The 72,089-nt window shown below is 42.5% G+C and overlaps 1 protein-coding gene, 2 long non-coding RNA genes and 2 pseudogenes across 3 annotated transcripts; 4 read left to right on the plus strand and 1 right to left on the minus strand.

The window, feature by feature from the left end:
• The first annotated feature begins 12,045 nt into the window (after positions 1 to 12,045).
• Positions 12,046 to 27,288, plus strand: LOC139537550 (NADPH--cytochrome P450 reductase-like; annotated as a pseudogene).
• On the minus strand, positions 27,271 to 31,012 carry rhbdd2 (rhomboid domain containing 2). The gene is made up of 4 exons (XM_071338993.1): positions 30,491 to 31,012; positions 29,871 to 30,275; positions 29,506 to 29,653; positions 27,271 to 29,285 (listed from the first exon to the last, which is right to left on the minus strand). The coding sequence occupies exons 1-4, from the start codon at positions 30,675 to 30,677 to the stop codon at positions 28,796 to 28,798; spliced, it is 1,230 nt and encodes a 409-aa protein (XP_071195094.1). The 5' UTR covers positions 30,678 to 31,012; the 3' UTR covers positions 27,271 to 28,795.
• Positions 31,013 to 43,171: 12,159 nt separating this feature from the next.
• LOC139536682 (tectonic-like complex member MKS1) lies at positions 43,172 to 44,191 on the plus strand (annotated as a pseudogene).
• Positions 44,192 to 65,131: 20,940 nt separating this feature from the next.
• LOC139537552 (uncharacterized) lies at positions 65,132 to 66,256 on the plus strand. Its single transcript, XR_011667564.1, has 3 exons — positions 65,132 to 65,733; positions 65,907 to 66,014; positions 66,113 to 66,256. It is a non-coding gene; the product is annotated as an uncharacterized lncRNA (long non-coding RNA).
• Positions 66,257 to 66,305: 49 nt separating this feature from the next.
• Positions 66,306 to 68,194, plus strand: LOC139537551 (uncharacterized). The gene is made up of 3 exons (XR_011667563.1): positions 66,306 to 66,391; positions 66,503 to 66,607; positions 66,720 to 68,194. It is a non-coding gene; the product is annotated as an uncharacterized lncRNA (long non-coding RNA).
• Positions 68,195 to 72,089: the final 3,895 nt, after the last annotated feature.

Consider the following 72,089-nt stretch of genomic DNA (forward strand, 5'->3'; position numbering starts at 1 on the left):
CTCTTTCCGCTCTTTTTCTCCTCTTTTTTTCTTCTCTCTCTTTCTTTCTCCTCTCTCTCTCTTTCTCCCCCTTTCTCCCCCCCTCTCTCTCTGCATGCTGGGAATTGTAAGTGCGAGTGGTGTTTTTCTTGGGGGTTTTCCTTTTTCTATGCACGATTAAGGTTTTTTTCAGTGGTAGAATTAGGTATATTGTATTTCTTGTTGGAATTGCCCTGATTTTGGTAGGGATGGCGACCCACATGGAGACGCCGTTCCTGTCACTTTGGCACGGCTTCAGGTGTGTTACTGAAGCTACTGTCACTGTGGAGGAGTTTATGGTCACCGTAGGAGAGAAGGTAGGCTTTGAAAATGTTGCTTATGCGCCGCGGATGAATAAAGCGGTGGTGGTTTTTCTTAACGAAGAGCGTCTTGTCGATCGGATGGTTGAGGGCTCTTGAACAGGGCTCTGAACAGGACATTAAATCTATTCAATTGAAATTGCTCACTCAGAATTACCCCAGACTAGTCATGATCTTACAGGACAAGAGACATGAACTGAGGTTGTTTATACATGAAGGAGTGAAGGGTGCCTTTATTAGGTCTCGCTTTGCTACCCTCGAGGATATGGATGCTCCTAGCGTTGTTTTTTACCTAGGGAAGTCGACATCGCAACGCATACAGTTGGTCTGCCTTTGTCTCCCTAATGGGAAGGTGACCACGGATGGCGGTGAGATGTGCCAACATGCCGTGGATTTCTACTCTGTCCCTCTATAAGGCGGAGGATTGTGATCCTCTGTGTGCTGAACGGTTGTTACAGGGACTTCCTCAATTGGGCCCTGAGCAGAGAGCTGCTTTGGACTCTGACATTACTCTTCAGGAGCTGTCCATTTCAGTTATGCAGCTCTCATCAGGCCGAGCCCCTGGCGTTGATCGTTTACCATCTGAGTTGTATAACAACTTTTGGGCGTCTATTGGGGGGATTTTTATGAAGTGCGGTGTGAATCTTTCAATGAGGGTTCTCCCTGTATCCTGTCAACATGCTGTACTTTCATTGTTGCCCCCCCCCCCCCCCCCAAAAAAAAATGGCAACCTGTGTGCAGAATATCAAATTATATCGAAGTGATTCTCAAACAGGTTGAAATAATATCTGGGGCTGTTAGTCCACAAGGACCAGTCTTACTGTGTACCTGACCGCTCTATTGTTGACAACCTGTTTCTAATAAGAGATGTTTTAGACATTTGTAAACTGTCTGATGTGAATGTGGGTTTGCTTTCTTTGGATCAGGAGAAGGCTTTTGAGCGTGTGGACCACCAGTACTTGTTCAAAACAATGAAAAGCCTTTGGGTTTGGGGATGTTTTTTTGTCTTGGATGAGTTTACTGTATGCTGGGGCCTCATGTATGGTGAAGGTGGGGGTGTGGTTTGAGCTGCCCCATCCCTGTCCAGAGAGTTATCAGGCAGGAATGCCCAATTTCAGGACAGTTATATTGTCTGACAATTGAACCAATCCTTTGTTTTTTAAGAGCGAGGCTTACTGGTTTCTCTGAGCCAGGGGATATGAAGGGACCTACGATAGCACTGTCTGTGTATGAAGATGACGTGACAGTTTTTATTACAAGGGGTGAGGATGTTAAGCTTCTCTCAAACGCTTTTGAAGGTGTATGAGGGGGCCTCCTTAGCTAGAGTTAATTGGGGGCAGGTCAGCTTCAGATAGGGTTCGCTCCACGGTTACCAGGGGGGCTCCAGTGGGGCAGAGATGGGATGAAGAGGTTTTTTTTCTTTTCTAGGCTCTGATGTATTTCAGAAAAAGAACTGGGAGGGTGTAGTGGAGAAGGTGTGTGCCAGATCGTCTAGGTGGAAATGGGAGCTACCCCAGCTGTCTTATAGGTGAAGGGTGCTGCTAGCCAATAACCTAGCCGCCTCTACCTTGTGGCAAAGACTAATGATTTTACAGCCACCGGGAGGCCTGATACAAAAGCTTCAGAGGACCCTTGCCAATTTCTTCTGGTCTGGACAACATTGGATTAAAGTTGCTGCCCTGTACCTGCCACTGCACAAGGGTGGGCAAGGCCTGGTGAATATTTCTTCTAGGATCATGGCTTTCCGGCTTCAAGCAGCCCAGAGACTGTTGTACAGTGACGGTTCTAGCTGGGTCGATATAGCCTACACGATGAGGAGAGCGGGCTGTTTGGGCATAGACAAGCCCCTTTTCCTCTTAAAACAAGAGGGGGTTGATTTGTCTGGCCTGACTCCATTCTATGAGTCTGTTATGCAGGCTTGGAGAGTGTCCGATATGTCCCGTAAGGCTGGCACGCCACCAGGGATGTGGCTTTTTGAAGAGCCTCTGATCCAGTCCCGTGCTGTGGGTTCAGTCAGCCTACGTTCATGCCTGTTAGGTGTGGGGCGTACCAAGCTGGGTCATCTGATGCGGAGCAGGAGCATATTGTTGGAGGAGCTGGGAGAAAGAGCGGGAATCCGATTATCTCACCTACTGAGGAAGGTCGTAGCTGAGGTCTGAGATTCCTTGCCAGTACTTCATCGGCAGTATGTGACTGATACTTCCAACTCTGATTGGTGGACGGAGGGTCTGGATTATGTGTTTCCTGCGCTGAATGTTAGTGCTGCGGCGGGGGCATTAGAGTAGGACGTGGGGATGCTGCTTTCCTTCCAGAGCTGGGCGGTGGGAAAGAAGGCCACGTACATAATATGTGTAAAAGTGTCCCGTGCTTCTTCCCAGGAAGGGGTTAAATGGAGGAGGTGAGCTGGTGTGTTTGTGTCACGACTTCCGCCGAAGTCGGCTCCTCTCCTTGTTCGGGCGGCGGTCGGCGTCACCGGCTTTCCAGCCATCGCCACTCCATTTTTCATGTATCCATTTGTTTTGTCTTGTTCCCTGCACACCTGGTTTTCATTCCCCAATCAATCTACATGTATTTATTCCTCTGTTCCCCATCATGTCTTTGTGTAAGATTGTTTGTGTTACGTGTGTATTGTTGACGCGCCAGACTGGCTTGTTTTTTCTGTGTTATTTTTCACAAAGATGTTTATTGTTAAACATAATTTTTGTGACTGTTTTGCGCGTTTTGCACTTTTGCCTAAATAAAGTGTGCGCCTGTTCACAAATCTCTGCTCTCCTGCACCTGACTTCGCTACCAGTACGCACACATCTGACAGTTTGGTCCAGGTGCCTCCCCAAAAGGCTGTTGGTGGTCTTTTTATAAACTGCCTATTGATAAGAGGACAGCTGACCTCCAATGGAGGATAATACATGGAGCTATAGACACCAATATGCATCTAGTACACCTGGAGCCTACTGTTGGGGAGGGGTGTCCATTCTGTGCTGAGTCCCAGGTTGCTCAGGATGATTGACCTGATCACTAGCTGGTTCTCAGCTATGGGAGAGGTTTTGTCTTCCCAACAGTTTATATTTGGGCCAAAGTACAGGTTTAGTCGAAGGGGTGTAGTTCTCTTACTTAACTTTGTAAATTAGCAATTTGGAAGACACGAAATAACAGTATTCGGGGACAGGGGTCTGGGGACGTGGTGGGCATGCTGGAGGGGATGTTGGCAGCGAGACTGAGGGTTGAGTTTTCCTATTACAAACTGGGTAATAACATAGGGCTGTTTATGAGCATATGGGGTATTCAGAGGTTGTTGTGTTTAGTTACTGTGGAGGAAGATTTGGTGTTGTTTTTAATTGATGTTTAACCATGTTTTTGTTGATAAATACGATTATAAAAAAGAAAAAGAGAGAATGGCTAATAAATCAACAACAAAATGTACATGGATGATGGTTACGCTATTACTTGTAAGTTATATACAATGTAAATACTTCAAGGAATTAATGGTCATGGGTTGTCTCTCTTTCCTCTCTCCCTTTTTCTCTTGCTCTTTCTCCTCACTCTCTTTCTCGTTCTCCTCTCTCTCTTTCTCATCTCCCTCTCTCCCTCTGTGTTATCCCCTGGCTCCCCTCCCCTCCACACCACCAAAACCCCATTAAAGGAAATATGCAGGAGGAGGAAATGGCCCACAACTGAAGCTATGAAAATTCCAGGAAAAGGTTTTGGGGAGTGCAGGAAAAGGTTTTGGGGAGTGCAGGAAAAGGTTTTGGGGAGTGCAGGAAAAGGGAGAAATACCTTGGAGTTTTCTTGTGCTTGGCTGGCTCGCATTTCACTGTGGTCCTTTTTTGTTGGAGAAGAAGACACTGTCTTTGTGCACTCTTTTTGTCTTTGGTCTTCTACACAGCACATTTTGGACATTTCCCCAGTGTGCCAGAAGACCCAACGGATGCTCTTTCTCTTTGAAAGCTCTCCGAGGTGGAAAGTTGAGGCCAAAGTCCAGTAGTATTCTCTGTTCAGCCTCTCTTCTGTGGAAGCCATCCCTAATTTGCCTTTTAGGGAGCATGAATGGAGCAGAGCCCTGTCACAAATGGCAACCTTTTATAATAAATTAGGTAACCATAGTGATACACTCACAGCTCAGGGGTTTGAAATGTGCCTCATTCAGCTCTGCCTTGCTTCGTCTCTTTAAAAAGAAAAAATATGTTCAGTGAGAGACAGAATCGCTCCTGCATCGGCATAATTCACTATGGAGAGGCCAGCCCTTAGTCCGTTCTGAGGGGGCTTCTTCCTCAACTGCTTTATTGGATTGTGTCCCACTGTGGATCAGACAAGTGTTCTGTGGGGCGCTGGAGAACACTGCCTCTAGCCATGGGATGTGTGTTCCCTCTGCCCAAAGAAAGACAGGTAGCAGCAGCCAGGTCAGTCGCCCTCTCTCTCTGTGTGTGTGTGTGTGTGTGTGTGTGTGTGTGTGTGTGTGTGTGTGTGTGTGTGTGTGTGTGTGTGTGTGTGTGTGTGTGTGTGTGTGTGTGTGTGTGTGTGTGTGTGTGTGTGTGTGTGTGTGTGTGTGTGTGTGTGTGTGTGTGTGTGTGTGTGTGTGTGACACCTTTTTCAACTATGCTCTCTTCACTGTCTATCATGTTGATGCTCTTCAGGGAAATGTGTGTTACTTATAGAAAAAATTTGACTTGATTAGATAATTTGCACGTCAGCTTCCCAGGCTGCTTACCAGTGTTTTAGAAATAACGATCAATGTTGCAGAATGTTATGATTATGATATCCTGTCATCAAAAAGGCTATAGTCTGAATTACAGGTGTGTGCAGTACAAGTTTACTTAAGATACTTTCACCACATGCAGCAATTGTCACTTCTTGAAGGACTTCCTCTTGATAATTCTATGTTGCAAGTGCATAACTTGAAATGATACCTCCAATGTTCTTTGCTAAGGAGCACACATTTCATTGACAATTGACATGTTATTTTCATTGGTGAGTTTTACACGCAGTTACTGTCTTTGTTCAAAGTTTTTACCAATGATCAACTGAGCTATTTCTGTTCTGCTTTTCCATGACTTGTGAAGGGATTTCAGTACTGTGGTACATGTTAGCAAGTGGGTGTGACTCATACGAAAATCTCTCCCATGGGGTCAGAAGGGGTTGAGAATTCCAGAGTAAAAAACATGTTCTGCTCTCCCTCCTCAAATGGCCTCTTATATATGAGGCAGTGTAATAGCCATTTAGTAGATTGAATGACTAAGTTAACATGTGGATGTTTGCCTTTAACATCTGCTTTGTCTTTCTCTAGAGTCACTCCACAGCGAGAAACCAGCTTCATTGAGAAAATAAAGAAAACGGTTAGTAGCTTTATGCTAAATGCTGTGTCGTACGTAGAAAGCAATTAGTTTAGACAAAATTATGTCTATTTATTTAGTAAATGGATATGAAGGCTATATGCGACTTAACTTGCTTTGGTGACTGTCATATTAAAACATGTGGTTTCTAGTCAGGGTATATATGGACGATATTAGCTTTTGCAGAAGCAGCAGCTACTTTTCCTGGGGTCCATAATCAGCACAAAACATGAAAAGTAACAAAACACTGATACACTGATAGACAAAGAGCTGTAGTCAGTTTCAGAATGGGTGGCAAGAAATAAGTTCGTCCTAAATATTTAAAAAACTAAAAGCATTGTATTTGGGAAAATATTCACTAAACCCTAAACCTCAACTAAATATTGTAATGAATAATGTGTAAATTGAGCAGTTGAGACTAAACTGCTTGGAGTAACCCTAGATTGTAAACTGTCATGGTCAATAAATATTGATGCAACAGTAGCTAGGATGGGGAGAGGTCTGTCCATAATAAAGCGTTACTCTGCCTTAACAACGCTATCAACAAGGCAGGTCCTACAGGCCCTTGTTTTGTCGAACCTGGACTACTGTCTAGTTGTGTGGTCAGGTTCCACAAAGCGGGACTTTAATAATATGCATGTCAGTCTCTCCTGGCTCAAAGTGGAGGACAGATTGACTTCATCACTACTTGTATTTGTGAGATGTATTGACATGCTGAATGCACCGAGCTGTCTGTTTAGACTACTAGCACACAGCTAGGACACCCATGTATACCCCACAAGACATGCCACCAGAGGGCTCTTCACTGTCCCCAGGTCCAGAACAGACTATGGGAGGCACACAGTACTACATAGAGCCATGACTACAGACGCACAGTCACACACATACACACAATAACATACGGACTATACACACACATACACATGGATTTTGTGTTGTAGAGTAGTGGCCTGAGTGCACACACTTAATGTGTTGTAAAATGTATTGAATTGTATATAACATTTTATATAAATGCCTTAATTTTTCTGGACCCCAGGAAGAGAAGCTGCTGCCTTGGCAACAGCTAATGGGGATCCATAATAAATACAAGGACAGTCACACAAATGTTTAAATCCAACAATATACAAACAATACAACAAAAAATGTGTGTGTCCTCTCACAGTCCCCACCGTTCCATGTTTTGTTTTATACATTTCGAAAGGTAATTAAGCTGTTTGCGTGAGTAAATGGAGATGGAAGGGAGTTCCATGTGATGATGACTCTTTATAAAACTGTGCTTTGCTGTGAATTCATTTGGACTTGGGGACTGTGAAGAGACCCCTGGTGCATGTCTTATGGGGTATGTATGGGTGTCTGAGCTGAATGTTATTTGATTATGCAGAAAATCTGGAATTTTCATCACAGTAAAAACTAAATGAGAAGCAATTAAATCTCTTGTCAACCCTCAACCAGGAGAGACTGGCATGCATGTTGTTGATGTTAGTTCTGTAGCGCAATTAAGGGCAAGGCGTGCTGCTCAGTTTATTTTGCTGCACTTTACCATATTACTGGACAGTAATCAAGATGGGACAAGACTAGAGCCTGAACAACTAGTACAGTTGATTTTTGTGTAAAAACACAGAACATCTTTTTATACCAGACATACCCCTCCCCATCTTCACAACAACTTATATGACTTGACCATGATAATTGACCATCCAATGTTATACCTAGGAGTTTAGCTTCCTCAACTTGCTCAATGGTCACACGCTTATGTGGTTTATGTCTTAGAGAATGTTTTGAATCAAATACAATGCCAAATCTTTTCAGTCTCCTGAGGGGGAAAAGGCGTTGTCGTGCCCTCTTCATGACTTTCTTGGTGTGTTTGGACCATGATAGTTTGTTGGTGATGTGGACACCAAAGGAACTTGAAACTCTCGACCCGCTCCACTACAGCCCTGTTGACGTGAATGGGGGCGTGTTCTGCACTCCTTTTCCTGTAGTCCACGATCATCTCCTTTGTCTTGCTCACGTTGAGGGAGAGGTTGTTGTCTCTGACCTCTCTATAGGCTGTCTCATCGTTGTCGGTGATCAGGCCTACCACCGTTGTCGTCAGCAAACTTAATGATGGTGTTAGAGTCATGCTTGGCCACACAGTCGTGGGTGAACAGGGAGTACAGGAGGGGACTAAGCACGCTGATCCTCAACACGTCAGGGGCCCCCGTGTTGAGGATCAGCGTGGCAGATGTTGTCTCTACTCTTACCACCTGGGGGCGGCCCGTCAGGAAGTCCAGGATCCAGTTGCAGAGGGAGGTGTTTAGTCCCAGGGTCCTTAGCTTAGTGATGAGCTTTGAGGGCGCTATGGTGTTGAACGCTGAGCTGTAGTCAATGAATAGCATTCTCACATAGGTTTTCCTTTTGTTCAGGTGGGAAAGGGCAGTGTGGAGTGCGATTGAGATTGCATCATCTATGGATCTGTTGGGGCGGTATGCGAATTGAAATGGGTCTAGGGTTTCCGGGATGATGGTGTTGATTTTTAGACCTGTTTATTATTAATCACCCATTCTGGTACTGACTGTATCTCACTGGCTTTGGCTGCTGACATGTAGAGCGTTGTATTTGGTCAAACACAATCCTCCATAAGTTTATTAAGAACAGGCAGCATACTGATTGGTTGGCTGTTAGAGCCAGCAAAGGGTGCTTTACTACTTTTTCAGCGAGTGGAATTACTTTAGCTTCCTTTCAGGCCTGTGGGCACACACACCTCTTTAGGCCAGTGGTTCTCGACTGTTTTTCCCTCAAGACCTAAATTGAACCAGGTTTCTCATTCGCAATCCAATATTCTCATCTAATTTTTTTTGTTGTTGCCAAAATGCAATCTGGAAAACTATGTTTAATGTTATATTCTAAATGTACCAATTACATGACAAGGGAACAACAGTCCCAACGTTTCATTGACAATAATTCAATTTTGGCAATTTTCTTGATGAAGAATGTTAAGCTCTGTCACGTTCCTGACCTTATTTCCCTTGTTTTGTATTTATTTAGTATGGTTAGGGCGTGAGTTGGGGTGGGCAGTCTATGTTATTTGTTTCTATGTTTAGGTTTGTTCGTTTGGCCTAATATGGTTCTCAATCAGAGACAGGTGTTTGTCATTGTCTCTGATTGGGAGCCATATTAAGGTAGGCTGTTTTCACTGGTTGTTTGTGGGTGATTGTTGCTGTGTCTGTGTTTGTTCGCCACACGGTACTGTTTCGTTCGTTCGTTCGTTCGTTCGTTCGTTCGTTCGTTCGTTCGTTCGTTCGTTTGTTCCTGTTCGTGCGTTCATGTTTTATATGTTCTCAAGTTCAGGTCTGTTCACGTCGTTTATTGTTTTGTAGTTTGTTCAAGTGTTTTTTCGTCTTCGTTTAATAAACGATAGTATGTATTCAAACCACGATGCGCTTTGGTCCGATCCTTGCTCCTCCTCAGACGAGGAGGAAGACGAACGTTACAAGCTCACTGGTTTGAGACTACAAAATCAACCAAATCTGAAAATACTGTCATTGAAGAAAAATAGTTGAGGTTAAATTATTTAGAAGTATAGGTTCATTATCATTTCTACACACTTTCTACCTGGTTTTAGTCATTTAAGTTTAGAATGGAGTATTTTATTTTAAAAACATAATTTTTAATTAAAAAAAAATTTACGCTCACGACCCATTCAAATCCTTGGGTCGCAACCCATGAGTTGAGAATCTCTGCTTTTAGGCTTTGGTTAAAGATCTAGTAAATAGGGGTGGCAATACAGTCTGATACCACTCTCAAAAGTTTCCCATCAAGGTTGTCTGTACCTGGTGGCTTATCATTATTGATGGATAACAATCGTTTTTCTACCTCCCCCAATCTAACTTGACCAAATTCAAAACAACAATCCTTCTCTTTCATTATTAGATCTTTTATATAAAAATATGATGGTTCACTGTTTAATGTTGTCATTTCACTTCGGAGTTTTTCAACTTTACTAGTGAAATAGTCATTGTAATGATTGGCAATATCGAAAGGTTTTGTTATAAATGACCCATCAACTTCAATGAACGATGGAGATTAATTGGGGTTTCTGCCCATGATATATACTGAAGAAAAATATAAACGCATCATGCAACAATTTCAAAGATTTTACTGAGTTACAGTTCGAATTAGAAAATCAGTCAATTGAACTAAATTCATTAGGCCCTAATCTATGGACTTCACATGACTGGGAATACAGATATGCATGTGTTGGTCACAGATACCTTAAAAAAAAGGTAGGTGTGTGGATCAGAAAACCAGTCATTATCTGGTGTGACCACCATTTGCCTCATGCAGCGCGACACATCTCCTGCGACATCTCCTTCGCATAGAGTTCATCAGGCTGTTTATTGTGGAATGTTTTCCCACTCCTCTGAATATTGGTGGGACCTGGAACATGCTGTCGATCCAGAGCATCCCAAACATGCTCAAAGGGTGACATGTCTGAGTATGCAGGCCATGGAAGAACAGGGACATTTTCAGCTTCCAGGAATTGTGTACAGATCCTTGAGACATGGGGCCGTGCATTGTCATGCTGAAAGGTGACGGTGGCAGATTAATGGCATGACAATGGGCCTCAGGATCTCGTCACGGTATCTCTGTGCATTCAAATTTCCATCAATAAAATGCAATTGTGCTCGTTGTCCGTAGCCTCTGCCTGCCCATACCTTAACCCCACCACCACCATGGGGAACTCTGTTCACAACGCACAAACCGCTCAACCACACGACATCATACACTTGGTCTGCGGTTGAGAGCCCGGTTAGACGTACTGTCAAATTCTCTAAAATGACGTTGGAGGCGGCTTATGGTAGAGAAATTAACATTAAATTCTCTGTCAACAGCTCTGGTGGACATTCCTGCTGTCAGCATACCAACTGCATGCTCCCTCAAAACAGAACATTTTAGAGTGGCCTTTTATTGTCCCCTACACAAGCTGCACCTGTGTAATGATCATGCTGTTTAATCAGCTTCTTGATATGCAACACCTGTCAGGTGGATGGATTATCTTGGCAAATGAGAAATGCTCACTAACAGGGATGTAAACAAATTTGTGCACAACATTTTAGAGAATTAAGCTTTTTTTATTTCAGCTCATGGAACATGGGACCAACACTTTACATGTTGGGTTTATATTTTTGTTCAGTATAATTTACGGTACTCCAAAGTCTCTTTTCCATTGTGTTTGGTAATATAATTTCTTGTTATTTTTGTTAAGTTTAGTCACAACATTTCTCAATTTACAGAATATAAACCAATCTGCTGAGGAGCCTGACTTGTTTGCCACAACTTTTGCATAATTTCATTTCATAATAAATCAAGGGGGCTCTAACAGTTCTCACAGTTAGTTTCTTAACAGGTGCATGTATGTCAATAAATGGCATGAATTATTTTACAAAGCTTCCAGTGCTGGATTTTTTACATTTTTATACTTCCAGTGCTGCATCTGGATTCACTTCCTAATACACCAACATACATGTTTTGTATCTTCAACAAAAGTCCTGAGAAAACATTTTGTATGATCTCTAATAAATGACTTTGAGCCCAAACTTTGGCACTTGGCTTTCCTTCTTATTGCCACAATCTTATGGTCACTACAACCAATGAAAATTGATATTGCTTTGCAGAAAATCTCTGCAGCATTAGTGAATATATGATCAATACAAGTGGATGTCACAGATCCAACACTATTGGTATGCACTCTAGTTGTTTGAGTGATAACGTGGGTCGTATTAAGGCATAAGTCACAGTTAGAAGCTTCCTCTTGAGAGGACAGCTAGTTGCTAACCAGTCAATGTTCATGTCACCCAGAAAATATACCTCTCTGTTAACATCACACACATTTATCAAGCATTGCACACATATTATCCAAATACTGACTGTTAGAACTTGGTGGCCTTTAACAGCTACCTAAAAGAAGAGGTTTGATGAAGCAGGTGAACTTGCGACTACAACACTTTAACAAAATTTGACATGAGATCCTATCTAAGCTTTACAGAAATATGGCTCTGAAGATATACAGCAACACCTCCCCCATAGTCATTCCTGTCTATTCTGTAGATGTTATATCTCTGTATTGCTACTGTTGTATCCTATAATTATCTAAATTAGTTTCAGAGATGGCCAGTATGAATGTTATCTGATGTTAGCAAGTTATTGATTTCATGAACCTTATTTCTAAGGCTACATACAGTATATTAAAATGGGCTATTCTTAGCCCTTTCCTTGGTAGCTTATCGGAGATAGACATAATATGGAGACAAAATAAATATATGTTTGTGTGTGTGTGTGATGTTGGACTGAAGCTACCGACCCTAAGGCTTGGCTCTCTCATTCCTCCCAGGCTTTCGGGAGGGAGGGTGGACAATGAGCCTGTCATAGCGGATGTAAGCAATGTTCCCAATGGGTCCAGCTAAGAAACTTTAAGAAGTCCTCTATAATGTAGGATGACTGCTGATGATGCCATCCCCCTCAGCCTCTCCAGAACAGGAACATGGTGGTGTTCTATGGCTCTCAGACGGGCACAGCTGAGGAGTTCTGCGGCCGATTGGCCAAAGACGCCCAGCGCTACGGAATGAGCGGCATGTCAGCTGACCTTGAAGAATATGACATGGTACTGGTCTTATTCCCATTGACTTTACATGTGTATAGTACACTATTTATATTGTCTCAGTGTTCTACATACTGCATGTAACCTCCAGTAGCTTTGTAGTGAATATTTAGGTTCTTGTGTATTTTTATTTTTGTTTATTTCAAGTTTAGTCTTAGAATGTATTTTTGTTCATTTCAAGTCAAATCCAAAAATGTAATTGGATATTTATTATATTAATAACATTAGGAGAGCTAATGACTTGATTGTTGCATTGGTGAACGAATCCTGTTTCAATTTCCAATGTATTTTTCTTCCTTTCTCTCCTCAGTCAGAGCTGCCTCGTCTTGTAGAGATCGACAACTCTCTGGCTGTGTTCTGCATGGCCACCTATGGGGAGGGGGACCCCACAGACAACGCTCAGGACTTCTACGACTGGATGCAGGAGACCGATGAGGAACTGAACGGTCAACTTTGCGGTTGGTATTTTGCTGTCTGAATTTAGTATTGAGATTGATCTGTAGTAGGTGCATCAAGGTGCATGGGCATCAACATTGGTGTGCAGCGCAGCATGTTTAGCTATGACAGGATCCACACAGAATAAGTCATATTGCATCTCCATTGAAGGGGAGATAGGGATTGAGATGTCCGCGTATAAGGCTCTGAAAGGCTCTGCTGGAATCCACACTTTACTACAGTGCGCCACTTCCCTCCAAACTCACTAACCAACTGGAAACATGTGGTCCTGCCAAACAAAGCTCTGGGCCTGACCAACCTCAAGGCTGGAGCAGGAGAGCACTGGCAGCTTGTGGCTTGAAGACATTGGGAGTCTCCATTTTGGAGTGTTTTCTCATTGACATCATTAATGAACAATGTTAACCATGGATTCCTCTGGGTCTCACTGTGCGACTCTCCTGAGACAGCATTGTGATGTGGTTGTGGCGTTTTATCTGGGAAATCCATGTTTTCTTGGTCTTGACATTTGTTGTGCATCCAGCCATAGAAAGCCACTTAGATTACAGATCTGATCCATATGGTGTAATTGAGTAAATGTACAGCTTGGACATGAGGAGATAGGGTATTACTGCATTTACAGTCAACTCAGGTTTGCATCATGATATAGGCCCTACTAGACCTACAGTACCAGTCAAAAGTTTGGACACACCTACTCATTCAAGGGTTTTTCTTTATTTTTACTATTTTCTATATTGTAGAATAATAGTGAAGACATCAAAACTATGAAATAACACATATTGAATCATGTAGTAACCAAAAAAGTGGTTAACAAATCAAAAAAGATTTGAGATTATTCAAACTAGCCACCCTTTGCCTTGATGACAGCTTTGCACACTCTTGAGATTCTCTCAACCAGCCTCACCTGGAATGCTTTTCCAACAGTCTTGAAGGAGTTCCCACATATGCTGAGCACTTGATGGCTGCTTTTCCTTCACTCTGTGGTCCAACTCATCTCAAACCATCACAATTGGGTTGAGGTCAGGTGATTGTGGAGGCCAGGTCATCTGATGCAGCACTCCATCACTCTCCTTCTTGGTCATATAGCCCTTACATAGCCTGGAGGTGTGTTGGGTTGTTGTCCTGTTGAAAAACAAATGATAGTCCCACTAAGCACGAACAAGATGGAATGGCGTATCGCTGCAAAATGCTCTAGTAGCCATGCTGGTTAAGTGTGCCTTGAATTCTAAATAAATCACTGACAGTGTCACCAGCAAAGCACCATCACACCTCCTCCTCCATACTTCACGGTGGGAACCACACATGCAGAGATCATCCGTTCACCTATTCTGCGTCTCACAAAGAAATGGCGGTTGGAACCAAAAATCTCAAATTTGTACTCATCAAACCGAAGGACAGTGTCCATTGCTAATGTCCATTGCTCGTGTTTCTTGGCCCAAGGAAGTCTCTTCTTCTTATTGGTGTCCTTTAGTAGTGGTTTCTTTGCAGCAATTTGACCACGAAGACCTGATTTCACGCAGTCTCCTCTGTACAGTTTATTTTGAGATGTGTCTGTTACTTGAACTCTGTGAAGCTATTTCTGAGGCTGGTAACTCTAATGAACTTACCCTCTGCAGCAGAGGTAACTCTGGGTCTTCCTTTCCTGTGGCGGGCCTCATGAGAGCCAGTTTCATCATAGCGCTTGATGGTTTTTGCGACTGCACTTAAAGAAATTTTCCGGATTTACTGACCTTCATGTCTTAAAGTAATGATGGACTGTCGTTGCTCTTTGCTTATTTGAGCTGTTCTTGCCATAATAGCCCTATTTGGTAAAAGACCAAGTCCGTATATTCTGTATACCACCCCTACCTTGGGGGGTGGTATACAACACAATTGGTTGGCTCAAACGCATTAAGAAGGAAATACATTTTAACAAGGCACACCTGTTAATTGAAATGCGTTCCAGGTGACTACCTCATGAAGCTGGTTGAGAGAATGCCAAGAGTATGTAAAGCTGTCATCAAGGCAAAGGGTGGCTACTTTGAAGAATCTCAAATGTGTAATATATTTTGATTTGTTTAACACTTTTTTGGTTACTACATGATTCCATATGTGTTATTTCATAGTTTTGATGTCTTCACTATTATTCTACAATGTAGAAAATAGTAAAAATAAAGAAAAACCCTGTAATGAGTAGGTGTGTCCAAACTTTTGACTGGTACTGTATATCATGGAAGCTTTACATTTATATGTAGTTAATTCATTTTGATCTACTATGATAGCTTATAGCGTCCGCCTTTGAACTCTGCAGGTGTTTGGCTTGGGGAATAAAACATATGAGCACTTCAATGCAATGGGAAAGTATACCGACAAGAGACTGGAAGAGCTGGGTGGTAGGAGGATCTATGACCTGAGAATGGGAGACGATGATGGCAAGTGAGTACTAAATGAATCCATATTCATAAATATGTATGTATTTATCTTATCAAAATATCCTATGACTGTGTTCTACGTCTGTCTTACCCTCTTCCCCAGCCTTGAGTAAGACTTTGTATCATGGAAGGAGCAGTTCTGGCCTGCTGTGTGTGAACACTTTGGGGTGGAGGCCACAGGAGATAACACCAGGTAATAGCTAGTTGGCTACCCCCTCTCTCTCTCCTGGTCGGACTCAGACTGGTTGCCAACTAGAGATATTTACTATGGAGCTTTAGGAGCAGATGTACTTCCTTTTATACATTTTTTTTATGACCTAGAGGGCTGGTTTCCCAGAAACAGATTAAGCCTAGTTCAGGATAAAAACATATTCTCAATTGAGATTCTCAATTAAAAAGCTTTATAATCCAGAACTAGGCTTAATCTGTGTCTGGGAAACCGGCCCATAATGTTTTACTTTGTATTCCAATTCAATACAGAACAAGGGATCTTGGTAGTATCACCAGCTATGAATACTGGACATATCAGATATATTAAACAATTGATTAATTCATGTTTGATAGACTCTGACATTGTTTGCATGTTTTCAGAAAAACAACCATAAAGCTTCAACTGCAAATAACAAACCTAAATGACCGTCCACACATTTGGTTAAACAACGGCACATTTCCATTTCAAATTCTGTTTGCATGCATAATAGTGCCCGACATGAATGTCTCCCCTGTGCTTTGAGGCCTTTCACTCTGCTCTGCATGGCATCCAATCCTTTTACCATACGCACATGCATCATAGCATTTGCATCACAGAGAGCGAACCCCACTAAAAGCGTATGTGGCTGTCCATATCCAGACGGATTACCAGGACGTGTACTCAAAGCATGCGCGGATCAACTGGCAAGTGTCTTCACTGACATTTTTAACCTCTCCCTGACCGTGTCTGTAATACCTACATGTTTCAAGCAGACCACCATAGTCCCTGTGCCAAAGGAGGCGAAGGTAACCTGCCTAAATAATTACTGCCCCTGTAACACTCACTTCGGTAGCCATGAAGTGCTTTGAAAGGCTGGTCCTGGACAACACCCTGTCGTTCTCAACTAACATCAAGGCGGTGACCCGTTCCTGTAGGTTCATGCTCTACAACATTCGCAGAGTACGACCCTGCCTCACGCAGGAAGCGGCGCAGGTCCTAATCCAGGCACTTGTCATCTCCCGTCTGGATTACTGCAACTCGCTGTTGGCTGGGCTCCCTGCCTGTGCCATTAAACCCCTACAACTCATCCAGAACGCCGCAGCCCGTCTGGTGTTCAACTTTCCCAAGTTCTCTCACGTCACCCCGCTCCTCCGCTCTCTCCACTGGCTTCCAGTTGAAGCTCGCATCCGCTACAAGACCATGGTGCTTGCCTACGGAGCTGTGAGGGGAACGGCACCTCCGTACCTTCAGGCTCTGATCAGGCCCTACACCCAAACAAGGGCACTGCGTTCATCCACCTCTGGCCTGCTCGCCTCCCTACCTCTGAGGAAGTACAGTTCCCGCTCAGCCCAGTCAAAACTGTTCGCTGCTCTGGCACCCCAATGGTGGAACAAACTCCCTCACGATGCCAGGTCAGCGGAGTCAATCACCACCTTCCGGAGACACCTGAAACCCCACCTCTTTAAGGAATACCTAGGATAGGATAAAGTAATCCTTCTAACCCCCCCCCCCCTTAAAAGAGTTAGATGCACTATTGTAAAGTGGTTGTTCCACTGGATATCATAAGGTGAATGCACCAATTTGTAAGTCGCTCTGGATAAGAGCGTCTGCTAAATGACTTAAATGTAATGTAATGTAAATGGTCATGGCTCACATCAACAGCATCCTCCCAGATACCCTAGACCCACTCCAATTCGCATACTGCCCCAACAGATCCACAGATGACACAATCTCAATTGCACTCCACACTGCCCTATCCGACATGGACAAAAGGAACACATATGTGAGAATGCTGTTCATTGACTACAGCTCAGTGTTCAACACCATAGTGCCCACGAAGCTCATCACTAAGCTAAGGACCCTGGGACTTAACACCTCCCTCTCCAACTGGATCCTAGACTTCCTGACGGGCTGCCCCCAGATGGTAAGGGTAGGCAATAACATGTCTGCCACGCTGATCCTCAACACTGGAGCCCCCCAGGGGTGTGTACTTGTCCCTCCTGTACTCCGACTGCGTGGCCAAACACGACTCCAATACCATCATTAAATTTGCTGATGACACAACAGTGGTAGGCCTGATCACCGACAACGATGAGACGGCCTATAGGGAGGAGGTCAGAGAACGGGCCGTGTGGTGCCAGGACAACAACCTCTCCCTCAATGTGAGCAAGACAAAGGAGCTGATTGTGGACTACGGGAAACGGCGGGCCGAACAGGGCCCCTCAACGGGGCTGTAGTGGAGCGGGTCGAGAGTTTCAAGTTCCTTGGTGTCCACATCACCAACGATCTATCATGGTCCAAACACACCAAGACAGTCGTGAAGAGGGCACGACAAAACATTTCCCCCCTCAGGAGACTGAAAAGATTTGGTATGGGTCCCCAGATCCCCAAAATGTCTACAGCTGCACCATCGAGAGCATCCTGACCGGTTGAATCACCGCCTGGTATGGCAATTCCTCGGCATCTGACCGTAAGGCGCTACAGAGGGTAGTGTGTACGGGCCAGTGCATAACTGGAGCCAAGCTTCCTGCAATCCAGGGCCTATATAATAGGCGGTGTCAGAGGAAAGCCCATAAAATTGTCAGAGACTCACCCAAGTCATAGACTGTTTTCTCTGCTACCTCACGGCAAACAGTACTGGAGCGCCATGTCTAGGACCAAAAGGCTCCTTAACAGCTTCTACCCCCAAGCCATTAGACTGCTGAACAATTAATCTCAAATGGCCACCGGACTATTTACATTGACACCCCCCCCCCTCCATTTGTTGATACTTGCTATTATTATCTATGCATAGTCACTTCACCCCTACCTACATGTACAAATTACCTCAACTAACCTGTACCCCCGCACACTGACTCGGTACTGGTACCCCCTGTATATAGCCTCATTATTGTTATGTTATTGTGTTACTTTTTATTATTTTTTACTTTAGTTTATTTGGTAAATATTTTCTTAACAATTCTTGATCTGCACTGCTTGTAACTAAGCATTTCACGGTAAGATCTACACTTGTTGTATTCGGCGCATGTGACAAATAAAGTTTGATTTCATATTGGCCCTTAGCTGCACTGACGGGTTATTTTTAGACTTCAAAGGTGTGTGATCATGAGTGGTCGAGATGCGGAGCAGGAAGTAACCACCTGTCCGTTTCTTCCTCTCCTTTAGCATCCGGCAGTACGAGTTGGTGTTTCCAACTGACATCAACATGAATAAGGTGTATACTGGGGAGATGGGTCGCCTCAAGAGCTTTGAGACCCAGAAACCGTGAGTGGTGTAGGGAGCTCAGCTATCAGGCGTAATGACAGAGCTGTGTTGTCATGGAACGGAATTAATAGATTATGATTGTTGTTCAGGGCAATAAAGGGATGACTGTTGTCATGACGCTGACATGATTCTCACCATCTCCCCAATGCCAACAGCAAAGACAGTGTGCTTTTAGGGTGCATCTCAATAGTCGAAATTATATTTTCCTTCATCTGCACTGATCTGAGAGACCTAGACAGGTGTAAACTAAATCCCTCTATAGACATTGGCCAAAGTGCCTTCACTTGTCTTCTCAGATCATTTTATTTTAATTTTATCCTTAATATTAGACATTTCCTCTCAAATGTTAGTTATTTATTGGACCTTTGGACGAACCCTTTTTACAACAGTAGCACTTTTCTCCATTTGTCTGAAATGGCTTTGTGATAACTCCAGTATATTTGTCATTGGAGGCCTTTTGATGCTAAGAACCCCTACTTGGCCACGGTAGCGGTTAACCGCCAGCTGAACCAAGCCGGCGACCGACATCTGATGCATTTAGAGCTGGACATCTCAGGCTCCCAAATCAGGTATCTGCTCTTTATTAATATTTTATATGAAAAGTCCTATGCCATTAAAGGTCCAATGCAGCTGTTTTTATCTCAATATCAAATCATTTCTGGGTAACAATTAAGTACCTTACTGTGATTGTTTTCAATTAAAATGGTCAAAAATAAACATTTCCCAAGCAAGAATTTTGCTAAGACTGTCTGGTCTGGAAAACTGAAACTATTGTTAGGTTTGGAACTCTCTTTCTTATTGGGCTATTAACCAATTTACCACCTGGTGATGGCAGGCCAAAGCTCCATCCCACATTTCAGGCAGTCTTTGCAAACAGCTCTTACACTAAAAGGGCATTATCATTTTCACAGTATTATTCCCATGTCATAGTGTGGAAATATAAATAAAACACAGGCAAAGCACATTTTTGGCTGCATTGGGCCTTTAAATATAATGCATTTCTGCCTTCCTATGCCTACTGCATTACTTCTGTCTGCTAACAAGTGTCGAGTTGGTTAATCAATTTAATTTTCTTTTTCACACACTGGCAAAAAGCATGTAAATATCTTGGATATGTAATGACATTTGCTTGTTAGATAAATACAGTGGGAAGTCTTGTTCATCCATCTCCCCGTCTTTCTCCTTCCCTGTAGATATGACTCTGGAGACCACGTTGCTGTTTACCCCATTAATGACGTGTCAATAGTGAACAGAATAGGCCAGATCCTGGACGCCGAACTGGACACTGTTATCTCTCTCAACAACCTCGACGGTCAGTTGTAAATCATGGCTCAGGGACATGATGTGAGCTGCTTTGCATCTGCATTTGCATTGGAGTAGTTATTTTTTCCATTGGCATTTTCCATAATATTTGGTTGCAAATTAATGCACATGATCCAGAGGTTGAAAAGATACTGCTGCACACGTTGTCAACTAAATCATGTAGTCCACCATTAACAACCAAAATGGATGCAGTGGCCTCAAAATAAAGAGAACTTGAATCTTAAACAATGATGCTGATAAGATTCTTCATCTGTGTGTGTTTCAGAGGAGTCCAATAAGAAGCACCCATTCCCGTGTCCGACAACGTACCGCACGGCTCTGACCCACTACTTGGACATCACCAACCCCCCTCGCACCAACGTCCTGTTTGAGCTGGCCCAGTACGCCACCGACCCCAAGGACCAGGACATCCTGCGCAAGATGGCCTCCGCCTCCCCCGAGGGCAAGGTTGGCACCCCTCAAACCTCTGACTGACTGACACTCCACTGCCCACCCAGAAATTCATGCTGTCAATAGGTTTGAATAACTGTAAATGCTCTGTATCAATGAGCATGGTTACATGCATACAATAATGTGATTATTGTGGATAGTCAGGTTAATATAGTAGTTTGTTTAAAACGTTTACATGCTTTGCAAGAAGAACGATTTCCCTAATAAACCTGTTTGTATGGACACATCTGAAATCAGGCTACCTGATGGGACATTTGATGAATGCTGAAAATCACCACTCAAATGAAACGTTCTACTACAGTGACCATGTTATTTTTGTTCAGACTATTTGATTCGGACATATAAAGTTTGTATGTGAAAACTATTTATAAGATGCATACTTTCAGTTTTTTTGAACTCACTTCACTCGAGCATACTACTATACTACTGGCACTACCCGCTGCTGGCACATGTGCAGATCAAATACACCACTGGAATGCCAACTAAGCTGTTTACATGTCCTAATATTTAGAAAATATTGCTCATAAAACCAGGTGTTTTAATCGGCGTATGCTTACTTCCATTATGACCTTACGCCGATTAAGATAAGCAGAGTAAGGTGTTTACATGACGAATTCTGTACTCTGCCTTCTGCCATAATCAGTTTAATATCGAATTATTAGTGTGTATGTAAACATACTCAATGGAGAGTAACTGTTGTCTGTCTGTGTCTCTCTGTCAGGGTCTGTACCAGAGCTGGGTGCTGGATTCTCAGAGGAACATCCTGGCTGTGTTGGAGGACATGCCGTCCCTCCACCCTACCATAGACCACCTGTGTGAGCTGCTGCCCCGCCTACAGGCTCGCTACTACTCCATCGCCTCCTCTGGCAAGGTGAGACCCACTATTAGAAAAAATTTAAATACTTTGTCCATTTTAGGGAGAAATATACATTTGTACATCAGCGCCCATGAATGGAGAGCAACATAGGAGTTCAGGATATGGTACCAGGAATCGGAGAACAGCAGACCTGTTATTGCCAGTTCAGTTCCCACTTTTTCAGTTATTTGTTTCTTTATTTTGTTTCTTTATGTTTACTTAACAACTGTGTATTGTCTTGATGTCAGGTGTACTCCAACATGGTGAGCATCTGTGCGGTAGTGGTGGAGTTCCAGACCAGCACAGGGCGGAGCTTCAAGGGAGTGGCCACCAACTGGCTGAAGAACAAGGTGGTGTTGATGGACAACGGCCACAAGGCCACCGTGCCCATGTACGTCCGCAAGTCCCAGTTCCGGCTGCCCTTCAAGGCCAGCAACCCGGTGGTGATGATTGGGCCCGGCACAGGCATCGCCCCCTTCATGGGCTTCCTCCAAGAGAGAGGCTGGATGAAGGAGCAAGGTAACCAGCTAGGGAGGAAGAAAGCCTGGGCCTCGTCTGGCATCTAAGTCTACTTATTGGATTGGAAAATTGAAATGTGTCCAGAGTGTGGATTTTCTGGTATTTTGTGATTTTGAAGAACAGCTGTTAAAACAGAACAGTGTTTGGCTTGTGCATAGAATAGATGGAGTCCACAGCAAGCAAGTCTCCATGTTCTACAGTAAATTAGGTTGACCTGAATTTGTTTTCAACAAGTATGTTTTAATATGTTAGCAAAAGGGAAAAGAGTGCCAGTGTGACACAGTTTCACATCAAGAGTGTGTACTTACCTGGTAAAATAAGGGTTAAATAAAATAAGTAAATAAAAGAGTGTGTTGTTTTTCTATCAGGGAAGGATGTCGGCGAGACGATACTGTACTTCGGCTGTCGCCACAGAAATCAGGACTTCATGTACCAGCAGTAACTGGAAGAGTTTGAGAAGGTGGGCGTGCTGACTCAGCTCAACGTGGCCTTCTCCAGAGACCAAGAGGAGAAGGTAACACAGCACAGCTTAACTTCTCTGTCAGCTCTGAGGCGTTAACTATGTGATAAGATTCAATATGCTCTTATCTATGACTTAGATATGGTACAATTGTTGATACTTCCTATGATTCGTATTGCCTTAAGAACCTGCAGACTTCAAGAGAATGTCTTTTATATCACTTAAATGAATTGTTCAGTTAGGCTAATTGTTTGATTATCCATGCACAGGTGTACGTCCAGCATCTCCTGAAGAAGAACAATGAACACCTGTGGAAGCTGATCCATACTGACAATGCTCACATCTACATTTGTGGGTAAGAACCATTTCAGACCACCAGTATATGTACAGTGTCTTCAGAAAGTATTCATACCCCTTGAATCAATCAAATTTCAATCACATTTATTTATAAAAACCCTTCTTACATCAGCTGATGTCACAAAGTGCTGTACAGAAACCTAGCCTAAAACCCCAAACAGCAAGCAATGCAGGTGTAGAAGCACGGTGGCTAGGAAAAACTCTAGAAAGGCCAGAACCTAGGAAGAAATTATTCCATATTTTGGAATTATTCCACATTTTGTTGTTATGCTGAATTTAAAATGGATTAAATATTTAAAAAATTCACCCATATATACACAATAACTCATAATGACAACGTTTTTAGAAATGTTTGCTAATTTATTGAAAATTAAATTCAGAAATATCTAATTTACATAAGTATTCACACCCAGTCAATACATATTAGAATCACCTTTGGCAGCGATTACAGCTGTGCGTCTTTCTGGGTAAGTCTCTCTAAAAGCTTTGCACACCTGTATTGTACAATATTTGGACATTATTCCTTTTAAAATTCTTCAAGTCCTGTTAAGTTGGTTGATGAGCATTGCTAGACAGCCATTTTGAAGTCTTACCATAGATTTTCAAGCCGATTTCAAAACTGTAATTAGGCCACTCAGGAACATTCAATGTGATCTTGGTAAGCAACTCCAGTGTATATTTGGCCTTGTGTTTAAGGTTATTGTCCTACTGAAAGGTGAATTTGTCTCCCAGTGTCTGTTGAAAAGCAGACTGAACCAGGTTTTCCTCTCGGATTTGCCTGTGCTTAGCTCTATTCCATTTCTTTTTATCCCCCAAAATTCCCTAGTCCTTGCCGAAGATAAGCATACCCATAACATGATGCAACCACCACCATTCTTGAAAATATGAAGAGGGGTACTCAGTGATGTTTGGGGAAAATCCAACATAACATGTAACGCTTTCTATTCAGGACAGTTCATTTCCTTGCCTCATTTTTTGCAGTTTTACTTTAGTGCTTTGTTGCAAACAGAATGCGTGTTTTGGAAAATGTATTCTGTACAGGCTTCCTTCTTTACACTCTGTAATTTATGTTATTGTGGAGTAGCTATAATGTTGTTGATCCATCCTCAGTTTTCTCCTATCACAGCCGGCAACTGAGTTAGGAAGGACGCATGTATCTTTGTAGTGACTAGGTGTATTGATACACCATCCAAAGTGTAATTAATAACTTCACCATGCTCAAAGGGATATCAAATGTCTGCTTTTTCATTTTTACCCATCTACCAATAGGTGCCCTTCTCTGCGAAGCATTGGAAAACCTCCCTGGTCTTTGTGGTGAATCTCTGTTTGAATTTCACTGCTCGACTGAGGGACCTTACAGATCATTGTATGTGTGGGGTACAAAGATGAGGTAGTCATTCAAAAATCATGTTAAACACTATTATTGCACACACAGTGAGTCCATACATCTTATTATGTGAGTTGTTAAGCACATTTTTACTCCTGAACTTATGTAGGCTTGCCATAACAAAGGGGTTGAAATCTTATTGACTCAAGACATTTGAGCTTTTCATTCTTTATAGCTTTCTAAATATTTCTAAAAACATAATTACACTTTGACATTATGGGGTATTGTGTGTAGGCCAGTGACAGAAAATCTCAATTTATTCCATTTTAAATTCAGGCTGTAACACAACAAAATGTGGGTGTGAATACTTTCTGAAGGCACTGTACATGCTTTGAGGGTTTTTTGAAAAGGAAAATCCATCATTATTTTGTTCCCTCTGTAAATTTGGCTGCCACTTGACTTTTCCTAGGGATGCCCGGAACATGGCGCGGGATGTGCAGAATGCCTTCTATGACATTGCTGAGGAGGCGGGAGGCCTCACACACACACAGGCTGTGGCTTACATCAAGAAGCTGATGACAAAGGGCCGCTACTCTCAGGACGTGTGGAGCTAAAGAAGATGAAGCTAACGTTACATCACACACTCACAAACCCCTATGTTAACCTATTTCATTCTGGTGGAGGGTGAGTGATAACGGTGAACTGTTTTAAACTGTTTTTAGAGGTCAGCACATAATCACTAAATGGAAAGACGTATGGATGAATGTTTGTTGTACTTATTGTTTTGGTGTGTAATCTTACTGACAGCATTTTGTGGAGACTCGTGCTGAGAGGTAGTGCAATTCATTCAAGATTCATTGGGAATGGTCCCATACTCCAAATTGACCCCTAACCCCCAGGCCTTTCATGTACACTGAACAAAAATATAAACGCAACATGTAAAGTGTTGGTCCCATGTTTCATGAGCTGAAATAAAAGATCACAGAAATGTTCCATATACCAAAAGCTTATTTCTCTCAAATGTTGTTCAGAAATTTGTTTACATCACTGTTAGTGAACATTTCTCGTTTGCCAAGATAATCAAAAAGCTTAATAAACAGCATGGTCATTACACAGGTGCACCTTGTGCTGGGGACAATAAAAGGCCACTCTAAAATGTGCAGTTTTGTAACACAACGCCACCACAGATGTCTCATCTTTTGAGGGAGCGTGCAATTGGCATGCTGACTGCAGGAATGTCCACCAGAACTGTTGCCAGAGAATTGAATGTTAATTTCTCTACCATAAGCCACCTCCAACGTCGTTTTAGATAATTCCAACCGGCCTCATAACCGCAGACCATGTGTAACCACGCCAGCCCAGGACCTCCACATCCGGCTCCTTCACCTGCAGGATCGTTTGAGACCAACCACCCGGACAGCTGATGAAACTGTGGGTTTATACAACCAAAGAATTTCTGTACAAACTGTCAGAAACCATCTCAGGGAAGCTCATCTGCGTGCTCGTCGTCCTCACCAGGGTCTTGACTTGACTGCAGTTCGGCGCCGTAACCGACTTCAGTGGGAAAATGCTCACCTTCGATGACAACTGGCATGCTGGAGAAGTGTGCTCTGCACGGATTAATCCCGGGTTTCAACTGTACCGGGCAGATGGCAGACAGCGTGTGTGGGGTGGGGTTATGGTATGGACAGGCAGGCATAAGCCTCTGACAACGAACACAATTGCATTTTATCGATGGCAATTTGAATGCACAGAGATACCGTGACGAGGTCCTGAGGCCCATTGTCCTGCCATGTTTCAGCATGATAATGCATGGCCCCATGTCACATGGATCGGTACACATTTCGGTACACAAAGCTGAAAATGTCCCAGTTATTCGATGGCCTGCATACTCACCAGACATGTCACCTATTGAGCAGGCTTGGGATGATCTGGATTGACATGTACGACAGTTTGTTCCAGTTTCTGCCAATATCCAGCAACTTCGCACAGCCATTGAAGAAGAGTGGGACAACATTCCACAGGCCACAATCAACAGCCTGATCAACTCTATGTGAAGGAGATGTCACGCTGCATGATGCAAATGGTGGTCACACCAGATACTGACTGGTTTTCTGATCCACGCCCCTACTTTTTTTAAAAGGTATCTATGACCAACAGACACACATCTGTACTCCTAGTCATGTGAAATCCATAGATTAGGGCCTAATTCATTTATTTAAATTGAATGATTTCCTTATGAACTGTAACTCAGTAAAATCTTTGAAATTGTTGCATGTTGCGTTCATATTTTTGTTCAGTGTACATTTGGTCCATGCGCTCCTTTTAAGGTTATGGACATTTTTGGAATAAACCAATTCGTTTTTTAAATAAAATAGAGTGCAGACCTTCACTGTTTCCCATCAGATTAGAAAAGTTGGATATATTATACATTGAATTTTACACATTGTTTTTGTAAGTGTAACTAGGCGTAAACAGAGGTGATTATGATATGAAATATTGCCTCTGGACGTTTATCCTGCTGTGAAGTACCCACAAGGTGAAAAAAAATAATATATATATATATATTTTCAATTAACTTATCTGAAATGTCTAAGGCATTGAAAGCATTCTATATTTGCCGTCTTTAAATGTATTTACAAGTTCAACATGGCTGCCTATTCAGATGCACGAAGGTTGTGTAAATACAGAGCAGTGCAAGATTAGTCAAATATGCATACTAGTAGCATATTCATATTGTACCATGTACTGTACAATTCATACATTTAAATTGCAGTAACTGTTTAGTCTGAGCTTTGTTCTTCATCGGTTCATTACAGAAAAGGTCTTAGATTAAATGGTGGTTTACTGTAAAAAATGCCCAGGTGTTTTTTTTCTCATCCTCCGACTGTAAGGCTTAGTACCTACTAGTTATGTTTAGCTGGACACTACCTCAGCATTTAGGCAATGCAAAATGTGTTGTATGGTATGTGCACTTGCAGTCAACATGAATACATCTATTAATTGTCATTTATGTGTGTTCTGATAATCACTAATTCTGTAAGAACTTTATCTAGTTTTATTTTATTATGCTGATGGTTGAAAGCCTAAATACAAATGTTCAGCAGTCTATCATTTTGTGTTTCTTTTAATAGAAAAACCCCTCAACTATTCTAGTGATACAGAATCAAATATGGCATGGTACATGTCATTTAAATAAGAAATGTGCCTTTTTACATTTTTCTCTTGCATTACTGATATTGTATAATGTGTTACATGACTCTTACCACTTGATCCAGTTTTATATGCAAAATATATATTTGTATATGAACAGTATAAGTTTAAAGAATGCATTTGTAAAGAAATAATAAATGGAGATCATTGATTTGTTTTATTTAGTCTTGGTTGTCATTTATGGCTTCTCTTTCCTGAGCACGACTAGTTCATTTTTCAAAGATGATATCATAATCTGCCCTTGTAGCCCACTCTCTGGATCATCGCACCCACTTGTCACCTGCCTCTGAAGCGACAGTCATTTTGAACGATCCATTGCAAAACAAACTGCATGTAATGGATCTAATTTAGTGCTGAGTGGATGCTATTTTAATTTAAGTACAATGAACAAAAGTATAAATGCAACAATTTCAAAGATTTTACTGGAGTTACAGTTCATATAAGAAAATCAGTAATTTGAAATAAATTCATTAGGCCCTAATCTATGGACTTCACGTGACTGGGAAAACAGATATGCATCTGTTGGTCATAGATACCTTAAAAGAAAGGTAGGTGCGTGGATCAGAAAACCAGTCAGTATCTGGTGTGACCACCATTTGCCAAAAGCAGCGCGACGCATCTCCTTCGCATAGAGTTGATCAGGCTGTTGATTGTGGCCTGTGGAATGTTGTCCCACTCCTCTTCAACGGCTGTGCAAATTTGCTGTTTGTTGTCCGTAGCTTATGCCTGCCCATACCAGAACCCCACTGCCACCATTAGGCACTCTGCTCACACTTTGTCCTCAGAGAGGCAATTCATTTTGCAGTCATAAATCTGCCCGGTACAGTTGAAACCAGGATTCAACCATGAAGAGCACACTTCTCCAGCATGCCAGTGGCCATAGACGGTGAGCATTTGTCCACTGAGTTCAGTTACGACACCGAATGCAGTCAAGTCAAGACCCTGGTGAGGATGACGAGCAACCAGATGACCTTCCCTGGGATGGTTTCTGGCAGTTTGTGCAGAAATTATTTGGTTGTGCAAACTCACAGTTTCATCAGGTGGCTGTCAGACAATCCCGCAGGTGAAGAAGCTGGCTGTGGAGGTCCTGGGCTGGCGTGGTTACACGTGGTCTGCGGATGTGAGGCCGGTTGGACGTACTGCCAAATTCTCTAAAACGACGTCGGATTCGGCTTACGGTAGAGAAATTAACCTTAAAATAATAAAACACAAAGTACAAAACACACAAACCAAAAGGAGGTCTTACAATCAACTGACAATCAAAGCCTTCTTGCATTGATTTGACCTTGAACATTCAGAGCCTGCTTGTGTATTCAAACCAAAAACATCAGTGAAGAAAAAGTGGACCTTCAAGTACTGCCTCAAACCACTTGCCCAAGCATATTACATCTCAATGTATAACATGAGACAGAAAACACATTGAATGACAACTATGGGCTCGATTAAATCTGTATCGCAGAAGTTCAGAGCTATAGCGGCTTATAACCACACTGACATCATGTTTTTTTTTTTTATGTTATTAGTTATACCATGAGTTGACGTTTTTACAATAATTTTTTACAAGGAATAGCACACTTGAAATGTAAAGGTAATTTCCGGTCTTCGATAACATTGCCCATAAATTTCAATTGAGCTATAGCGAGTTTTGGTGTTACTGATTGAAGTCATCAATCTGTCAGTGAAGACACAGGTGCTCCTGGATGAACCGTCACAGATTCTGGCAGTGACTCCGGCATGTTTGCTGTGAAACTCTGGGGGGCACTGACAGACACAGACAGTGGACTGAGGTGGGAATGTTGAGAATGTGGATGTTGAGCCACTGGAGCACAGTGACTGCTGGTTTGAGAGGCAGATGCATGCTCATGACTGAGTCCATGGCCGAAGCTGTGTTCGTGACTATGTCCATGACCTTGGCTGTGGCTGCAGCTGTATCCATGTTTGTGACCATGTCCGTGACTTGGCCCAAAGCTATGCTTGATGCCATATCCATGGTTGTGTCCGTAATAACCTGAGAGCTGAACAGGGCTCCCCTGTGTATAGTAGGAGTGGGCCCAGCCTTCAAATGTCTTTGGTGTGGTCTCGGTAGCCTGTAGGTTGGAGGTAGAGGACACTGGAGCGTAGGCTTGGACTGGGTAGGAGCCTGGGGTTGGAATTATTCTGCAATCAATGAGAACGTGGACAGATTTCAGAGAGCTTATCTATACCAGTGATTCTCTATCTAATCATGGGGGACCACTAGGTTCTTATTGTACAGTATTCAATTACAGCTGAGGATCATCTATTATAACTGCACCTCATTATACTGTAGTACATCATGTGCTCTGGCTTGCACACAGCAATTGTTATTTAATGGGTCTGGTGCTTTCTCAGTACTCACGGTGGGTGGACCGTCTTCCTTCTCGCCTCTATTGATGCAGGGACATACAGGACACCAATGTTCCTCAGCAGCCTGAAAGGCATCTTCTTGTCCAGCACTGATGCCCTGGCATCGGACATGTCCAGAAGTGAGAGCCAGCCCTTTCCGTCTGTTTCACCAGTGCAAGTTAAGGAGAATGTGTGAAGCAGTGATGCAAGATTTTTCTAAACAAACATGCCATAATGTTTAGCAGCAGGACTCATATACAACACCTATAACCTAATACCACTTAACTACACTACTAAGCACACTTATAAAGCTGTGACGTACTGCAGAGGAGCGTATCACATTTATTTTGAACCGCTATGAGGTTGGAGTAAGGATACAGATCCCCCCTGCGATGATGGCGATGACATTGCAAAGGAACACAGTGTGTGGGACCAAAAGTGTTATGATGAACAGAAACAGCCAGGGCAGGGCTAACATGGGTACAGTGACCCCGAAAAGAAAGCCCTTAACCATACGGGAGTGCACTGTGGCCATACACATAAGGGAGAGGGATACTGGAATGAACCCCTCCACCTGGTTCTGGGCAGATGCACCAAACAGTAGCAGACCCAATATGCTGTACAACACCCCTGTGCTGATAGAGAGCAGCAGAAACATGAAGAGGAACCGAACAGTGCCCACATTCTTCTCAATGCCACCACAGAGAGGCCCCAGAACCCCAATACTGAGGAGTAGCTGGGTCACTGTCTTGTGGTGGAAGGAGTATGTGATGAGCTTGTGCACTGCAAAGGAAGAGGAAAGGATTAAAACATAAATGATAGGGTTGACAGATATAAACATGCCGTGATGTGTTGTAGCTTGCTGCTGTAGTCTACTGGCACCGTCTGTTACCTTAGCTATACGTTTTAGCACGCTAGCTAACGTTACAACACTCCCATTCAAAGTAGCTACCGAGCATATGATTGTTGATTCACTCAACCCCTCCGAGCTAACTTACCATGACCATTGCCAAAAACTGTCATTCCAAGACTGAAGACATCCTCTGATAAACCGAAAAATGTAGTGACAATAAACAAAACAAATGATACTATAATGACAGAAACAATCCCACTCGTGAGCCTGAACTCAGGAGTAAAACTCTTGAACCTCTGAATCATACCTTTTAAAACTATGCAGGAGATCATTTTGATGCCCGGTGCATATTTTTCAAACTAGTACTTGGATAATCAATCAACTTTTTATGCAAAATTGCAGTACACTTTAGCCAGAGGGTAGCTAGCTAGCTAACTAGAGGTTCCCACTAGATAACACAGCCACAAAGTAAAAATGGATATATCGTAAAAATTAATGGGGGAAAAGAAGCTTGTTGGTCTTAATTTAAGGTTGGGGCATTAAGTTAGCAGTTTGGTTAGGTTTAAAATCCGATTTTAAGAAGATTAATTGTAGAAATATGCGAACAAGCTTGTTCAGCCAAAACAAATGTACTTCCGCATTTCAATTATCACAACCTCAAAGTTGCTTAACTGTTGCACCCATCATAAACTACTGCATTTGAAGACACTGCCACCTGCTGACATGTGCCTTAAATGTGATTATCAAAGAGTCCTCAACAGACATTTGAGTTAGATAGCTACATAGATTTGATTTGATAGTTATAAATTACAACCAGGGGGGAGATGCCACCAGTCCGGTCCCATTTACGCCATTCTCGTGGCGTATTATGCGCGGCCATTAAACGGTGACCTATTGTTATGTAACCAAGCATCAATTCGCGACATAAACTGTGTTCCGCTTTGATATCATCAGTACAATCTCTTTCTTCAATCAGGTTGTTTCAGGTAATATTTTGCCGCATAGTCTGCCCTAGCTGAAGTCTGTGCAGAGAATACTACAGTACGATTGTAAACGGTTGGTTGGACTCTTTCGCACAGCACAAGGTAATTTGGAGTTTAGCACGTCTGGTAGACTCTTACATTCTTTGGGAAGTCCCAAATGGCACCCTGTAGTGTACTACTTTTGACCTGTTCCCAGTGGGCTCAGGTCAAAATAAGTGCACTATATGGGCACAAGTCAAAGTAAATGCACTATATAGGGAATGGCGTGCCATTTGTCTGTGTGTGTGTGTGTGTTTGTTAGGATATGTTTTGTGCCAATCAATTGATGAAAATGTATCCCTCAGAAAGCAAGATGGATCGTAGTGATGAGAGAATCAAAAGAGCTTTAAGGCGCCGCCCTTATGTGGTAAATACCAATTTATTTAATTTGTGTTCTGTCTTTGTTATCCCATTTTAAATTGAGTGTTGTGTTGACAGTTGAATCCAGTGAGGGTGAACACCCCTGATTCTGTGATGTGACCAACCGGTAAGGTGCACAGAAGACCAAGGCCTGTAAGTCAAATGCGGCCTGAAAACAATTACACATAAACATTACTTATGCTCCATGTACAAACTGCAGTTATCCCCCCCATCTAAACTCATTTGAAATTGAATGCTGTCTTGACAGTCTACTTCAGCGCAGACCCCTCAGATCCACAAAAGGCCTGTAAGTCACATTCAAATCAACCACATAACAGTAGCTACTTAAATGATTTATTGATAGTTACATCATTTATTTCCAAGTTATTTCCAAGGCCAAAATGAGCAAAAGAGTGTTACATTTTTTCTTTACTGTTCACAGCCAATCATTGAGAGCTGTGGGCAGGAACAGACATCTGGGGATGGACGGGACATCAATCCAGAGCCTCTCAGCCAGGTCAGACATCTCTGCTGTTCCCATAGAGACACAACAGATAGATCAATCTGTTGATTCATATGGCCATTTTGGTTGGCTTGGTTGAATTGACAATCATTCATTGGAAATGCTAAAGAATCCTACAGTATGGAAGGTCTTTAGTCCCATCCCTAATGTTATGGGAGTTGCCTAAATATTCAACATTTTCTTGGCAGTCAATGCCAGTGAATTCTATGGCTGCTCTAAGTACATGCCTTTGTCTGTCTCTTCAGTCTGGAAGGGTGACTCGGCTGATGGAGAAAAATTACGATGGGATGATCTCATCCTCCAACTCTGATGACAGCTCTATCTACTCCTTCACTGACTGTGAATCTGAGGTAAGAGAGTTGTACACCATATATGTGTTGAGTGATATGACTGTAAAGAGAATAGTCTCAGAATAATTGACTCTGATACACAGTCTGATGATGAGGATCATGAAAGGAGGACACCACCGCTGATAGTGAAGGATAAGAAGGATGGAAAGGTGACAAAGTTTGAAGTGAGGGATATGGTAGAGGACGACAATCTGTCTCTCCACTCCTTGGATGAATCAGACTTTGTGGTATGTTCTGCACCATGTATTTGAGGAACTCTTTGACTGAATGTAGAGAATGGACTATGACCAACTAGCTCTCTGACACACAGTGTGATAATGGCAATGATGCCTCTGCTGAGGACAGTCCAGGGCCTTCAAAGAAACCACAGAGAAAAGGGGCTTCACTGAAGGACCCTCGACTGGTATTCTCTTAAATTTGTGTGTTTGTGTGTTAGTGGTGCGCAGGTCAGCAGTTTGTTCAACCAAACCCACCCGCAATTGCTAATAACCCATCCGCAACCGTCCGACTTTATATGAAAAAGTGAAAACCTGACCCTAGCCCGCAAATATAGAACACCGTCAGAGAAGGCGGAACGATTTTTTGGCAGGGGGTGCAGGATTTTGTTGTGCCTAATATGGATATGTTTCTGCTTATATTTTCTGACATTTTGGTAGGTTATTTGTTAGTCAACTTGTCTATAATTAGATAGAAGACTAAATAAACCCTTGCTCACCGGAATAATGTTATAAATGGTAGAATGAATGCTTCAATCTAGTTGACATCGGTAAAGTTCTCCGTCATCTCTGATTCTTTCGCGGAGCAAGAAGAAAATGCTATAACTCAAGAAAACAAGGGGAAACTACTATCAGCGTTTAGGAGGCTGATAAAGCAGTCCCTAACTGCACATTCGCATTCTCTCAAGATGCTGAAAGAAATCATATTTCTCCACTCCTGTTTCCAAGTCAAAATATAGTCTACATTTGGTGTAGCCTATCATTTTACTGCAATAAATGCTTAATTCTGCAGGAGTTAATATTAAGACTGTGAGAGGTTAAAGATCTACAGTCAGTGTCCAGATTTCAGTTTCCATTTAACCCATCTGAACAGTAGGCTGTTTGTTCCCTTGATGTGCCATAGGCCTATTTGAATCCCCCTCTTGTGACTGTCGAATTTGTATAGTGCCTCACAATCATCACACATAATAGAGGCACTTCCATCATCCTCTTTGAATACTTCACCAAATCTTTCCCAAACATTACTTTTCTGGCCATCCCTTCTTAATTTTCAACTTTCCATTTCGTAGCTTTCCTCTTATTGAATTAAACTCTGACATTGTCCTTTTTGCGTCAGTGGATCAACAATAACTTTTTCTGCCCTTTCCCAAAAGTGTTTGGTGATTGGTGTCTAGTCTATTTGGCACGCCCCAAGTTAGGCCCTAAAGCTTAGGTTTACGCACAAATGCTAAATAGCCTATAGATATAAATGACACAAGAATGATATATTTATGGATTTTTTTCATGTATTGTTTTCTTTTTATTCAACCCGACCGCCACCCACATAATATTTCATGACCCTAAACCGCCCTGTGGATATAACCGCGGGACTGCTGCTTATGAGTCAATGCATCACTAGTGTGTGTTACATCTCAATGGTTTGACGTTATGTCTGTACAGATTATTGTGGCCAAGCCCAACATCCTTCTCCCTGCCTCTGTGAGAGCCCTGAAGAAGGCATCACGCCTGATGGAGTTGGTCCCTACTGTCCGGCCCTGCAGGGAGCAGCTGGACAAGAAGACACAGTGGACCAACACCAACGAGGAGAGCCTGAGGAGGATTAAAAAAAAAAACTGGCCTCCATAGAGCTCGACCTGGAGGAAGACCTGAAGAAGGTCAATGACAGTCAGGACATCACCCAAGAGAGGCAGAAGAATGAGGGATGCTTCAGAGCCTGGATTGAGAAGTGGATGGGGAGGAGGAAGGAAGAAAGACTGAGGGATGAAGATGTGAATAGGGAAGACAAAGGGAGGATGGGCGAGGAGGTGAGGGCACTGATCCAAGTGATGAAGAGAAACTGCAGTGAAAGTGATCTTGAGGCAGTAAACCTGGACAGTTGGCTGAAGGACTTGGAAAGGTTGAAAGTGGCCTTCAAGAAATGCACTGGAGAGATGGCCGAAATGGTAGAGAGCATGGCAGAAATGTAGACCAGAATAGCTGAGAGCAGACTCCTCAAGCCTGAAAAAAAGAACTATGTCCAGAGCTTTGTAAATTAATCGTACTTATTGAGTGTAGTCATGTATCTAATGTATTTATAGATTAGTCATACAGTATATCTACAGATTGTGTATAACATAGCACTGTCCTGACAGTTTGTTTGTTGTTTCTGGTCTTATAGAACCCAGGGAAAGTCTCTGGTCCTGTGTCTGGCCTCTCTCCTCTTGTGACCTCAGCACCCGCAGCCCTCGCCTGGCCCCAATCACCAACCTGAGTGAGAACGGCAGGAAGCTGCTCCAGAAAATGTCAGGAGTGACCCCACAGGTGAGAGGAAACAGGAAGGGAATATTGGCCATATGTCCTTCTACAGTATATCATACCTCTAGATATCGTAGCTCAAGAGTAGAAAATAGCCATAAGCTTATATTACTTTATCTCCTTGTCCAAAATATTCAGGAAGGGAAGGTCAAAGGGAAAAAAGCAAGTGAAGAAAGAGAAGGCCAGTAAGATGCAGCAGGTGGAAAATGTTGGAGAAAGTAAGGAGGACAAGAAAGAGGAAAAGAAGAGTCTGAAGAAGAGGTGAGGAAATAGAAGAGGGGAACATAAGGGCATTTTAGAGATTTATAGAAATAGAATTAGGTAGAGAATTATAGAAATTGAATGAGATAGCAGAGAAAGAGCAGCTATCTGATGTTTAATGGCAAACTACTATTTATTCTCCTGTTGTGTTTGATTGACAGGTTTCTTCAGTGGCAGCTGCCCAAACTGAGATGTTCGAAGAAATAATGGCCAACTACTACTACAACACACACACACTCGCAGAGATTTTGAGTATTGCTTACTCCTCCAACACACAGAGAAACTTAATTTCAGAAACATGAACTATGTTTACCAAAATACACATATTGGTCTCATTGTTATATTTTGAGACATGCACCATTCTTTAAAAAATGTATAAAAAAAATACCCAATAATTATTTTGGTTCCCATACTAGGGTAGCGTATGATAATGGGTTAGATTTACATAGCGTGTAGTTATCAGGCTTGGAAATATAGCCAGGAGATGCAGAGTCAGCACCCCTACTCATGTCATAAGTGCCATGAGATGTTTAGTGACCACAGAGAGATAGGACCTCTGTGTGCAGAGTCTCATCCGAAGGACAGCACCGGCCGCAGGGCAGTGTCTGGCATTGGGGTCTTAGGTCTTCTTTGGCCAACGGGAAGTGAAGAGGGCCAGTATGATAGAGCAAGAACTTTCTTAGCAGATAATGATAACATGACAACAGTAGCTGTAGATGATGTAATGAAAAGTTGGAGGGTGGTTGGTAATGGAGAACATCAGGTGGATCCACGTCTGGGTGTTGGGCAGGACCCCTAGCTCCTGGAGAACAGGAGCAGAGTTAAAGGGAACAGGGTAGAAGACAGAGACCTAAACACTCTGCTCCGGTAGCTCTCCTTCTGTTTCTCCTGCGCTTTGTCCATGTTCAGTCTCACCTTGATTGATGACAGGAATACATGCAATTATATTTCATATTACAAATACATTTCTTACATATCTCTTGGAGGGACAGAAAATAAATTAACAGCAGACAATCATTTTTACCTGCTTAAAAACCTCCACATCCTTCTCAGTCTGTGCCTGAAGGTAGTACTCGAAGGTGTTCTGATCTGGTTTGACAATTTCCACCACGTCAGGTGGGGTTTCAGTGATCTGAAAGTACGTTGTGCAAAAATAGCAATAGACAAACACTAAGTCAATCACAATTTTGAAAGACTACAGTATATACAATAATTGTATATACAATTGCATTGTTTACCTCAGTCTTTAGCTGCGGCTCCCGTCCATACTCAGCCTGGATGCTGCTGTTGTGTGCAAAGAGAATTACCTTCAGGTTGTTCTCCCACCCTTCCTGATACCAATCAAGGGACTTGCCCATGGCAGTCTTGAGGGTCTGGTTGGTCCATTCACCAAACCTGGAGGAGGGGGTAGGAAAGCAATATCTATTGACAATGTGCTTTAAGATATTGAAATATATCTGATTGTGTACCATGGAAAAACAAAAACAAATTGTAAAAAATAAATATAACAAACCATTGGTGACAGAATATAACCTGTAACATACGTACCTTATTCCAGCGTTCATGACCTCGGTCATTCAAAATGACCTCAGGAGAACTGTGGGTGTTGAAGTTGTTCACTATTGCCTTGGCCTCGCTAGTCTCGTCCTTGATGGGTATCATACAAAACAAAAATCAATTTTTGGTTCCAAGCACCCTTTTTAATGGGTTACAGAAGGGAATTTAGAGTTAAGCACGTACTCTTCCTTTACTAACCTTAATGGGTATGATCAGTCGCCGTCAGACACCAGCTGTTGCCATTCATGGATTTCCCTAACCCTAACCCATCAGTCCAGGTAGTCCTGAGGCATGGTCCTAGGGCTCAGGTCCTCCGAGAGAAGAGAACGAGAAAGAGAGAGAATTAGAGGGAGCATACTTAAATTCACACAGGACACCGGATAAGACAGGAGAAATACTCCAGATATAACAGACTGACCCTAGCCCCCCGACACATAAATTATTTCAGCATAATTACTGGAGGCTGAGACAGGAGGGGTGGGGAGACACTGTGGCCCTGTCTGACTATACCCCCGGACTGGGCAAACCAGGCAGGATATAACCCCACCCACTTTGACAAAGCACAGCCCCCACACCATTAGAGGGATATCTTCAACCACCAGCTTACCATCCTGAGACAAGGCCGAGTATAGCCCACAAAGATCTCCGCCACGGCACAACCCGAGGGGGGGCGCCAACCCAGACAGGAAGATCACGTCAGTGACTCAACCCACTCAAGTGACGCACCCCTCCTAGGGACGGCATGAAAGAGCACCAGTAAGCCAGTGACTCAACCCCTGTAATAGGGTTAGAGGCAGAGAATCTCAGTGGAGAGAGGGGAACCAGCCAGGCAGAGACAGCAAGGGCGGTTCGTTGCTCCAGAGACTTTCCGTTCACCTTCACACTCCTCGCCAGACTACACTCAATCATATGACCCACTGAAGAGATGTCTTCAGTAAAGACTTAAAAGTTGAGACCGAGTCTATGTCTTTCACATGGGTAGGCAGACCATTCCATAAAATTGGAGCTCTATAGGAGAAAGACCTGCCTCCAGCTGTTTGCTTAGAAATTCTAGGGACAATTAGGAGGCCTGCGTCTTGTGACCGTAGCGTACGTGTAGGTATGTACGGCAGGACCAAATTGGAAAGATAGGTAGGGGCAAGCCCATGTAATGCTTTATAGGTTAACAGTAAAACCTTGAAATCAGCCCTTGCCTTGACAGGAAGCCAGTGTAGGGAGGCTAGCACTGGAGTAATATGATCAAATTCTTTGGTTCTAGTCAGGATTCTAGCAGCCGTATTTAGCACTAACTGAAGTTTATTTAGTGCTTTATCCAGGTAGCCGGAAAGTAGAGCATTGCAGTAGTCTAACCTAGAAGTAACAAAAGCATGGATTAATTTTTCAGCATAATCTTTGGACAGAAAGTTTCTGATTTTTGCAATGTTACGTAGATGGAAAAAAGCTGTCCTTGAAACAGTCTTGATATGTTCGTTAAAAAAAGAGAGATCAGGGTCCAGAGTAACGCAGAGGTCCTTCACAGTTTTATTTGAGACGACTTTACAACCATCAAGATTAATTGTCAGATTCAACAGAAGATCTCTTTGTTTCTTGGGACCTAGAACAAGCATCTCTGTTTTGTCTGAGTTTAAAAGTAGAAAGTTTGCAGCCATCCACTTCCTTATGTCTGAAACACAGGCTTCTAGCGAGGGCAATTTTGGGGCTTCACCATGTTTCATTGAAATGTACAGCTGTGTGTCATCCGCATAGCAGTGAAAGTTAACATTATGTTTTCGAATGACATCCCCAAGAGGTAAAATATATAGTGAAAACAATAGTGGTCCTAAAACAGAACCTTGAGGAACACCGAAATGTACAGTTGATTTGTCAGAGGACAAACCATTCACAGAGACAAACTGATATCTTTCCGACAGATAAGATCTAAACCAGGCCAGAACTTGTCCGTGTAGACCAATTTGGGTTTCCAATCTCTCCAAAAGAATGTGGTGATCGATGGTATCAAAGGCAGCACTAAGGTCTAGGAGCACGAGGACAGATGCAGAGCCTCGGTCTGACGCCATTAAAAGGTCATTTACCACCTTCACAAGTGCAGTCTCAGTGCTATGATGGGGTCTAAAACCAGACCGAAGCATTTCGTATACATTGTTTGTCTTCAGGAAGGCAGTGAGTTGCTGCGCAACAGCTTTTTCAATTTTTTTTGAGAGGAATGGAACATTCGATATAGGCTGATAGTTTTTTATATTTTCTGGGTCAAGGTTTGGCTTTTTCAAGAGAGGCTTTATTACTGCCACTTTTAGTGAGTTTGGTACACATCCGGTGGATAGAGAGCCGTTTATTATGTTCAACATAGGAGGGCCAAGCACAGAAAGCAGCTGTTTCAGTAGTTTAGTTGGAATAGGGTCCAGTATGCAGCTTGAAGGTTTAGAGGCCATGATTATTGTCATCATTGTGTCGAGAGATATAGCACTAAAACACTTAAGTGTCTCTCTTGATCCTAGGTCCTGGCAGAGTTGTGCAGACTCATGACACATGAGCTTTGGAGTAATACGCAGATTTAAAGAGGGGTCCCTAATTTGCTTTCTAATGATCATGATCTTTTCCTCAAAGAAGTTCATGAATGTATTACTGCTGAAGTGAAAGCCATCCTCACTTGGGGAATGCTGCTTTTTAGTTAGCTTTGCGACAGTATCAAAAATAAATTTCGTATTGTTCTTATTTTCCTCAATTAAGTTGGAAAAATAGGATGATCGAGCAGCAGTGAGGGCTCTTCGATACTGCACGGTACTGTCTTTCCAAGCTAATCAGAAAACTTCCAGTTTGGTGTGGCGCCATTTCCGTTCCAATTTTCTGGAAGCTTGCTTCAGAGCTCGGGTATTTTCTGTATACCAGGGAGCTAGTTTCTTATGACAAATGTGAGTGCATGTAACCGCACTCACTGTCTTCTGGGTAAGCAACTCCAGTGTAGATTTGGCCTTTTGTTGTAGCTTATTGTCCTGCTGAAAGGTTTATTCCTCTCCCAGTCTCTGGTGTAAAGCAGACTGAAGCAAGTTTTCCTTAAGGATTTTGCCTGTGCTGAGCTCCATCCTGTTTCTTTTTATCCTGAAAACCTCCCCAGTATTGTCAAGCATACCCATACCATGATGCAGCCACCACCATTCTTGAAAATAAGGAGGCAGTTACTCATTGATGTGTTGTGTTGGTTTTGTCCCAAACATAACACTTTGCATTTATGCCAAAAAGTGCATTCCTTTGCTGTGTTTTTTTGCAGAATTACTTTAGTGCCTTGTTGCATACAAGATGCATGTTTTGGAATATGTATTACTTATTATTATTCTGTATATTTGTATTCTTCTTTTCACTCTGTCATTTAGGTCATTATTGTGGAGTCACTACAATGTTGTTGATCCATCCTCAGTTTTCTCCCATCACAGCCATGGAACTCTGTAGCTGTTTTAAAATCACCAGTGACCTCATGGTAACATCCCGGAGCAGTTTCATTCCTGTCCTGCAACTCAGTTCAGAAGGACGATTGTATCTTTGATGTGTCTGGGTGGTTTAATACATAATGCACCGCCTAATTATTAACTTGACCATGCTTAAAGAGATATAAAATGTCTGATTTGTTATTGTTACCCATCTACCAATCACTGCTCTTCTTTATGAGACTTTCAAAAAGCTCCCTGGTCTTTGTAATTTAATCTGTGCTTAACATTCAATACTTGACTAAGGGACCTCACGTATGTACGGTTGAAGTCAGAAGTTTACACCTTAGCCGAATACATTTAAACTCAGTTTTTCACAATTCCTGACATTTAATCAGAGTAAAAATTCCCTGTCTTAGGTCAATTAGGTTCACCACTTTATTTTAAGAATGTGAAATGTCAGAATAATAGTAGAGAGAATTATTTATTTCAGCTTTTATTTCTTTCATCACATTCCCAGTGGGTCAGAAGTTGACATACATTCAATTAGTATTTGGTAGCATTGCCTTTAAATTTTTTAACTTGGGTCAAACGTTTCGGGTAGCCTTCCACAAGCTTCCCACAATAAGTTGGGTGAATTTTGGCCCATTCCTCCTAACAGAGCTGGTGTAACTGAGTCAGGTTTGTAGGCCTCCTTGCTCGCACACGCCTTTTCAGTTCTGCCCACAAAACTTCTATGAGGATGAGGTCAGGGCTTTGTGATGGCCACTCCAAGACCTTGACTTTGTTGTCCTTAAGACATTTTCCACAACTTTGGAAGTATGCTTGGGGTCATTGTCCATTTGGAAGACCCATTTGCGACCATGCTTTAACTTCCTGACGGATGTCTTAAGATGTTGCTTCAATATATTCACATAATTTTCCTCCCTCATGATGCCATCTATTTTGTGAAGTGCACCAGTCCCTCCTGCAGCAAAGCACCCCCACAACATGATGCTGCTACCTACCCCCGTGCTTCACGGTTGGGATGGTGTTCTTCAGCTTGTAAGCCTCCCCCTTTTTCCTCCAAACATAATGATGGTCAAACAGTTCTATTTTTGTTTCATCAGATCAGAGGACATTTCTCCAAATAGTACAATCTTTGTCCTCATGTGCAGTTGCAAACCGTAGTCTGGCTTTTTTTATGGCGGTTGTGGAGCAGTGGCTTCTTCCTTGCTGAGCGGCCTTTCAGGTTATGTCGATATACTGTAGGACTCGTTTTACTGGGGTGGCAGGTAGGTTAGTGGTTAGAGCGTTGGCCCAGTAACCGAAAGGTTGCTAGATTGAATCCCCGAGCTGACAAGGTAAAAAAAACATCTGCTGTTCTGCCCCGGAACAAGGCAGTTAACCCACTGTTCCTAGGCCGTCATTGTAAATAAGAATTTGTTCTTAATTGACTTGCCTAGCTAAATAAAGGTTAAAAAATAAAACTGTGTATATAGATACTTTTGTACCTGTTTCCTCCAGCATCTTCACAAGGTCCTTTGCTGTTGTTCTGGGATTGATTTGCACTTTTTGCACCAAAGTACGTTCATCTCTAGGAGACAGAACGCGTCTCCTTCCTGAGCGGTACGACGGCTGCGTGGTCCCATGGTGTTTATACTTGTGTACTATTGTTTGTACAGATGAACGTTGTACCATCAGGCGTTTGGAAATTGCTCCCAAGGATGAACCAGACTTGTGGAGGTCTACAATTTTTTTTCTGATGTCTTGGCTGATTTCTTTTGAGTTTCCCATGATGTCAAGCAAAGAGGCAATGAGTTTGAAGGTAGGCCTTGTAAAACATCCACAGGTACACCTCCAATTGACTCAAATTATGTCAATTAGCCTATCAGAAGCTTCTAAAGCCATGACCTCATTTTCTGGAATTTTTCAAGCTGTTTAAAGGCACAGTGTATGTAGTGTATGTAAACTTCTGACCCACTGGAATTGTGATACAGTGAATTATACGTGAAATAATCTGTCTGTAAACAATTGTTGGAAAAATTACTTGTGTCATGCACAAAGTAGATGTCCTAACCGACTTGCCAAAACTATAGTTTGTTAACAAGAAATTTGTGGAGTGGTTGAAAAACAAGTTTTGATGACTCCTACCTAAGTGTATGTAAACTTCCGACTTCAACTGTAACTATGTGTTCAGCACTTTTGAAATGTAGTGGTTGAAAAACAAGTTTTAATGAGTGTATGCAAACTTCCGACTTCAACTGTATGTATGGGGGACAGAGGAAGGGTTAGTCACTCAAAACTCATGTCAACCGCTATTATTTCACACAGAGCGAGTCCATGTAACTTATGTGATTTGTTAATCCTGAACGAATTTATGCTGAACAAAGGGAATACTCATGCAATGAGTATATTTTAATTCTGAATTTGTAATTTATCTTAGAAAATATAAAACATTTCTTCCAATTTATAGAGTATTTTGTGTCGATTGTTGATAAAAAATTACAATTAAATCCATTTTAATCCCACTTTATAACACAATAACATGTGAAGAAATCCAAGAGATCTGAAAACTTTTGTAAGGCACTGTAGCTGGTTATTTTTACAAGTTGTTTATGACTAACTTTACTCTGCCTGTTATGCATAGATTGGTCCACTCTGCCTGTTATGCATAGATTGGTCCACTGCCTGTTATGCATAGATTGGTCCACTCTGCCTGTTATGCATAGATTGGTCCACTCTGCCTGTTATGCATAGATTGGTCCACTCTGCCATTCCAGTCGACTCAAACCTGTCGCACAAAGTCATACGAAAGGTGGGTCTACAATTCAGTCTTCACATTAACCTCTGTTCTTATGAGAGACATAGGTAAACATCTGAACATGCTTTTATTATGCCTTCAGGACGACGTGGCTTTCTTCAGTTACCCTTTCAGCTTCGAGGCATTCTTCAGGAGAGAGGATGGGACAGAGGGTGAGTTTATATCTTTTTCCCTGATGATAATGAAAATTAAATGGTATTTGTGACGGGCATTTTCACGGCTCCATGCATTTCATCATAGCATAACTTCATATGGCATTTATTTTATTTTTCTGCTTATTATTTGATCATAGAGTCCCTCCCCCAATGGCCAGTGCTCTACTTCAAGGTCCTCTCCCTGGACTTCTGGCAGCGCTACAGAACTATGGCTATGGCTACCTGGTCATCCCTTCCACCCCTGGTAAGATGTGTATAGAGCATGGCGCCGTTCAATGACAGTCAGAATTGTTTTCTGAAAGTAGTATAAATGATGATAAACTCTGGCTCAAACAGGTGTGTGTCTGTATCCCATAGGGAAGCATACCATAACATGCTATACGTGGAGACGACTGCAGACCGGAACCGTGTCGGAACTGAGACGCTTCTTTATTGGTGGATCCCCTGAGATGGAGGACTACAGTTACGTCAGAGTGAGAGGGACCTTCAAGGTACAAATAAAATATCGCAATTCTCTGAAGAAAGTGCTAAAAACACTGACTTAGAAGATAAGGATTTCTTTAAATACAAGTCTAGCTTGATTGATTGATTGAATTTATTTGGCAATTTGTAAAACCCATACATAAGGGCGCTCCAGATGATGACGTCTCCACACACAATTTAAGAAAATCATCAAGGATAACACAATAAAGCTTAACAGCTTATTTCCATTGTGGTCCTTTTGGAGAGGGAAAGAGGAAGCGAGAATACAACAAGGTTAGGCGGCAATTGTAATGACAACACACAATGACAGACACAATTTGTTTGTTTCACAGCATCCGATAATTAATAGAATTTCTGTTCCTAATAAACAACTATGGACAGGTGCATCGTCCTTGTCTCACATAACCTTGATATATAAACAATCAATCCCTAATATATATATATATATATATATATATATATATATATATATATATATATATATAAATACACATTAAGACAATGACATTATAATAAACAACAGGCACCAAAAGGCAGACCATATGCAGCTCCTTCAGGGTTATCTTTGGTCTCTTTGTTGCCTCTCTGATTAATGCCCTCCTTGCCTGGTCCGTGAGTTTTGGTGGGCGGTACTCTCTTTGCAGATTTGTTGTGGTGCCATATTCTTTCAATTGTTTTAATATTGGATTTAATGGAGCTCCGTGGGATTTTCAAAGTTTCTGATATTTTTTATAACCCAACCCCGATCTGTACTTCTCCACAACTTTGTCCCTGACCTGTTTGGAGAGCTCCTTGGTCTTCATGGTGCCGCTTGCTTGGTGGTGCCCCTTGCTTAGTGGTGTTGCAGACTCTGGGGCCTTTCAGAACAGGTGTATATATACTGAGATCATGTGACAGATGATGTGACACTTAGATTGCACACAGGTAGACTTTATTTAACTAATTATGTGACTTCTGAAGGTAATTGGTTGCTGCACCAGATCTTATTTAGGGGCTTCATAGCAAAGTGGGTGAATACATATGCACGCAACACTTTTACGTTTTTTATTTCTTCGAATTTTTGGAAACAGTATTTTTTTTAAATTTCACTTCACCAATTTGGACTGTTTTGTGTATGTCCATTTCATGAAATCCAAATAAAAATATTTTTAAATTACAGGTTGTAATGCAACAACATAGGAAAAACGCCAAGGGGGATGAATACTTTTGCAAGGCACTGTACTTTAATATTGCCACTCACTTTTGAGACATGCTACTATTTAGGCATTTTTTCAGTGAGAACTTGAAACTACCTATGGAGGTTATAAGTTTCAAATTCTTTGGAAGATTATTCCAAAGAATGTCAGCTGAGTATAAAAATGTTTCTTTCCCCTACCACTTTTAAATCTAAAAGGAACAACGTAATTTCACTCCTTCTAGTTGAACAGTTATGGTTATCCCTTACTAAGTTAAAGTAGTTACATAAGTATCTGGGGACCATACTGTGGACAATCTTATGCACAAGACACAATTTTATCTGAGCGATTCTCTCCTCCATTTTAAGCCATCTAAGACTTTCAAAGTGTGAATAGTCAAGATGCGTAAGTGCTGGAAGTTTAAGAATAATCCTGACTAATTTGTTCTGAGATGTCTGCAATTAATTTTTTATATCTTGGGGGCACTATTGTACCAGGAAGAGCATGCATATGTAACAGTTTTGCTTCCGTCCCTCTCCTCGCCCCTAACTGGGCTAAAACCAGGGACCCTCTGCACACATCAACAACTGCCTCCCACGAAGCATCGTTACCCATCGCTCCACATGGGTCAAGGTCTCAGAGCAAGTGACGTCACCGATTGAAGCTCTATTAGCGCGCACCCCGCTAACAAACTAGCCATTTCACACCGGTTACACTCACCCCCCTGATGACATCCTCCTTTTCCGCAGCAACCAGTGATCCGGGTCAACAGCATCAATGTAACAGTATAGCTTCCGTCCCTCTCCTCACCCCTACCTGGGCTCGAACCAGGGACCCTCTGCACACATCAACAACAGTCACCCACGAAGCACTTTGTGGAGCGATGGGTAACGATGCTTTGTGGGAGGCAGTTGTTGATGTGTGCAGAGGGTCCCTAGTTCGAGACCAGGTAGGGGTGAGGAGAGGGATGGAAGAAAAACTGTTACACATAGTCGAAAAACTGTTACACTGAACAAGAGCCCCTGCCAATATCCCCATTGCATTCTTATCCAGATATTTGGAGGTTCTAGCCAGGAACCTATTTTTATGGTTCACTTTGGAGATAACATTTTGTGCCATGCTCTCCCCTGTCAGATGGTTATCTATCACACATCCAAGATACTTAACAGAATATTTTGCTGCGACTACTATGTCACCTACTACCTCCTTAAAATCTGTGGATTTCCTCAGTTTCACTTTGGACCCGAACTTGATGTACTCTGTTTTTCCAAGATGAAGGGACAGCTTCTTGTCATATAGCCATTTACTGACTTTCAGAAGTTCAGCACTGAGGGCTATCTCAACCACATTTTTGTCTTTGTGGGAAACCAACAGTGCAGAATCATCTGCATATAGGAAAATATCACATGTACATGCAGATTTCAGATCATTTATATACAATAGAAATGAAAGTGGACCCAGCACACTCCCTTGGCGTACCCCGCAGTTCAAGATTTTGGGTTTAGACAGGGTTCCATCCACATCCACCATCTGTTTTCTTCCTTGCAGGTAAGAGCTGACCCATTTTCCTGCCTAGTTTTTAAAGCCTGTGGGTCTTAGTTTGATTAACAGAATCTCATGATCCACTGTATCGAACTCCTTTTGGAGATCTAACATAACCATACCACAAAATTTCCCTCCGTCTTCTTCCTTCCTTATGTGTTCAGTCAGATATAGTAGGCAGGTGTCAGTGGAATGGGATTTCCTGAAGCCAGATTGGAGCTCATAGAATAGGTTATAAAAGGAAATATAACTGTAAATCTGCTTGAACATAATCTTTTCCATGATCTTCGATAAAGCACAGGGGATTCAGACAGGCCGATAGTTTCCATGATCTAACGTATTCCCTTTTTTGTATAAAGGAATGGCCATTGCAAGTTTTAGTTCACTGGGAAACACCCTAGCTCAATAGACAGATTCATAATGTGAGTTACACAGGGGGTCATATTTACCGCAGCATCCTTTAGAAATCTGTCAGGAATGTTGTCAAGACCAGTTGCTTTGGAATGGTCAAGTTGTTTCAGCCTCTCTAGCACAGTTGACTCAGACACCTTTTCAAATGAAAAATCATCTACTTGAATCTCCTGCTGTGAGTAAAACTGCTGGACATGACTCTCCCCATAGCAACCTGATTGACTAGGTAACTTGCGAACTAATGTATTAGCTATATTTGTAAAATAGCTATTCAGACTGTCTGCAACCATGGTCTTATCTGATGTAACCTTTCCTCCAATGTCCAAGCTGAGATTGAGAGCTTTGGTCTTTAATCTGTTACTGTAACCTAACAGCTTCAGACACTTCCATCATTTACTCGGATTGTTCCTATTTTCAACTATTTTGTCATTAAAATATTCTTTCTTGACCTTCTGTATCATCCTGTTGACCTAATTTCTTAATTTCTTATAGTCTATAAATATATAATCTGCCCTGGATTTCCTAAACTCCAGAAAGCGTACATTTTTACGCCTAATTTAATTTAAAATGTGATAATTTTTCCATGGTTCAGTTCTTTGCTTGATTCTAACCTTTTTTACTGGAGCCTGCTTATCTACAGTATGTAAATACAATGATTTAAAATGGCCCCAGGCATTCTCCACCTCACTGCACATCAATACAGCAGACCAGTCCAATTTGCTCAAACAATTAACAAAAATATCTGCACTATAATTCTTCATAGCCCTAATTTTTATTAAGTTATGTCAATTAAAAGCTGCTTTCTGAGCCTTCCTACTACAGAAAATTATGGAAGGATCACTGAGCCCAAAGTTTACAACCATACTGTTTGATATCCTTGATCTATATGACACCAACACAAGGTCAATGATGGTTTTGGTAGAAGTACAGACCCTGGTGGGCTCATTAATCAGCTGGTATAAGGCAAACAGATTACACTTTTTTAAGAGCTTTAAAAGTAGCATGGCCCTTTTTGAGCATATCTGTATTAAAATCACCAGTAACAATAACAAGTCTCCTCCAACGATTCATAAAACTTGTACTGGTCTGGTGGCCTATAACAGGTTCCAACTATAATAGGTTTACATTTTGGCAATAAAATGTCCAACCACACAGCTTCAATCTCGTCATGGTTTAAATCTGATCTATAGTTGAACCCAATACCTGATCTTACATAAATACAAGCTCCCCCGCCTTTGCGATTGCGGTCTCTTTTAATTACTACATCCTTTTCAACTTCAATCTCAGTATTTGTTATCGAACCATCCAACCATGTTTCGGTAAAGCAAAGCACTCCCACCTTACAGTTACTAGAGAGTAGGCGAAGTTCCTCAATCTTGGGAAGAAGACTTCTAACGTTGAGATGAAGAATGTGTAGTCCTCTCGTGGAAAAAAATATTTTCTAGAGTCAAGTTTTCCTCGTCTGTTGGAACTATCAGCTGAAATTGTTCACTTGAGATGATGGTTAACTCCATGCAGTCCAATCGCTGCAATGAAGCTCCTTCCAGGATTCGCGCTGGCATTTGAAAGAGATGGTCGTTGCTCCTTCCCTTCTGACCCTCTCCCAGCTACCCCTGGACTCTGTCTATGTACAGTAGGGAGAGAGGCTGAGTCGCTTTGGCTTCCGCATACAGACCACAGGCAGCGTCACCTTCAACCTCCATTGTGTCCAGCACGCCAGGTGAGTCTGGTTGCACAGATGTGAATATTTTCAGATAATTTTTATGAGGTGTCCACAGTTATGTCCAGTATGGGGTAAAGCAGAATAATGTAAAAATGTACGACTTATAGAGATCTGGATGCTTTCAATTTGGGCCATATTTTCTCTGTTTGTTTGATGTCACTGTGCTTATCTTGTGTGCAGGGCATTTGTTGAAGCCAGCAACCTGAAGAAGAGGCAGAGTGTTCTGGACCAGCTGGGAGGCTTCAGCCAGCAAGGGGCTGTCTATAATGTCCTGGGTACGGAATAGCATGTCCAAATACAAATTATTGAGAAAGAATTACAAAATGTCAAGATGCTGGTACACGATATGCTGAGCAAAAGCAAGTAACACAGTCTGGTAAACAATGTATTTGTGCTCTGATTGGCAGAGGCATTCCAGAGGGCAATGAGACGGATGAAGGAGACCAGAGAGAGTTTTCCCAGAGACCTTATCAACACCTCAGCCCAACTCAACTCTGATTCCACTGCATAGACACATACATTGTATTACATAGGCAGCACAACGATAACCTGAAACATCCTGCTAAAGAAATTCCAGTATCCAAGATTACATCCCCCTCACCAGCCATCTTCGTTTATGTTCTGTAATTTTGTAATTACCTGTATATATTTTGAGATGTGGTTGAGATATTTTAAGAGATGTACATTTCCTTTGAGGTTGCATTTTGATGACTTTGTAGCACAGTGTCAGATGATGTATGAACTATTTTCAATGTTTTGTTATCATAGTTTTTCAATAGATTTCATATTAAAACTAAGATATGCTTATTATCTGAGACTCACATCTTAAAAAAAAAAAGTGTTTGTGAGGCTGTGACAGTACAAAGGGTTTAACACTGTCAGGAGGTCGGGCATAGGCAATGACTCAAAGGTAAAGGTACAGGAGCACGCTGCAAACAAAGAGACTATGAAGAAAAGGCAAATGAAATCCTGTCTCTTTCAGAGCTCTAGACTTGTGTGTCAGACTTTAAACTTCAAAAAGAAAAGCATGAAGCTTAAATTAAGCAATCTATAAAGTTCCTAGCCACACCGCTCACATGTACTCTCCAGGGGCCCCATTTATCAACAACAAAAAAACTTGCATGCTCCACTTCCCGCGTATTTATCAAATTTGAATTTGACAGGAAAGTGAGTATCTCCATGCAAATCTCAGACCATGCTTACGTGCTACTTTTAGTGGTAAAATAATTGTATTACAAGTAAATGTTGTTTTGGGCAAAATGGAGGTGTTTGACACACGGGAATAGTAATAATGGTAGGCTAATAAAAACATTAAATTGTCAGCTAATGATAAAACATGTGCATTTGCCGTTGGTATTGAGATAGTAGCATGTAGTCTAATATGTTTCTTTGAGTTTTATTATATGGGCCAAAATCATAATCCTATTTTCTCACATGACACGTTTATTCCCGCTACACAATAAACATTATGCTTGAAAGTAAATAGAGCGGTATTCTAGACAGTATGGGTGGGCCACAGTATTGTAATGAAACAGCAGGGAGCAGGTCTCGAACCCTCGACCTTCTAGCCCGAGGTCCGGCGCGCTATCGACTGTGCCGCAAAAGCATGCTCGAGCGGCAGAGTCGATTTCCGCGCTTATAAACCCAGGGTCGTTACACTACTCCCTCCTTTCAAAGAGCGCGTCCTCGCGCTAGCTTGCGACTTTACGTCTTACAGGAACGCGCTCACCGGCCAAGCACACGCACTGTCGTGGATGCGAGGTCCGATCACTTCCGACACCAATGTAATGAAACAGCAGGGAGCAGGTCTCGAACCCTCGACCTTCTAGCCCGAGGTCCGGCGCGCTATCGACTGTGCCGCAAAAGCATGCTCGAGCGGCAGAGTCGATTTCCGCGCTTATAAACCCAGGGTCGTTACACTATTGTTGTGAGATAGGAGTGTGACATCATAGCCTATTTCATCTAACAGCCTATACCAAGACAGGAGATAGCAACACAATCATCTATTTAAAAAACAAAATATTGAACAACACTTGTTTTGGATAGTGTGGCTTTAGCATTTAGCCTACTTTTTTTGTTTGAATAGACAAACATTTAGAATGCGCAGCGAATGTTCGGCACTCGCTATTGGCGGGATGCATTTTTAGCTTGAAAAAGTCACTGCAAAAGATTAAAACATTCTCCACAGAAATGTGATAACATTTTCTACTGCGCTTTCTTTTAGAAGTGGCCCAGTTCCAACATTTCCAAATTATACAGCAAATGAGACTATTATTCTGCCAGCACAAAATGTGCGCATTTTTGCGGGGCGTTTTCCAGGCGAGGTTGTAGTGCTTGTAAATATGGCTCTGATTTATCAATGAAAACATGCGTATATGTTGTGTGTGACAGTTTGATAAATGTATATGAAGCATTACTCTGCTATCATTGGGCTAATTTAATTTGGAAATTTTTAAACATTGCATTTCATTTTGAGAAATGAGATGAGCACAGGTCTACCTTGCAAAGTCCAGGTTGTATTAAGCCTGTTATGGCATAAGATAAGACTCCTCACTCTATCTCTCTCATCTCTCCTCTTTTCCCCCTACGTGTGTGCAGCTCTCTCACGCTTAGCATGTCTCACTCCCATGTGTAGCACAGTGTCTGAGAGGAGTGAGGGTGCCAGGAAACTGTCAGTGCTGGCGGTCCCCTCTGCCCATCTGGCACCGCCACAGAGTTGCCTGGCGCTGGCCATGGTGTGAACACGGTCTGTCTCCCTTCCCTAATTAAACTGTATACATTACAAACATATATAGTTGGTTGTCCAAATGGAAACTTGCTAGCACTTTACCACAAGGTCAAGTCAGAGTGAAAAAATGTTTTCCGTTGATGTGTCTAGGTTTATTATTAAGCATTATAAACTGGATGGTTCGAGCTCTGAATGCTGATTGGCTGACAGCCATGGTATATCAGACCGTATACCATGGGTATGACAAAACACTTATTTTTACCATGGTAAACAGTTTATAATAGCAATAAGGCACCTCAGGTGTTTGTGATATATGGGCAATATACCACAGCTAAAGGCGGTGTCCAGGCACTCCACGTTGCGTCATGCGTAAGAACAGCCCTTGGCCATATACCATGGCTAAGGGTATACCAAGTCTGTCAGTCAATCAGCATTCAGGGCACGAACCACCCAGTTTATAATTAAGCAATAAGGCACAAGGGGGTGTGGTATATGGCCAATATACCAAGACTAAGGGCTGTTCAGAGGCAAGACGCAATGTAGAGTTTATAATTGTTGATAGATAATGGAGGTCATCTGGCACTGTAATAAGGGGTTTGGATTTTTTTTTACATGTATGTTTGTTGTATTCTGTCTCATTCTGGTGTGGAACCTCAAGTGGCTGGATTGATAGATTTTTGAAAACCTTTATTCATTGTTAAATAAATCTTGAATGGCAACTACTATATTTGTGAAGTTTCAAGTTTTATTGTCACATGCACTAGTGAAGTGAAATGCCTTTTTTTGCTTGCTCTTTCCCAACAATGCAGTAATCAATATCAGTAGTAGTGTAAAAAATAAAAAACAAAGTCAAGTAGAACAGAAACACACGAAAAATAGAAGAGATTCTGGAGTGGTAGGGTTAGATACGTATAGGGGTAAGGTGACTAGGCATCAGGATTTATGATAAACAAAGTAGCAGCAGCCTATATGATGATTGTATGAGTGTGTGTGCGTGTGTTTAGAGTCAGTATGAATGTGTGTGCAGGTTATGTGTCTGTGAGCAAATTAAGTGTGAGTGAGTGTGAGTGTGTTGGACTGTCAGTGTGAGTGTGTGTGTGAGTTTGCACAGACAGTGCAAAAAAATAAATAAATAGAAGGGTCCATGCAGATAGTCTGTGTAGCCATTTTGTTAGCTATTTAGCAGCCTTATTGGAAAAGGGAAAGGGGGATATCTAGTCAGTTGTACAACTGAATGCCTTCAAGGGGATAGAAGCTGTTCAGGATCCTTTTGGTGTCAGACTTGATGCTCCAGGACCACTTGCTGTGAGGAAGCAGAGAGAACAGTCTATGGCTTGGGTGGCTAGAATCTTTAACAATTTTCTGGGCCTTCTTTTCACACCGCCTGATATAGAGGTCCTGGATGGCATGGAGCTCAGCCACAGTGATGTACTGGACTGTCCACACCACCCTCTGTAGCGCCATGCGATCGAGGGCTGTGCAGTTGCTATACCAAGCAGTGATGCAGCCAGTCAAGATGACCTCAATGGTGCAGCTGTAGAACTTTGAGGATTTGAGGGGCCATGGCAATTTTTTTTCAACCTCCTGAGGGGGAAGAGGCATTCTTCACGACTGTTTGTGTGTGTGTGGACCATTTTAAGTCCTTGAAGCTCTCGACCCTCTCCACTGCAGCCCCGTCGATGTGGATGGGGGCGTGCTCGCCTACCTGTTTCCTGTAGTCCACGATCAGCTACTTGGTCATATTGACGTTGAGAAAGAGGTTGTTGTCCTGGCACCACACTGCCAGGTCACTGACCTACTCCCTGTAGGCTGTCTCATCGTCGCTGGTGATCAGGCCTTCCGCTGTCGGGTCGTCAGCAAACTTGATTATGGTGTTGGAATCGTGCATGGCCATGTAGTCGTGGGTGAACAGGGAAAGGACTAAGCACACACCCCTGTGGGGACCCCGTGCTGAGGGTCAGCGTGGCGGAGGTAATGTTGCCTACCCTAACCACCTGGGGTCGGCCCGTCAGTAAGTCCAGGATCCAGTTGCAGAGGGAGGTGTTCAGTCCCAGGGTCCCGAGCTTGGTGACAAGCTTGGAGGGGACTATGGTGTTGATTGCTGAGCTGTAGTCAATGAACAGCATTCTCACATAGGTATTCTTCTTATCGTCAGAGCTTCAAGGATTTAAATGGCATATATATCTAGGTTGGTGAGGGCAGTGTGGAGTGCAATTGAGATTGCATCATCTATGGACCTGTTGGGGTGGTATGCAAATTGTAGTGGGTTTAGGGTGTCTGGGATGATTGAGTTGATATGTGCCATAATCAGCCTTTCAAAGCACTTCATGATTACAGATGTGAGTGCTATTGGGTGGTAGTCATTGTGGTAGGTAGGCTTAGAGTTTTTGGGAACAGGAATGATGATGGTCAGCTTGAGATATGTATGGATTACAGACTGGGACAAGGAGAGGTTGAAAATGACCATGAATATGCCTGCCAGCTGTTCTGCCCGCGCACGGCCTTACGAGTGTTGACCTGATTAAAAACCTTACTAATGTCGGCCTTGGAGAGCAAGATCACCCAGTCCACTGGGTCAGCAGGGGCCCTCGTGCATGGCTCGGTGTTGTTTTTGTCAAAACGTGCATAAAATGCATTGAGTTTGTCTGCTAGAGAGGCATTGTTGGGCAGATCATGGCTGGCTCTCCAATTGTAATCCGTAATGGACTGTAAACCCTGCCACATGCGTCGGTGCCTGTGTAATAGGATTCCACCTTGCTCCTATATTAGTAGAACCTCTCTTTTGCCTGCTCGACTTCTCAATAACAATATTCTGTTATGAGGCCTCTGGGGTGTCTTGTGTAACTGACCAATGAGCGCAGATGATAAAGTGACTAAAATAGGGGGAGAGGGGAGGATTACTTTCCTGCACTTATCTTCTCAGCTAGGTGATAAGTGTGTGTGTGTGTGTGTGTGTGTGTTTTCTAGGGTTCTAATGTAACAGAGTATGTGCAGGGGGTCTGTGGGGGTCTCTGTAGAGAGCTGACAGGCAGACTGATAAAGACCAGTTCACTTAGTCCACTATCCAGCCGTACTGCTATGCTACTTACTGACACACCAATCGGAAACCTTTCATACAACGCCTACTGCACCCACTCTCCCTCACAATGGTCCAGTCCATATACCTGCATTGGCCTGGTAGTCATGTAAAGCTTGGATTAGTCCCCAAAAACATAAAAGGGTACGGTGATTATTTAAAATAATGTAATATACAGTGTATTTGGGGGCTGTGCTTTGGCAAAGTGGGTGGGGTTATATCCTTCCTGTTTGGCCCTGTCCGGGGGTATCATCGGATGGGGCCACAGTGTCTCCTGACCCCTACTGTCTCAGCCTCCAGTATTTATGCTGCAGTAGTTTATGTGTCGGGGGGCTAGGGTCAGTTTGTTATATCTGGAGTACTTCTCCTGTCTTATCCGGTCCTGTGTGAATTTAAGTATGCTCTCTCTAATTCTCTCTTTCTCTCTTTCTTTCTCTCTCTCGGAGGACCTGAGCCCTAGGACCATGCCTCAGGACTACCTGGCATGATGACTCCTTGCTGTCCCCAGTCCACCTGGCCGTGCTGCTGCTCCAGTTTCAACTGTTCTGCCTGCGGCTATGGAACCCTGACCTGTTCACCGGACGTGCTACCTGTCCCAGACCTGCTGTTTTCAACTCTCTATAGACCGCAGGAGCGATAGAGATACTCTTAATGATCGGCTATGAAAAGCCAACTGACATTTACTCCTGAGGTGCTGACTTGCTGCACCCTCGACAACTACTGTGATTATTATTATTTGACCATGCTGGTCATTTATGAACATTTGAACATCTTGGCCATGTTCTGTTATAATCTCCACCGGGCACAGCCAGAAGAGGACTGGCCACCCCTCATAGCCTGGTTCCTCTCTAGGTTTCTTCCTAGGTTTTGGCCTTTCTAGGGAGTTTTTCCCAGCCACTGTGCTTCTACACCTGCATTGCTTGCTGTTTGGGGTTTTAGCCTGGGTTTCTGTACAGCACTTTGAGATATCAGCTGATGTAAGAAGGGCTATATAAATACATTTGATTTGATTTGATGATTTGCAGACTAAACAAGAGATTTACAGCTCACTAAGGTGAGTCTAAGTTCACTGCTTCCTCCAGCAGCATTAGTTATTTCCATTGCTTACAATGACCACTCATATGGAAAGTCTGGGTTTTACTTAACCATTTGAACAACTTCATTCCATTATTTGATAGAACCGGCTCCACATACTCAAGGACTTGCGATAGATGTTACACTTCATTCTCAGACAAGCATGCTATCAGAGGATGAACAGTATCATGATGTCATGCCGTTTCTTTCATGTTATATCATTTAACAGCATTGAATGGTGTACTGGTGCCCACTCTGCCTCTGAAATGCATGGCACTTGCCATCTGCTTGCATCAGATGTAACACTGAGAACAGTTTGCTATGGCAGCTACATACTGTAATTTAATGTGGCTTTGTTGAAAGCCACATTAAAGCCACAGAAAGCCACAGCGGGAGCCAGGTGTAAACCGATCGTAGTTATCGGGACAAATTAAATATCCCATTGGGTACTACAAGTAGAACAACAACTATTCAGCATCCCATCATAGACAATGTAGTGCTTGTGTCATGATATTTGGCATGTATGTAATGGTTGTAGCTTATAGTGTGAAAAATAATGAATTACCCTATTGGAGGTATGTAGTCCAAAAGCAAAAGAAGATAGTCATTGCCTGCTTGTCGTCTCTCCCTCCCTCCTTTTCAACAGGTGCGGGGGCGCTTTTATTAGTCCATGGACTTTCACGCAGACCCTCTTGTTGACAGATCTTCCAACCCCCCCCCTTCTTAACATACACACAAGCATGCATGCGCACAGGCACACGTGTGTGTGCGCACACCATATCTAGGGTCAACCTGTCAGATGTGCTAGGCATCTTCATTAGAGGCTCTGCTGAACTTTGTCTCCTGATTACTGGCTGACCACGGGGGCCCGCGAGGAGGAGATGACCCGGCCCTAATTCCTATGGCTGAGGGTCAGGCGACTGACAAAACACAGATACAGTATATCATAAATATAAAGTTTAGATGTTATACTGTAAAACACTATATAATTAGAAGGCTGTTGTTTCAAAAGTCTCACAAAAGTAACATCATCAGGAAGAGAGGAGGAACCCGTTGGTCTGAAACAAGAAATAATCATGCCTACTAAATATTCAAATTAAAATGTCCATTTCCAATCAAGAATTTTATGTTTTGAATGAGAAGGAGGGTCCAGGAAAAGAGGTGCCTGATGGGAAGAGGGTCCATATCTGTGAGAGGAGACATTTCCCAGCAGCGACAGACAGGAGGATTGTGGGAAGGCTTTATTTGTACAGAAACACACTGGAGCTCTGCCCAGCCAGCCCAGCTGTGACTACTGCTGTCTTGGGAGGATGTGACAAGACTAATGCATCTGCTAATCCACTCTTGTTCTTCCTTTCACTGCAACATGAGTGGCAAGAGAAAGAATAGAAGTACATTTACTTAATTATGGGGGTGTTTATATCTAGATGGAGTTGTTTATACTGTAGATGGAGGTGTTTGGACTGTAGATGGAGTTGTTCATACTATAGATGGGGTGTTTATACTGTAGATGGAGGTGTTTATACTATAGATGGGGGTGTTTAAACTGTAGATGGAGGTGTTCATACTGTAGATGGAGGTGTTCATACTATAGATGGGGGTGTTTATACTGTAGATGGAGGTGTTTATACTGTAGATGGAGGTGTGTATCCTGTAGATGGAGATGTTTATACTGTAGATGGAGGTGTTTATACTGTAGATGGAGGTGTTTATACTATAGATGGAGGTGTTTATACTGTAGATGGAGGTGTTTATACTGTAGATGGAGATGTTTATACTATAGATGGGGGTGTTTATACTGTAGATGGAGGTGTTTATACTATAGATGTGAGTGTTTATACTGTAGATGGAGGATTTTGGACTGTAGATGGAGGTGTTTATACTGTAGATGGAGGTGTTTATACTGTAGATTGAGGTGTTTATACTGTAGATGGAGGAGTTTCTACTGTAGATGGAGGTGTTTATACTGTAGATTGAGGTGTTTATACTGTAGATTGAGGTGTTTATACTGTAGATGGAGGTGTTTATACTGTAGATGGAGGTGTTTATACTGTAGATGGAGGAGTTTATACTGTAGATGGAGGAGATTATACTGTAGATGGAGGATTTTGGACTGTAGATGGAGGTGTTTATACTATAGATAAGGGTGTTTATACTGTAGATGGAGTTGTTTATACTGTAGATGGAGGAGTTTATACTGTAGATGGAGGTGTGTATCCTGTAGATGGAGATGTTTATACTGTAGATGGAGGTGTTTATACTGTAGATGGAGGTGTTTATACTATAGATGGGGGTGTTTATACTGTAGATGGAGGTGTTTATACTGTAGATGGAGGAGTTCATACTGTAGATGGAGGTGTTTATACTATAGATGGGGGTGTTTATACTGTAGATGGAGATGTTTAAACTGTAGATGGAGATGTTTAAACTGTAGATGGAGGTGTTTATACTGTAGATGGAGGTGTTTATACTGTAGATGGAGGAGTTTATACTGTAGATGGAGGTGTGTATCCTGTAGATGGAGATGTTTATACGGTAGATGGAGGTGTGTATCCTGTAGATGGAGGAGATTATACTGTAGATGGAGGAGTTTATACTGTAGATGGAGGAGATTATACTGTAGATGGAGGATTTTGGACTGTAGATGGAGGTGTTTATACTATAGATAAGGGTGTTTATACTGTAGATGGAGTTGTTTATACTGTAGTTGGAGGTGTTTATAATATATATGGGGTGTTTATACGGTAGATGGAGGTGTTTATACTGTAGATGGGGGTGTTTAAACTGTAGATGGAGATGTTTAAACTGTAGATGGAGGTGTTTATACTGTAGATGGAGGAGTTTATACTGTAGATGGAGGTGTGTATCCTGTAGATGGAGATGTTTATACGGTAGATGGAGGTGTGTATCCTGTAGATGGAGGAGATTATACTGTAGATGGAGGAGTTTATACTGTAGATGGAGGAGATTATACTGTAGATGGAGGATTTTGGACTGTAGATGGAGGTGTTTATACTATAGATAAGGGTGTTTATACTGTAGATGGAGTTGTTTATACTGTAGTTGGAGGTGTTTATAATATATATGGGGTGTTTATACGGTAGATGGAGGTGTTTATACTGTAGATGGGGGTGTTTATACTGTAGATGGAGGTGTTTATACTATAGATGGGGGTGTTTAGATTGTAGATGGAGGTGTTTATAATATAGATGGGGGTGTTTATACTGTAGATGGAGGAGTTTATAATGTAGATGGAGGAGTTTATACTGTAGATGGAGGAGTTTATACTGTAGATGGAGGATTTTGGACTGTAGATGGAGGTGTTTGGACTGTAGATGGAGGTGTTCATACTATAGATGGGGGTGTTTATACTGTAGATGGAGGTGTTTATACTATAGATGGGGGTGTTTATACTGTAGATGGAGGTGTTTATACTGTAGATGGAGGAGTTTATACTGTAGATGGAGGAGATTATACTGTAGATGGAGGATTTTGGACTGTAGATGGAGGTGTTTATACTATAGATAAGGGTGTTTATACTGTAGATGGAGTTGTTTATACTGTAGTTGGAGGTGTTTATAATATATATGGGGTGTTTATACGGTAGATGGAGGTGTTTATACTGTAGATGGGGGTGTTTATACTGTAGATGGAGGTGTTTATACTATAGATGGGGGTGTTTAGATTGTAGATGGAGGTGTTTATAATATAGATGGGGGTGTTTATACTGTAGATGGAGGATTTCATAATGTAGATGGAGGAGTTTATACTGTAGATGGAGGAGTTTATACTGTAGATGGAGGATTTTGGACTGTAGATGGAGGTGTTTGGACTGTAGATGGAGGTGTTCATACTATAGATGGGGGTGTTTATACTGTAGATGGAGGTGTTTATACTATAGATGGGGGTGTTTATACTGTAGATGGAGGTGTTTATACTGTAGATGGAGGTGTTTATACTGTAGATGGAGGTGTTCATACTATAGATGGGGTGTTTATACTGTAGATGGAGTTGTTTATACTGTAGATGGAGGTATTCATACTGTAGATGGAGGTGTGTATCCTGTATGATTTATATCCGAGAATGATTTATTTCAGCTTTTATTTCTTTCATCACATTCCCAGTGGGTCAGAAGTTTACATACACTCAATTAGTATTTGGTAGCATTGCCTTTAAATTGTTTAACTTGCGTCAAACGTTTTGGGTAGCCTTCCACAAGCTTCCCACAATAAGTTGGGTGAATTTTGGCCCATTCCTCCTAACAGAGCTGGTGTAACTGAGTCAGGTTTGTAGGCCTCCTTGCTCACACACGCTTTTTCAGTTCTGCCCACAACTTTTCTATGGGAATGATGTCAGGGCTTTGTGATGGCCACTCCAATACCTTAACTTTGTGGTCACAACTTTGACATTTTGCCACAACTTTGGAAGTATGCTTGGGGTCATTGTCCATTTGGAAGACCCATTTGCGACCAAGCTTTAACTTCCTGATTGATGTCTTGAGATGTTGCTTCAATATATCCACATAATTGTCCTTCCTCATGATGCCATCTATTTTGTGAAGTGCACCAGTCCCTCCTGCAGCAAAGCACCCCCACACAATGATGCAGCCACTCCCGTGCTTCACGGTTGGGATGGTGTTCTTTGGCTTGCAAGCCTCCCCCTTTTTCCTCCAAACATAATGATGGTCATTATGGCCAAACAGTTCTATTTTTGTTTCATCAGACCAGAGGACATTTCTCCAAATAGTACAATCTTTGTCCCCATGTGCAGTTGCAAACCGTAGTCTGGCTTTTTTATGGCGGTTTTGGAGCAGTTCTTCCTTGCTGAGCGTTCTTTCAGGTTATGTCGATATAGGACTCATTTTACAGTGGATATAGATACTTTTGTACCTGTTTCCTCCAGCATCTTCACAAGGTCCTTTGCTGTTGTTCTGGGATTGATTTGCACTTTTCGCACCAAAGTATGTTCATCTCTAGAAGACAGAACGCGTCTCCTTCCTGAGCGGTATGACGGCTGCGTGGTCCCATGGTTTTTATACTTGCGTACTATTGTTTGTACAGATGAACATTGTACCTTCAGGCATTTGGAAATTGCTCCCAAGGATGAACCAGACTTGTGGAGGTCTACAATTTTTTTCTGAGGTCTTGGCTGATTTCTTTTGATTTTCCCATGATGTCAAGCAAAGAGGCACTGAGTTTGAAGGTAGGCCTTGGAATACAACCACAGGTACACCTCCAATTGACTCAAATTAAGTCAATTAGCCTATCAGAAGCTTCTAAAACCATGACATCATTTTCTGGAATTTTCCAAGCTGTTTAAGGGCACAGTCAACTTAGTTAGTGTATGTAAACTTCTGACCCACTGGAATTGTGATCCAGTAAATTATAAGTGAAATAATCTGTCTGTAAACAATTGTTGGAAAAATTACTTGTGTCATGCACAAAGTAGATGTCCTAACCGACTTGTATTCCCTGTTCACCCACAACTGCGTGGCCACGTACGACTCCAACACCATCGTTAAGTTTGCAGACAACACAACGGTGGTAGGCCTGATCCCCAACGATGATGAGACAGCCTACAGTGAGGAGTTCAGAGACCTGGCAGTGTGGTGCCAGGTGAACTACCTCTCCCTCAAACATCAGCAAGACAAAGGAGCTAATCGTGGATTACAGGAAACGGAGGGCCGAGTATGCCCCCATCCACATCGACAGGGCTGTTCTGGAACAGGTCGAGAGCTTCAATTTCCTCTATGTCCACATCACTAAGGAACTATCATGGTGCACGACAACGCCTCTTCCCCCTCAGGAGGCTGAAAAGATTTGGCAAGATTCAGATCCTCAAAAAGTTCTACAGCTGCACCCTTGAGAGCATCTTGACTGGCTGCGTCACCACTTGGAATGACAACTGTTAGGCATCCGACCGCAAGGCGCTACAGAGTATAGTGCGTATGGCCCAGTCCAAGCTCCCTACCATCCAGGACTATACCAGGCGGTGTCAGAGGAAGGCCCTAACAATTGTCAAAGACTCCAGCCATCCAAGTCATAGACTGTTCTGTCTGCTATCGCACGGCAAGCAGTACTGATGCACCAAGTCTGGAACCAACAGGACCCTGAACAGCTTCTACCCCGAAGCTATAAGACTGCTAAATAATTAGTTAAATAGTTCATCAATAGCTACCCAGAATATCTGCATTAACCCTTTTTGCACTAATCTCTTTTGACTCATCACATACACTGCTGTTACTGTTTAATATCTATTATGTTGCCTAGTCACTTTATCCCTACCTATATGTACATAAATACCTCAATTACCTTATTCCCCTGCACATCGACTACATACTGGTACCCCGTGTATATAGCCAAGTTATCGTTACTCATTGTGTATTTATTCCTTGTGTTATTATTTTTCTATTTTTCTCTGCATTGTTGGGAAGTAAACATTTCACTGTTAGTCTACACCTGTTGTTTATGAAACATGTGTCACATCTCTCTTAACCATACTGTTTTTCAATTCTTCATCAATCCAAGGAGCCTTAACAGTTCTAACAGTCAGTTTCTTAATAGGTACAGGCTTATCAATAACTGAAAGAAGCAATGTCATAAATGCATCAAGTGCAGCGTCTGGATGCTCCACGTTACAAACATCAGACCAACTAATATTTTTTACATAGGAATCAGTACAAAACATTTTGAATCATCTCATATACACTATTTTAGGCCCAGCCTTCAGAACTTTGGCTTTTCTGGATATAGCAACTATATTATGGTCACTACATCCAATGGGCGTGGATGCAGCTTTAGAACAAAGTTTATAAAGCTGTATCCAAAGCTGTGTGTGTGTGTGTGTGTGTGTAATCACCCCGGACACCTTTGCCCTGGACACCTGCCCAGCGTTTTAGGACCCAGAGGTCAAGGTCAGCTAGAACACAACCTCCACTTAATTATCCCCCTCCCTGCAGAGAGCCACCTGGCACCACTTCCTTGCACACACCCCCACATACTCACACATACTCACACATACTCACACACACACACACACACACACACACACACACACACACACACACACACACACACACACACACACACACACACACACACACACACACACACACACACACACACACACACACACACACACACACACACACACACACACACACACACACACACACACACACAAACACTCCTCTCTCCCCAGCTGCCATGTGGGCACGCCTCCCAACAATCCACTGTAGAAAGTATTCCATGTTCTTTTTCACGGAAAACACATTTTCCCCATAATGAAAATAATCTGGATCACTCTTGGATTATTGCTTTACAGTAGAGGGGGATATTGTTCACATTGTGCTGTATTTCTTGAAATGAACAAGGCCACTTGAAAACTTCCAAAGAAGACAATTTCAAAAGCACAAACTTTCAGTCTGATAGTGTGAGCAAGGTTGCTTATAGTCATTTCAGGAAATTAATTGAAATTGTACTCAATTTGCAAAAACATTAATCATGTTTTTAAATGGCATGCAAAAACGAATATGACTTTGATTCAATAAGGACCACTTCAGTATTTTTTCTATTGATCATGGTGACCACATCTTTGTCATATGAAAGTTACATTTGCACCTCTCTATATCACATACAAGAAGGTAGTGAATCAGTCCCGTCTGGTCACCTTCCGTATCAGCAACCACAGTCTTCCTGTCTGTATGCCTACCTCCACAGCTCCAGTGACAACTAGCAGAACCCTCTTCCCTCCCTCCCCCTCTCTCCCCCCCAGCCGTTAGAAAGTGTCGGCATCCCAAACATCCCCCTGCTTATCAGTGGACCATGCGGGCATTGAATGCTTACAGCCAGACCTCATCACCCCCAGTGACCCGGCGCTATAGCTATATAACAGTGGAGCAGGCCCTGGAACATTGATACTGATAGACCGCCACAGGCTGATAGAGAGAGAGCAGCTATGTATGCGTTATGTGTACAGTATGTATTACAATCTGTTGCAATGCTTTCCTACTGGGAATGACAGAGTATGTAAATATGAATGGCTATATGGGTGATGCGGGGTTGATAGTGGGGCTATGTTGGGAGAGATAATGACAACTTTTTGTGGCACGAGGGCTTGGGGGATGAGAGGGTGTTGGGGGCTTGGTGTCAGGTCTGTGTGTGTATTACATTAGTGTCATGGCTGGTGCCTCCCTCTTCTCTCTCAGTGACCCCAGGGCCCCTGCTTTTATCTGGGACCCCAAGGCCAGCCTTGATCCGTGCCTTGTAAAACACTGGCTCACTCCACACTCTATGCGACCCTGATAGCGACTCAGAGTTAATCCTATTTTTGACAACACACACACAAGAGAGATTAAAGTAGATGTCACGCGTCAAAATTTTGATTGATGACCCTAAGTCCAGCTGTCAAAAAAATGATTGATGACCCTATGTTCTGCTGATGTTCTGCTGACGCGTGCAAGCCCAGGGTTTCCTGTCCTGACCCCCCTTTTGGTTTGAGAGGGGTGGGGTGGTTGGGGGTGTGTGTGCTGAACATTTCAAAGAGTAAGGCCTATTTTATAGCTTATAGCCCTCCGGGGTTGTTGTCTAGGAAACACTAATGTCAGGGGCACAGCCTTATAAAGCCCTAGGAACAATCCCCCTGTTTAAGTCTGTACATGATAACCCCCTGAATATTAAACAAAAATGCCACCTATGCCAATTTTAGGGATGTTATGCTCGGCTTGTCATGAACCCAGTGACCAAAGCCTTGAAGAAGTTCTGTGTGAAGCTCCAGAATGTTTTAAAGGATTTTTGGGTACGAGTGAAGGCCACATTTCTTACATATTCCACCCGGAGGATTCTACGGTAAAGATATTCACAGACAGTGGCCCCAAACCCGTTTATCAGGCAAAACCTGGGATTTTTTCTCCTGCTCTGGGGATGAGAGAATGACTAAAGATCAGGCTGGCTCTCTGTAAAATTGAACAGGTTCTGAGTGGTACACAGCTGCCGGGCTATGCGTTGGAAGAACAGGTCTGCGGACGCAGTGATCTGAAAGCTCTAAGAATCGCTTCAATGGACTATGCCCCTAATAACAAAGTGACAATTTTAGCCTGTGAATTTTATGATGGTGCTAATGCTACAAAGTCTGTCAATTCTCCTGTAGCTTCCAGAGCCTGCAAAGATGTCAACTTTTTTATTCCTGTGTTTAGTTTTAAATGGTTGGATTATCCGATTTTCATAACCCTTATGAATAAGCTGGACATTCTCTTCCAAAATGGGGAACAGTTAAAGCGCTGGGCGAGGCTTTCCTTGAGACAGAGTCAAGACCAAAAGGCCCGACGGAGGATCTACCCCTGGAGTGAAAACTTACCAAGTGTTGATGGACCTTGCAAGAGAGCCATGCCTTTTGAGGGCGAACTCGACACTGATAATGGGGGGTGGTTGCATAAGCCCCCTGGATCTGTAAGAAAGGCATCGTAAAATACCTTAATTGTGAACGGTTATAAAATGTATGTACTAAATATTTTGAATGAAATAAATGGTTTTAAAATCAGAATCTCACCATGTCATGAACTCGTTAGTTTGTTCACTCTTAACTCAGTCTGTCCCTGAGGAGAAAACTTGCGGAAAAAGACATGTGCGCGCGTGTGTGGGCGTGCGTGTGCTGGAGTGGCTGTGTGTGTGTGTTTCAAAACAAAGAAAACGGGGCGGGGTGTGTTCATAAATGGATATGCGTCAGCGCTCAAGGCTCTCTCTCTCTCGCTAGTCTTTGTCTTACGGCCACTTACGAATCATTAACAACATGTCAAAACATAATTTATGTTCTAGGGTCTAAAACAGAGGCTGTAGGGTTTTAAAAAAGTAAATCAGCCCCTTTTTGTCTAGAACTCCCAACCCCCAGCATCGAGGTGCTACCACACCGGTTAGTTTGTAGAATAGCCCTGGGTGTAATAAGGTTTAAACACACCAAACCCATTGTTTGAACCAAATAACGTAGGAGTTAAATATAGCTGGGGTCTAGTCCTAAAAAACGACAAACCCCAAATGCTATGTGAAAATCATACAGTACTTTCTCTAGGTAGTGGGGGGACAAACTCTATTGACAACCGCGACCCTGTTAGCAGCGTTTTAGTTCCGATGCAAACAGCACCTCCAGAAACTCCAAGAATCGTTATCGGACTGAAGCGTTAAAAAGATAATCTGGGAAAACAGTCTAATGGATCTATCGCAAGGTGAGTTCTTGAAATAAATCTTTATATTAGATTTGGTTGTTGTGGGGAATTGTTTGAAAAGCGTGGTATGTTATAGAAATATTAAACATGCATTAGGACCAGTATGCTTACCGTATAACAAGGCAATATTAGCTAAAGTGGTTATAGCTTTAATATTGTCGAATGTTTTATAGATTCTGAAGCATTCACGCAGATACTCCGAGGTATAACTGAGCTCGAACCATCCAATGGGGCTCCGGAACAAATTGCAGACAAACAAACGCCTACCCTGAATTGTAAACGTAAGTAAGCTCCAAGAATTCCATACATAAAAATATTTATACCTTAAAAACAAAAAGTGTGGGCATCTTATATTAAAAGTTATTTTATATGTTTACAGAGGACCTAAAGCCTAGAAGGTTAAACGAGGCCCTATGGAGCCTGAACGGTTTCTGCCAAGCATATGACTACGAGACAATTATCCCCTATGACCCGGATGTTTTTACACACAAGCCACGAACACAGGATTTAAACGGCAGGTCAACTCCCCAGGGACAGGACACCGGTGTCCCCCATATTTCTAAACACCAACGGACAATTAGTGCTCAGATCCACAGTTCCGCTTCACCCGAACAATTCTACTTGGCCGATATTCACGAGACCTCGTTCCAAGGACAAGGTATGAATCAATTATATATTATTATTTATAGCGATATTTTATTATTTTATTATTTATATATTTTTTTATGCCGGAATATGTTAAAACAAGGCCTTATATTGTTTTTTTCAGGCTCAACATCTACCGAACCTGCAGATGCTGTAATACTGGCTGAACAAAGACATCAGCCCCTGGTTTCAGAACTTCTTCAGAACAGCCCTCGTCAAAAAAGCCGAGGTATTTAATTAATGTATTGTTAATATATAGGCTTATATCTGAAATGTATTTGGCATTTTTAACATATTTTAGGGTTAATAACCTATTTTTGTATGTATTATTTTTATTTCAGACTCCTCACCGGCTTATAAAGACAACGCACAAACATCGGAGGATGCCCAGACAAGCATCACCGAGGAGGCTCCAAAGACACCAGTCAAGAAAACAGCGAAACCTGATGATTTCAAAGATTTAAATGACATTTCTGAGGTAGACGATTTGATGTTCTGTGAAGCTGCCAACCTTCTTGAATCGGCCAATTCTGTGGGGGCAACAGCAGATTCTGAAATAGACCAAGACCGTTTTTTCAAAGCGTTTACCCTGGGTTTAAAATCACGAAAGGCTCTACTCCAGAGGCGCATGTGTATTCTACTCGAGCATCAATACAATCAGGATGTGTCATTCTGGCGTAGCGAGCTACCCCGTATGTTAAAAAACATTAGGGCTAAAACAAGCAAATACCGCCGTTAAAAAACACACATGTAAACACACACACATCCTTAATTAGACAAATGGCGCCCCCTATAGACCTAAGCGAGACAATTGAAACCCTCTTAGCCATGATCCCTACAGAGCTCCAAGATATAGTTAACCATATGAATGATTCGGGGGTAATTGACATAATGACAATAGATGAAAATCTATTATCACAGATTCCCTCCGAACTCATAGACATTATTACACGTATGAATGAGTCAGGGCCTTCCGAGGAAAACATGTTATCACAGATTCCCGAAACCATCATATCTCTAATTACCCAGCTTAACGCGAGCCCTAGGTTTAATTCGGCCCCACATACACCTCTAAGACAGCCTTTAACAACATTGTCCGAAGAGTCTGAAACCCAATATGATGTTTTTGAACAGTTGGACAAATGTCTAGCAAATCTGGAGGGGGGCGGTCTTGAGATCAGTGTACAGAACGAGAGCCCTAGGTTTAATTCGGCACCCCAGACACCTATAAATCAGCCTTTAACACCAATGTCCGAAGAGTCTGAAACCCAATACGATGTTTTTGAACAGTTGGACAATTGCCTAGCAAATCTGGAGGGGGGAGGTCTTGATCGAAGTGTACATGTTTTGCGCCGAAATAAATTCAACAATATTGAGGTTCGACAGTTTTTCAATTTCGCATGGGGGGGTCAGATTCGGGAATATGCTGTGTTTTACGTAATGCTTATGGCCACTTTGAATGAACTGTTAGCTAGAATTAGAGATTATAGCGAACCAAGGGATCTCTTACAGTTGGAAATTTGTGGAGACAGTCTACAGAGCAAGGTATCGCTTATTTTACAGAATGGTGAAGCAGATCTTGAACAATTTGTTAACCTGCTAGAACGCCTTGTTCAGTCAAATTTAAACGTGCTAGCAGATAGGACCCTCGAACTTGTAGTACAATTAGTACGGCAACCACAAGGGGGCGGGGGTCAGAGAAGAAAGCTCGATAGTCTAATGCAGTCCGAAATCATAAGCAATAAAAGGGCCTATCTCATAAACGTTCCCAATCCAGGTAATAAGCTATGTTTTGCCATAGGTTTGGCCCACTTACTCAGCCCCGGATGTACTGATCAAGCCGCGTTACAAAAAGCTCGAGAGCTACAAACTGCGGTGGGTCTCGGTATACAGGATGCTGTGGCTTTCTCAGACATAGTCAAATTTGAAAACTTTCTGAATATCAAGATTGTGGTTTTGTACCACAGTAGGGCTAATGACGCTCTCTTAAAATTCCAAAATATACACGAACCACATCCTAAGACTATGTACTTTTATGTGCAAAATGAGCATTACTATGCCGTAACTAACATCACAGCGTTTTTAGGCGCCCCATATGTCTGTCCCGCCTGTCATACCGGCTACACACGCATGGGGGGGCACTCGTGCCGTTACAACTGTTCAGTATGTCTGGATAAACATTGCCCTATGCAACCGCTAAACTTGACACCCTGTGAGGATTGTCACCGCACATGTCGTTCGGCCTACTGTTACGAAAAACACAAAACTGAAACATGGCATCCCAAGGCATGTAAATCTGTAAGCAGTTGTGACATTAACAAGAAATGTCCAAAATGTCATTGCAATTACAACCTTAAAATAGATAGCCCTAAACCTCATGTTTGTGGAATTATACACTGCCCAATCTGTAAAGGGCCTTTGAAAAGCAGAGACGCGGAAGCGGTTCAAGAAGTACCCCATGAGTGTTACATTCAGCCCTTGGCTGAAGATGAACATACAGAGAAATATGTGTTTTATGATTTTGAGACAAATCAGCAATCAGGGGTTCATTTGCCTATTTTTGTGTCAACCATGACTTTCAAGGGTGAAAAGTGGTCGGCCGAGGGACCCAAGTGTGCACAGCTCTTTCTAAAACATTTTAGAAAAGCCCAGTACAGAAACTTCACGTTTATAGCTCACAATGCTAGAGCCTATGACTCCTATCTGCTTCTGAACCCCTTGATACAGCAAGGCGTGGCCCCCAGTGTCATAGCTCAAGGGAGTAAAATATTATGCTTTGTTGACCCCGCCTTCAAACAGAGATACATTGACAGCTTAAGCTTCTTACCCATGAGATTGGCTCAAATGCCAGAGGCCTTGGGTTTTGAAAACTCTGTCAAAGGCTATTTCCCTCATTTCTTCACATCTGAGGAGAATCTACATTATATAGGATCTTATCCATCCCCCGAAATGTACGGGTGTGATCAAATGTCTCCCAAAGAGCGGGAGAGATTCATGACATGGTACGAGACCGTAAGACATGGCACTTTTGATTTCCATAAAGAGATGGAATCATACTGTGACAATGACGTTGTTATACTTCGTGAAGGATGCCTCAGATTCAGAGAAGAGGTAATCAAAGATGCGGGCATTGACCCCTGGAGCTGTACAACTATTGCATCAGCGTGCATGAAAACCTATCATACACACTATCTAACTCCTGCATCTATAGCTATCCCATCGCCAGACAACTACCGACGCCAATTCAAGGCCTACTCTAGTGGTTCCATTCAATGGTTGGAGTACTTGGCCCAGGATAAAGATATTTTTATCCAACATGCTTTGAATCGGGGGGAGAAGGCTTTTGGGCCTTACCATGTAGATGGATACACACAGATTGACGGGGTTGAGACAGTGTATGAGTACAACGGTTGTTTCTTCCACGGTTGTAAATTATGCTTTGTCCCCCAGGCCTTGTGTGTCCTAACCCAAAAGACTTTTGGGGAAATGTACCAAGAGTTTCAAGACAAACTGAATTCTTTAAAGGCTACTTACGGGTTAAAAGTTGTGGTTTTGTGGGAGCACGAATGGACAGCCCTCAAAAAGGCGGATCCTAGTGTTAAGGCCTTCCTTACCCATTATGACCCTCCAGAGCCCCTGGAACCGCGACAGGCCTTGTTTGGAGGCCGGACCAATGCTTTGACATTGCGTTATGTAGCTCAACCCGACGAGACAATAGGCTATGTAGATTTTACATCCCTATATCCTCATGTAATGAGTTCCTCATTCTATCCTATAGGGCATCCTGAAATTATTCACAGCGACTTTGACGAACCCCAAAATTATTTTGGTTTAATCAAAGCGACTGTCTACCCTCCTAGGGGGCTGTTTATACCTGTGTTGCCTTACAAGGGTCCTAAAGGAAAACTTTTCTTTCCCCTTTGTCGCACATGCAGTGAAAACAACAACCAGGAAAACCCCTGTGATCACTCAGATCAACAAAGAGCCCTGACCGGTGTATGGGTCACTGTAGAATTCTCTAAGGCTTTAGAGAAGGGGTATCGTGTGGCCAAAATCTTTGAAGTGTGGAACTTTTCCAGGAAATCAGACACACTTTTTAAAGAGTACATCAAAACCTTCTTGAGATGCAAGCAGATGGCTTCAGGCTATCCTGCATCGGTCACAGATCAAGAAAGTAAAGACCAGTACATTCAAGACTACCATGACAGAGAAGGCATACTTCTTGACCCTGACAGAATAGAGGTCAACAAAACCAAAAGAAATGTGTCGAAATTGTACTTGAACTCCCTTTGGGGGAAATTAGCGCATCATTAAAGACCCCGAAGAATTTTTGGAATTTGTTTTTTCGGACCAATACGAAATTTCACATTTTTCCTTCTTGAGTCAAGACATTGCCTTGGTGCAATGGAGGCGCCACCAAAAGTGGGTTCTACCCCCGGGTAATGTAAATGTGTTTCTTGCAGCATTTACCACAGCCTATGGCCGACTTGAACTGTACACCCTCATGGAACAGCTTCAGAGGCGGGTTCTTTACCACGACACAGACTCTGTGGTCTATGTAAGCAAACCGGGGGATTGGAACCCCCCACTTAGCAACTATCTTGGTGGTTTAACGAGTGAACTCGAAGAGGGTGACCATATTACAGAATGGTCCTCATGTGGTCCAAAAAGCTATGCTTTTAGGACTAAAGCCAATCACGTGGTGTTGAAAGCCAAAGGCGTGACTCAAAACTATGAAAATGCCCCGCGTGTAAACTTGGAATCAATCACGCGCTTGGTCGAGGGGTTCGTAAAGGACAAGAATAGTGACTTGGAGATTTTGAGCTCCTACAACAAAATAGTGAGGGATAAAAAGGGGTTCCATCTAAGAAACGCACCACTCACTAAAAGATTCAGGGTAGTCTATGACAAGAGACAGCTATTGCCTGACGGTACCACATTGCCCTTTGGCTACTGACTTATGCTACAAGCCCCAGTGTGTCTTAAAGCTTAAGATATTATGACTGCTGTCGAGGGTTTTGACCCCCGTCTACAATTGCCTTTTTCAGCATTAATTGCAGGCCCTTCAAACAGTGGTAAAACTTTTTTTGTAAAAAGTATTTTAGAGAATTCTGAACATGTGTTATCTCAAAAGCCTGACAATATTGTATGGTGTTATTCATGTTACCAACCTCTGTATGATGAATTATTGAAGACAATAAAAATCAAGTTTGTTGAAGGAATACCCGATTCTCTGTCTGATGATGAACTTCTCCCCCCACATGTAAATAATCTGCTGGTTTTGGACGATATGCTATTTGCTGGTAGCGAACACCCCGAAATTGCACGAGCTTTTACCCAATATACTCATCATAGAAACCTGTCCGTGCTTTACTTGGTCCAGAATGTGTTTCACCAAGGTAAAAATAGTCGGACCATTAGCTTGAATGCCAACTACATGGTATTGTTTAAAAATCCTAGAGACAAACTGCAAATTAGCACTCTAGCTCAGCAGATGTACCCTGGACGGAAATCATACTTTATGGAGAGCTATGAGGACGCTACCAAAGAGCCATTTTCTTATTTAATCGTGGATTTAAAAGCAAATACTCCAGAACACCTTAGGCTACGTACAGGGCTGTTTCCGGGGGAGAGGCCTGCTGCATACCTTCCTAAAAAGTAAACGCTATGTCTCTGCGTTTAAAAAGAAACCTCCCCCTCTTGAGAAGGCT

This window comes from Salvelinus alpinus, chromosome 13, assembly GCF_045679555.1.
Source record: "Salvelinus alpinus chromosome 13, SLU_Salpinus.1, whole genome shotgun sequence".
Lineage (NCBI taxonomy): Eukaryota > Metazoa > Chordata > Actinopteri > Salmoniformes > Salmonidae > Salvelinus > Salvelinus alpinus.

Bases quoted from the DNA above. Each gene is read 5' to 3' on its own strand.
- rhbdd2 (XM_071338993.1), bottom strand. From the start codon at position 30,677: ATGATCTCCTGCATAGTTTTAAAAGGTATGATTCAGAGGTTCAAGAGT. The intron at 30,276-30,490 runs GTAAGTTAGCTC...CTTCCTTTGCAG, and splicing joins AGTTTTTGGCAATGGTCATG to TGCACAAGCTCATCACATAC. The intron at 29,286-29,505 runs GTGAGTACTGAG...CATTGATTGCAG, and splicing joins AGGAAGACGGTCCACCCACC to AATAATTCCAACCCCAGGCT.